The following is a 72,089-nucleotide window of genomic DNA, read 5'->3' on the forward strand; positions in this document are numbered from 1 at the left end:
TCCCATGAACGGTCATCAGGGTGAGCGAGCTTGATAGGAACAGCCGACGTCATTTTAGATCTCTCCGGCACGGGAAGGTAATTAGCTGAACTCCTGAGAAAGCAGGTAATACTCGCTGGAGAGGCTGTAGAGGGGCATAAATTAGTCTGCGATAAGTTCTTCTTTCTTTTTGCCGGCATTGGCAATGTTTTGGCCATTTTTGACGAGTCAGGCAGGATTTGGAGCCGGTCCAGGGATGGAAGCAGAGAGACTTGTGACTTTACTCCTCCATAGCCAGGCCATGCCCGCTCTTGTCTGGTATGAGATTTTTATGCTGTAATGCAGTGTTTTTTTTTTCCTGCAATAATGGTCTTCAATTTCTTTCATTTGTACACACACTGTCTGACTGTTGATTGGTAGAGTCCAAACTCTTTACAGATGTTTTGCAACCTTTTGCAGCCTCATGAACACCCAACAACTCTTCTTCTGAAATCTTCAGAGATCATTTTTGTTCATGCCATGATACACTTCTACAATCATGTGTTATGAACATCAAACTTTGACAGATCCCTGCTCTTTAAATAAAACAGGTCACTCACTCATACCTTATTATTATTTCATTGACTAAAAACACTAAACTATAATTTCACCTTTAAATTATCTGCTAATCCTAAAGGTTCACATACTTTTACCATTCACAGACATGTGATATTGGAACATTTTCCTCATTTAAAAAATGACAAAGTCTATTGTTTTTGACTTGTTTTATTTGGTTATCTTTATCTACTTTTAGCACTCCACACAAAAATATGGAAGGGTTCACAAACTTTCAAGCACCACTGTAACTGACCGTACGGGAAAAAGGAGTCAAACAAACTGCTGCACTTTTTTCTTGTTTCTATTGGTGGGCCAAGCAGGATGTTAAAGAACCGGAAACATCTGGCCCTCAAAACACCTAATTCAAACCCTTTCATCAAGTATCTCTTGGGCCTCTTCAGCCATTACCCATTTAACAAGAACCTTGGACTGAAACATCAATGGACTTTGTAACTGAATCTTGAATTTCAAGTTTCCACTACCATTTGAGTCTTGTTGCATCAGTTCTCAAAGATGTCAAACTGTATTCCATGATCTGGAATATAATACTTACATTTAATATATTACTTCCAGTGAAATTTTCTGCTTCCGCTCATATTGTTTCTGACCAAGGAGTACAATTTGTTTAAAAATTCTGGAGGGCAATTTGCAAGAATCTTAAGAGTTCCTTGGAATTCTCCTCTCCCTACCATGCTCTAAGTAATGGCAAACCGAGACAATTAATCAGTCTATGGAACAATATATCAGAACCTACCAGCAATCACCTTTATCTACAGTCTTTGGTTGGGAGCCTCGTTTACCTCTGCCTACTGCTCCTCAAAAGTCAGCTTCCTGCAGTGAAAATCGTTGGTCAAGACATACATGACATCTGGACTGAACTGCTGCACAATCTGTCTTCTGCTGCAGATAATATTAAGAGGAGTGCGAATAAACAGTCAGCCAAGTGCTAACATCTGTCCTGGTGATAAAGTTTGGCTCTGCCCCAAAATACATTTATTTAAAGACTGTCTGTAAGAAGCTTGCTCCAAAATGTATTAGTCCATTTAAAATAGCTGAGCAAATCAATGCAATTATTTTACATGTAAAATTGCCTTCTGCTCTGATGATTCCCAACAGATTCCATAGATCTTTATTCACTCCACTAATCCTGAATAAATTCTCCTCTGTAATCAAGTCTACTCTTGTTCCCATTCAAGATTCCAGTATGATGAATGGAAATCGATGTGATGCAAGGACAGCTTGAGTTTGCCAGAATGAAAGCCGTACCTGCAGAGCATTTCTCTCAGTGTCCTAGGTCATATGCCTTATTGGGGGAAAAGGTCAGAGGATGTGTTCATAAAGCAATCCCTTTGATAGATTCATGTGACCATCTAGTTTTTGTTTATGTCTCACCGGGCGAGTTGGATCCTCAGGGCCTATTGGTCTGTATGAACAATTCTAATCCAACACGGACAGATGGTGTTGGTGCAGCAAAGTAATCCAGTTGGAGTAGAAGAGGCTGATGCGGCAGGGCGACAACTCAATGAGCAGAACTGGAACTATTGGAACCGGTGAACAGTAGTGATGAGTGAGCACTAAAATGCTTGGGTACTCGTTGCTCGGGTCGAGCAAATTGAAATGCTCGAGTGCTTCGTCCGAGTAACGAGCCCAATGTAAGTCTATGGGAAACTCAAGAATTTTTCCAGCGCCCCCCCCCCCTCCCGGCGGTCTGCAGAGGGCCTAAAAATTGTCCAAATCGATGGGAACAGTGCTCAAATGACATGGGAACAGCATGGGGAAGACCCCTGGAAGCATCTCTGACTCCCAGGTCAATGCTGTCAACAATGTTGTCAGAGTATTACGCCACTTTTACGGACTCAAAATAAAACATACAAAAACAAAACCAAAGTAGATTTTCCTGTGAAAAATGTTAAGGAATATCCTTTCCAGGATAATGACTTGTCTATAAGGCAAAATAAATAATCAAAAACAAAAATGCTTCTCCACACCATGGGCTATGTTCACACATAGCGTTTTTGATGCACTTTTGCATTGCTTTCAACGGTGAAAAATACATTCTCCAGTAAATGTCATTTTAACATTTTACAACGTTATCTGGCCATGTGGTGTGTGAGACATGATCAGACACAACCTGTTTCATTTATGAAAGAGGGACTCTGAAAGTCACAAACACTATTTTTATAGGGCCATCAGGTGGCCCTTACTATTCTTAAAGGGCCAGCAGTCAGCCCTCACTATTGTAACAGGGCCATCAGCCAGCTATGCTTAGTTGTTCCCATTATTAACAAGTTGTTACGCTCACGCCCAGACTGACTGGCGTGAGCGTGATTAGTGATCCCACTGTACCATGAACCGAGGAGTGCCTGGAGGGGCGTAACTAAGTATCAACTCGGTCCGACCAAGGTCGCACGGCGGCTCAGTCGACTCCGTGAACCAGGGAGGAACCGAGCAGAGGGACCAGGTGCTACTCCAGGTCAGACCCCGGTCACAGCTGTTGACCCACACCGGGAAATGCAGGAACAGGCAGGTTAGACTGGCATATTGACAGGTGGGCACTGGTAGGCACGGCTGGTATGCAGACAGATGGATATTGACAGGCACAGTTGGTATGCAGGCAGTTGGGCACTGGCAGGCACGGCTGGCATGCAGACAGGTGGGCACAGGCAGGCACGGCTGACATGCAGACAGGCGGGTACTGGCAGATAGGAACGCAGGCAGAATAGGGACCAGTACACACTGGGACACAGGAAGGGAGCCGCAGGTGCGGTGGACAGCAGAGCAGAGCGAAACCGCAGATGCAGTAAACAAGCAGAGCAGAACCACCATAGCGGTGAGCAAACAGAGCAGGGCGAAACCGCAGATGTGGTGAACAAGCAGAGCGGAGCAAAACCGCAGGTGCGTGGAACAAGCAGAGAGGAGCGAAACCGCAGGTGCAGTGAGCAAGCAGAGCGTAGCAAAACCGCAGGTGCGGTGAACAAACAGAGCGGAGCAAAACCGCAGGTGCGGTGAACAAGCAGAGCGGAGCAAAACCGCAGGTGCGGCGAACAAGCAGAGCGGAGCAAAACCGCAGGTGCGGTGAACAAGCAGAGCGGAGCAAAACCCCAGGTGCGGCGAACAAGCAGAGCGGAGCAAAACCGCAGGTGCGGCGAACAAGCAGAGCGGAGCAAAACCGCAGGTGCGGCGAACCAGCAGAGCGGAGCAAAACCGCAGGTGCGGTGAACAAGCAGAGCGGAGCAAAACCACCGGTGCGGTGAACAAGCAGAGCGGAGCAAAACAGCAGGTGCGGTGAACAAGCAGAGCGGAGCAAAACCGCCGGAGCGGTGAACAAGCAGAGCGGAGCGGAACCGCAGGTGCGGTGAACAAGCAGAGCGGAACAGAGCAGAAGGTGCAGGCAGACAGGACAGGGCTCTGTTCACATGGAACAGACTGGAAAATACAGGAAGATGGTTAGAACACAGGAGGTAGATACGGAGGAAGGGAAAGGGGACAAGCAGAACCAGATACACACAAGGTACTTACAATGAAGTAGCGAGTGGACACAAAACTCACAAACAGAAGCACAGAGACAACGAGTTGGAGTTAGGTGCGGGTTCAGATACTGCAGGAAAAGAGAAGATTCGGACACAGAGACAAACAGGTAACGGGCTAGGACACTGTTCAGACAGGAACTGAACCGGGAACAAGATACAGGAACGAGCCTGGGAACAGACTAGAAGTCAGAGATACAGGTAGCGGCCCTGGGTACTCGGCCCCCAGGGTGGCGGGAACAAACTAGAAGTCACAGGTACAGGTAGAGGCCCTGGGTATTCAGCCCCCAGGGTGGCAGACAGACTAGAGTCAGGACAGGACCTGGCAACTCACAGTTGCACAGAACAGACTGCAAGAAAGTGTTGCTCAGGCACCTCCTACTGGGTGGAGGGGGTTTAAGTATCCAGTGACTCACAGCAATAGGCTGGGGATGCATTAGGACTGCACACACTGTAGCTTTAAGAATCAGAAAGCCACAGCGCCGACGCCCTAAGCCAGCAGACAAGAGACATACAAACAGCAGGTACTGGAGCAAAAGTGTGCAGCCTGGCCTGAAAGGTAAGATTGCGGTCTTGCATGGTGGGAGATGGTAAGCCATGCAAGCACGCCGCCAGGGATGTTACACAAGTGGGTCTCCTATACTGTTATTGCAAATTCAGTGACTGCAAGGGCTGCCAAAAATTTGGACGCAGCCCAATACCCCTTTGAAGAGACATAGAGGAGGGCCTCAGTAAAAAAAATGTTCCCATTATAAAGGAGTGGGTCTCCTATAGTGGTGAGTGCAAGGGCTGCCAAAATTTGGGAAAAACCCCAATACCAATTTAAAGCCACATAGAGCTGGGCCACAGTAACGACATGTTCCCATTAGAAAGGAGAGTGTCTGCTATACAGTTATAGGGTATGTAGTGAGTACAGTGGCTGCCAAAAATTTGGAGGCACTCCAATGTCCCTTGCAAGAGACGTAGATATAGTGATATGGTGGTGGAGGATGAGGATGAGGAGGAGGACAAGAGCAAATAGACAAAATCAGGAAGAGCATATCCATATCTGGGTGTGAAGACAGAGGTGCATGGGAATACAGTTAGACCTCCCAATAAAAAGACACTATATTTGAGTTTATGTTACTCTGCTATCATTCGGTGGTGTTGAGAAGTCTGGCCCAATCCGGCCCTTGTTCATTTTTATAAGAGCCAGCCTATCAGCATTTTCAGTTGACAGGTGGATGCGCCTATTGGTTATAATTCCACCAGCGGCACTAAACACCCGCTCTGACAAAACGCTAGCGGCAGGGCAGGCCAGGACCTCCAAGGGGTAGAGAGCCAGTTCATGCCACTTGTACAGCTTGGATACTCAATAATTATAAGGCACAGAGGAATCACGGAGGACGTTGGTACGGTCGGCATGTACTCCCTCACCATCTTCCAACACTTTTCTTTCCTTGTGAGCGTACCCCGCGCCTCAGGGCCTGTGCGATGGGAGGGTCTGAGAAAACTGTCCCAGAACTTTGACAGTGTTCCCCTGCCTCTGCTGGATTGCATTTGTGTCTCTCTCACCTGTACTCCTTGGTTGTCCAACAAACTGTGACCTCTGCCGCCAGTGTTTTCAGATGGGAATTTTTTTAATAATTCCGCAACAAGGGCCTTCTCGTACTACTCCATTCTATTAGGCCTGTCCTGCGTGGGAATAAGAGACAGAAAGTTCCCCTTGTAGCATGGGTCTAGAAGTGTCACCAACCAGTAATGACTGTCACCCAAAATTTGGACAACGCGAGGGTCACGGGAAAGGCAGCGTAATATAAACTCAGCCATGTGTGCCAGACTGCTAACAGGCAATACTTCCGTGTCCTCACTAAGAGGACGACTGACCATGCTCTCCTCCTCATCCTCCTCCTCCTCCCTGTCCTCAGCCCATCCACGCTGAACAGACGGTATGACAGTTGTGCAGGTAGTACCGTCTATAGTGCAGGAAACTAGCTCCTGTTCTTCTTCCTCATTGTCACCCAATCCACGTTGGGATGAGATGAAGCTGGGCTGTGTGGAATCACCCTGTATGGTTCCTTGCTCCATCTCATCGTGCTACACCTGCAATGCATCCTCTTTAATTGTAAGCAGAGACCGTTACAGAAGACAGAGAAGTGGGATGGTGACGCAAATTATGGCGTCATCGCCGCTCACCATCTTGGTGGAGTCTTCAAAGTTTTGGAGGATGGTTCAGATGTTTGACATCCATGCCCACTCCTGAGGTCTTTTGTGTGGAGTCTGACCTGAATACCGAAAGCCTTGTTGATGCTGGTAGTCAACAACTGCCCTCTTCTGCTCACAAATCCTTCCCAACACCTACAATGTAGAGTTCCAACGCGTGGGGACATTGCACACCAGTTGGTGAGCTAGAAGTTGCAAATTCTGCTGAAGCACGGCAAGGGAGGCAGAAGCTGTAGCTGACTTTCTAAAATGGGCACACACACGGCATACTTTGACAAGCAGATCCGGGTAAGTTTTGAGAAACCGCTGAACCATGAGGCTAAGCACATGGGCTGTAGGGTCAGCGGTGTCAGCCATAGATCTGCCTGCTCTTTCAGAGCTGTCCACAACTCTTCAGCGTTGCGCAGTTTGTCACCTAAACATATTAGCTTAAGCACAGCCTGTTGTCACTTGGCCGAGGCAGTGCTACAGTGCTTCCAGCTTGTGACTGATGTGGTCATTTCGGAGATGGAGGCTGAAGAGGAGGAGGAGGAGGTGCAGGAGCTGTAGAATGTGGGGGCAACCCTGATTGACCCGGGGCCCGCAATCCTCGGCGTCAGGAGGACGTGTTCCGTCCCAAGGTCCGACTGGGTCCCGGCTTCCACTATATTAACCCAGTGTGCTGTCAGCGAGATGTATCGTCCCTGCCCACAAACATTTGTCCATGTGTCCGTGATTAGGTGGACTTTCCCAGTAACTGCGTTGTTGAGGACACACCTAATATTGTGGGACACATGCTCGTGTAATGCGAGGACGGCACACCAGGAGAAATAGTGGCGACTGGGGACCGAGCACCGAGGGACGGCCACCACCATCAGTTTTCGGAAAGCTTCCATCTCCACGAGCCTAAAAGGCAACATTTCAAGCATAAGCAATCGTGAAATGTGTGAATTTAGTAGTGTGGCCTGTGGGGCATTGCCTGCGTATTTGCGCTTGCGTTCCAACGACTGGGGTAGGGACAACTGAATGCTGCGCTGGGACAAGGGCATGGACGTGCTTGCTGATGGTGCTAGTTGAGAGTGTGCAACGACACGTGCAGGGCCGGAGGCATCTTTGCTTGCACCATGGACGACAGGGGATTGGCCCAAGCAGTGGTATCACCCGCAGACACTGTTTCTGGACCCTGGGGTCCGGCCCACTTAGTCTGGTGTTTTGCTGCCATGTGCCTGATCATGCTGGTGGTGGTCAGGCTGCTAGTTTTGCTACGCCTGCTGATGCTGGCCTGGCAGGTGGTGTAAATGGCCTTTTTGGGGTTATCTGCAGAGCCTTTAAAAAACAACTTGGGTGGACCTAACAGTTGTACTGGCAACTTCAGTCCTGTTGGCGTTAAGGGAACGCTTTCCCGCCTTGTGTCTGCAGCCACCACACTGCTTGTTCCTGCCTGTTGTGGTGCTACGCCTCCCTCCCCCTGTGTGCTGCTGTCCTTGCTCTGCATGTCCCCCGGCCAGGTTGGGTCAGTTACTATATCATCCACCGCCTCGTCTTCCACTTCCGCACACTGGTCCTCCTCCTGACTTTCTGGCAATTGTGTCTCATCATCGTCATCTCCCTCTTGCGACGGTAATTGCACTTTCCCACCGTCGCCTTCATGTGATTGTGGCTGCTCAAATATTTGAGCACCGCTACACGCGTTCTCCTCTTGACTCGCTTGAAGCTGGCTGGGCGAGAGGCCCGAATCTACAAATGGAAAAGTGAACTCTTCTGAGTGTCCAAGTGTGGGATCAGTTGTCTCTGTGACTCAGCATGGTGGAAGGAAGGAGGATCAGGGTGTGGAATATGCGGTCCAGACTCACGCTACTGAAACTTGACTGTGTGGAAGACAGGATGGTGGTGGTGGTGGCAAAGTTACTGGAAGCATTATCTGCTATCCAACCAACAACCTTTTGACACTGCTCTGGGTTCAATAGTGGTGTGCTGCGGTCCCCTAGTAATAGGGACAGGAAGGTCGAGTGACAAGATGTGGGTGTTTATTGTGGCACAATTTCAGCTTGCCCACGGCCACGTCCTCGGCCTCTGCATGCACCATCCCCATCAAGTCCACTTCCCCATCCCTTGCCATGCACCTTGCCCATTTTAAATGGAGGACAATATTTTCCACATTCAAATGGCTGATTTTGGAGCGCAGTTATATGTGATACATCTGACAGAGAACCACGGTTTTAAATAGCAGGCCTGTACTTTACTAATACTATTCTTCACAGAGACCTAGTGTGAATAGCTTGACCGACACAGTGCAATGAAATGGAAGGCAGAAATAGCTGATTTTGGAACGCTGTTATATATGATACGTCTGACAGAGAACCACGGTTTTAAATAGCAGGCCTGTAGTTTACTAATGCTATTCTTCACAGTGACCTAGTGTGAATAGCTTGACCGACACACTGCAACAAAATGGAAAAGGAAGCCAATATTTTCCACGTTCAGTTCAAATTTCTGGATTTTTATTGCTGTAATATGGAAAAGATCTGGCTGTATTCTGCAGTGCTAACAAGCAAATGGAGCATAAAAATGTTGTACTCTGTATTGCTTTTTAAGCAAATAACCAGGATTAAGATAAAAAAAAATTGCCCTGGCCCCTGATATATGCTGCAATGTCTACAAATATCTGTAAGAACAGCAGCAGCAGGAACGTGCTATGGACCCTCTTGCACTATATGCACTGCACATACACTGCCTGCCTAACTCCTGCTGTCACAGCTGAATATATGCAGCTGTGGAATACCTTTACTAACTATACACAAGCAAATCTCTCCCTGACTCAGCAGCAGCTCTCCCTACTCTGCCTGGTTCCGGGGTAGACTGTGACGAGCATAGCGGCGCAAGGTCTTATATAGACCTGATGATGCTGTGCGGCCAGTCAATCACTGTAATGCCCACAACCAACATGGCTACGGCATTACAGTGTGTGGCAAGCAATCCCTGCATGCTCATTGCCTCTCTAAAGAGCGCCAGACCCGAGTTCCTGCCCAAGCAACCCGGAAATACTCACCGAGCTTGTCGAGCACCGTGATGCTTGGGCGAGTACCGAGCAGTGGCGAGCACACTCGCTCATCGCTAGTGAACAGTAGCTACAACACCAACTGGAGTAGCAGTGTTGAAAAACAAAGTAGCAGAGTGACGAGGAAAAATGAAGAGGAAACAGAGACGCAGAGCTGAGTGACACACAGGGTTCTGGGGCAAAACTTGTCCAGTGTTATAGCAGAGTTAACTCAGTGAAGAAGTAGAGCTGAGTTTGTCACAGACTCCCATGCACCACTGACACAGCAGTTAGACAAGATAACCCAGCAATATAGCAGGGCTGAGTTACACACAGTTCCAGCAGAACTAACCATCAGTGTAACAGAGTTAGGTTTGTCAGAGTCCAGGGATAACTAGCCAGAAGTGTAGCAGCATTACCCAGCAATATAGTAGAGCTGGATTTGTAACATAGTCCATGCAGCCCTACATAGCCAATGCCCAATGTTGGATCCCGAAAAGCTGAGTAACAGTTTTATTGTTTTCTTTTCTATAATTCTGTTTTGCATGCTGTATTGTCTAACAAAATACATGTGTATGAGGTAAAAAAAACACATAATATTTTCATGTAGCTACCATCATATCCAGGGCCGGCTTCAGGTTTTTCTGGGCCCCGGGCGAAAGAGTCTCAGTGGGCCCCTTTAACACATACCACGATTCATGATGCAGAGATATGGGGGAGAAATATATATATATAGTACAATGCAAAGATTTCACTTCTTACATTACATGAGTGATATCTATTGTAAATTCCACAATAGCTCAGAAACCGGTGAATCGCTCCACACAGAAGACTGGCCCCTATATAAGGCCCCATACGGAATACTGGCCCCCATATAAGGCCCCATACGGAATACTGGCCCCCATATAAGGCCCCATACGGAATACTGGCCCCCATATAACGCTTCATACGGAATACTGGCCCCCATATAAGGCTCCATACGGAATACTGGCCCCCATATAAGGCTCCATACGGAATACTGGCCCCCATATAATGCTTCATACGGAATACTGGCCCCCATATAAGGCTCCATACGGAATACTGGTCCCCTTATAAGGCTCCATACGGAATACTGGCCCCCATATAAGGCTCCATACGGAATACTGGCCCCCATATAAGGCTCCATACGGAATACTGGCCCCCATATAAGGCTCCATACGGAATACTGGCCCCCATATAAGGCTCCATACGGAATACTGGCCCCCATATAAGGCCCCATACGGAATACTGGCCCCCATATAGGGCTCCATACGGAATACTGGCCCCCATATAAGGCTCCATACAGAATACTGGCCCCCATATAACGCTCCATACAGGATATTGGCTCCCATATAACGCTCCATACAGAATACTGGTCCCCTTATAAAACTCCATACAGGATACTGGCCCCCATATAACTCTCCATACAGGATACCGGTCCCCTTATAACGCTCCATACAGGATACTGGCCCCCATATAATGCTGCATGCAGGCTGTTACCCCCCACATAATGCCCCATACAGGCTGTCCCCCCTTATAATGCTCCATGCAGAATGTCCAGTCCCCCCTCTCTTTATAATGCTCCATGGAGGATGCCCCCCCCCCCCTTTATACTGCCCCATGCCTCCATACATTAAAAAAAAAAAATCAAATACTCACCTTCCTTCTCCTCACCTGCTGCCGCTGCTCTGGTCTGGACTCCAGCGACGCCGGTATCTTCCCGCTCTGCGCTCCCTGTGACGGCTCAGGGGAGGGCGCGGTGTAAAGACGTCACCGTGCCCTCTGACCTGAGACGTCACAGGGAGCGCAGAGCAGGAAGACAGCTGATCTGCGGAGGCACGGGGAGAGGTAAGTATCCGCCTGCCGGGGCCCTGAGCAAGCGGTGGAGAAGGGCGGGCGCTGACACCGCTCTCCTCCGCCCATAGCCCAGCGGGGTGCGCGACCGCCAGTGGGCCCCTCTGCCTGCTCAGGGCCCCGGCATTTGCCCGGGTGCGCCGGGTGCTGACGCCGGCCCTGATCATATCCTAGTATCATATTCACTGCTGGGCCATAGGCAGCTCAGTCTGGCACTGCACCTATTTAAGTAATTTGAGGCAAAATTGCAACATTATTATTTTTTTACTTTGATGTGTGCACAAGTGACACTTTAAACTGTTTGTGCTAGTCCTTGGCTTCAAGGGTCACAAAATGTATTCATCGAGGTCAGTTAATTCAAAGTGTGGTCCTGTGCAAAATTAAAAATACTGTAGGGCTGAAATATTCTGTCAATAACACAGTCACTGAGTCAAATCATAAAGTGATGTGCAGATAATCTTATCAATGTGCCCCTGCTATGTGCTATGGGCACATGGTTGTGTTTGACCGTGCAGGAACATGGACTGATCATACCACAGCTCCTGGGCAGAGGAGGAAGCTAAAGAGTATACAGACATTACAGCACAGGATCACAGCTGATTCTTTCTTTCAGGTAAAAAATTGCTTAAAATTAGTCTGTGAAATGTTTTACCTCACAGAATGCAGCAGCTGTGATCCCATGCTGTAATGTCTGTATAATCTCCTTTGTGTTCTCAGCACAGGAAGATTTTTTTAACAAGCAGGGGGAGAGGTGCAGCTCTTGATAAGGCTAACACTGCAATCAAATGCAGCCAATCAGTGTTAGCTTTGTTTGTGTCCTCTTCTCCCCTTCTGTACAGCATAGGTCACGTAATGAGCTGTGTTGGCATTCATAATGTGTGCTTCCCTCCCCCGCAGTGTAAGCAGCAGAGGGACATAAATGGTACCCAGATACAGCTGCAATGACTGAAGGAGGGCCCCCTGCCAGCCTAACAGTGAGTAAGTGCAAATGGGGGCCTTTAGTCAGGGGTGATAGAAGGGGAGGAGGCTGAGTCACTTAGAGATAAATGAGGGCCTCATTTCCTCATTTCTCCTTTCACCCCTGACTGCACCCCCTTCCGTATATCACCCCTGACTGACCCCCTTCCCCCATATCACTCCTGACTGCACCCCCTCCCCCATATCACCCCTCACTGAACCCCCTCCCCCGTATCACCCCCTCACTGCACCCCATACTTTGTATCATCCCTTACTACATCCCCTCCTCTGTATCACCCATGACTGCACTCCCTTCTCATGTATCACTCCTGTCCTGACCGACTGATCCCCCTTTCCTGTATGACCTCTAACTGAGCTTCTGTTATGATCTGCTACAGGGACTAAGGAAAGACAGGAGAACTGTCCCTACAATAGAACTAAACTAGATCCCTACGATGTAACGGGGAACCTGATCCTGCGATCAGACCCGCTAAAGTCCTCGGCTAGTCTGAACGAAGACCTATAGATGTGAGGGAGGGATCCCTACAAGAACTAGGGACTGGGATAAGTTGGACACCTCCTAGCAGAAATAGTAGCAGTCAAAGACAAACACACAACAAAAAGCATAGAGGTCAGAAGACCTAGCAAAACTAACAGAGAACGGCAACAGAGCACCAAGCTAGCTCAAGAGTAGTAAATACAATGAAGTCCAGCAAGACCAGGAGGGCGGAGCCGGATTAAATAGGCAAAAATGGTCATGTGACCAGCAAACTAAAAAAAAACTAACAGGAGAGTTCTAACAGTACCCCCTCTTCTAAGAGGATCCTCCGGATCCCCTAGGCCCAGGCTTACCAGGAAACCTCCTGTGAAACGCTCTGACAAGTCTGGAAGCAGAAACATCATCCGCCCTCACCCATGAGTTATCCTCAGGTCCGAAACCCTTCCAAGCGACGAGATACTGCAAACTCCCTCTATACCGTCTAGAATTTAGGATGCGGGAAATTTCATATTCCCCGTCCTCCACCACCGGAGGAACAGTGGCAGAGGCGTCACCATCAGACACATCAGCTTTTTCAACAGAGAAACATGAAACACCGGGTTAATCTTCCAGGACGTAGGAACCTCCAACCTAACAGCAGATTGGTTAACTATCTGAAGCACCTTAAAGGGCCCTACGAACTTGGGACCCAATTTTTTAGAAGGAATCCTCAATCGCAGATTCTTAGAGGACAACCAAACCATGTCACCAACAGCAAACAAAACCTCTTGCCGTTTCCTATCAAAGTACCTCTTAGATTTTTTGTTAGCCTCCTGAAGATTACCACGCACATCCGTCCAAACTCTCTCCAAATCACCGGAAAAACTCTCCTCCTCAGGCACAGCCGAAACCAATTTGGAGAATGACCCAAAAGACGGATGTCTCCCAGAACAACAAAAAAAAGGCGAACACCCAGCAGAAGAGGATGTATGGTTGTTAAGAGCAAATTCAGCAAGTGGCAGAAACTGAGACCACCCCTCTTGATTGTCTGCCACAAAACAACGCAAGAACTGCTCAACATCCTGGTTCTTCCTTTCTGTCTGGCCATTAGACTCAGGATGATATCCAGATGAAAACGACAAATGAACTCCCAACCTGTCACAAAAGGCACGCCAAAAACGAGCCACGAACTGAGGTCCCCTATCAGAAACAATGTCAGTAGGAACACCATGTAGTCTGACAATTTCCTTGACAAAGGCCTTAGCGAGTGTCTTAGTGCAAGGCAGTTTGATGAAGGGAACCAAGTGACACATCTTGCTAAAACGGTCCACGACCACCCAGATAACCGTGAAACCTTCAGAGGGGGGAAGGTCAGTAATAAAGTCCATAGCCAGATGTGTCCAAGGTGCACTAGGAACCTCCAGAGGGCAAAGCAAACCCGCAGCAGGAGCATGCGAAGACTTGGATCTAGCACACACAGTACATTGGCGCACCCACTTAATGACTTCCTTCTGCCATCCAGGCCACCAAAAACTGCGACCCACAAGTCTCTTGGTCTCAGAAATTCCTGGATGACCTGCCAACCGAGACTCATGACACTCAACAAACAAATCTCTCCTAAAGGTCCTAGGCACAAACAACCTCCCATGGGGAGTGTTAGATGGGGCATTCTCCTGAGCTTTAAGAATCTCATCCTCCAAAACGGAGTCCAAAGCAGCAGTCACAACACCTTCTTGTAAAATGCTCTCCTCTTCCTCCTCAACACCGACCATGGGAGAAAAGCTGCGAGACAAAGCATCCGCTTTAACATTCTTGGTACCCGGGATGTAAGTAACGAAAAAATTAAACCGCGAGAAAAAAAGTGCCCACCTAGCCTGACGGGCATTCAAGCGCTTGGCAGCATCAAGATAGATCAGATTTTTATGATCAGTGAAAACCTGAATGGGAAATTCAGCACCTTCCAAGAGGTGACGCCAGTGTTCAAATGCGAGTTTAATCGCCAGCAATTCCCGATTACCAATATCGTAATTAAGTTCAGTCTCAGAAAAATTTTTTGAAAAAAAGGCACAGGGATGTACTCCATCCTTGTTTTCCTGAGACAACACCGCACCGACCCCCACCGAAGAAGCATCAACCTCAACCAAAAACGGCTTAGTCACATCAGGCTGCATAAGGATGGGAGCAGAGGTGAACCTCTCCTTTAGAAACACAAAAGCTTCAATGGCCTCAGAAGTCCACTGAACCGCATTAGCACCTTTCCTGGTGAGATCGGTCAGCGGTTTGACAATAATAGAAAATTTTTTTATGAATTTTCTGTAATAATTGGCGAAACCCAAAAACCTCTGTATCGATTTCAAACCAATAGGCCTAGGCCATTCCTGCACAGCTTGAACTTTAACCGGGTCCATCTCAAAACCTTCACTGGAGATAATGTAGCCCAAAAAACTAATTCTCTGTACAGCGAACTCACATTTCTCCAGCTTAGCAAAAAGCGAATTGTCCATTAATAACTGTAATACCTCACGTACGCTCCGCCAATGAGACTCCAGATCAGGCGAATAAATCAGAATGTCATCCAAATACACAACCACATTTTTGCCGATTAAAGGTCTAAGGATGTCATTAATAAGATTCTGAAAAAATGCTGGAGCATTGGTAAGACCAAAAGGCATAACCAGATTCTCAAAATGACCCACAGGAGTGTTAAAAGCAGTCTTCCATTCATCACCCTCCTTCATGCGCAACAAATTGTATGCCCCAAGGAGATCAATTTTAGAGAACCACTTGGCCACCACTAACTGGTTAAACAAATCAGGAATCAATGGCAGTGGGTAAGGATTGCGTACAGTAATTTTATTAATCTCACGAAAGTCCAGACAAGGACGTAGACCGCCATCTTTTTTTTTTACAAAAAAAAATCCAACAGCCACAGGAGACTTGGAAGGCCTAATGTGACCGGCGGCCAAGCTTGTCTGTATGTATTCCTCCAAAGCCTTTCTCTCAGGAATAGTAAGATTAAATAAACGACTTTTAGGAAGAGTCGCTCCAGGGACAAATTCAATGGTACAATCATAGTCTCTATGGGGAGGCAAAATTTGTGACTCCTCCTCAGAAAAAACTCTCCAAAAATCCTGAATAGGTACAGGCAATTCCCCTTTATCCACAGCAGCAATACGTCCGTTACAACACTTGTCATAACACTTAGGGCTCCAGGACTTAATTTCATTGGTAGACCAATCCAGTACAGGATTGTGCAATTTTAACCAGGGTAACCCCAATATTACTGGAGAAGGCAAATTATCCAATACCACCAAATCCAAATTTTCTTGGTGAATACCATTAATAGTGAGGGGAAATTCACAGACCTTATGAGTAACACTCTTCAAGGGAGAGCCATCAACAGAAACCACAGCAATAGGGGATGACAAAGTTTTAGGTTCTAATCTAAGTTTTTCCAAGAATCCCCCATCAATCACATTCAGAGTAGAACCACAATCCACAAATACCCGAAATTCAATTAATTCATCCTGAGCAGCAGTAGTGGCAGATAGGAATACTCCCTTAGAATTTAAACAGGCAATACGGGCATAACTGACCATTTTTTTTTCTTTCTTCATACGAAGCACACAATTCTTAATGAAATGACCAGAATTTCCGCAAAAGAAGCACAAGCCTTCAGAAAGCCTGCGATCTTTTTCCTGAGAGCGGGGTGCCATCGCCCCAATCTCCATCGGCTCTCCATTGTCAGCACAGACCCTCTCAAGACTCGGAGCTGACATAGCAGAGGATTTGCTCTCATTAACCCTTGCACGCAGTCTCCTGTCCACCCGTATAGCTAATTGCATAGCCTCCTGCAAGTTTCCAGGTGTGGGATAAGCAATCAGTAAATCCTTAACCCTTTCACCTAGCCCTGCAAGAAACAAGCTTTTCAAAGCTGAATCGTTCCACCCCACCTGGGCACACCACCGACGGAAGTGAGAACAATATTTTTCCACATTACCTGATCCCTGCCTCAAACGTCTCAATTCAGACTCAGCAGATGAGACACGATCAGGATCATCATACAACAAACCCAAAGCAGAAAAAAAACTATCCACTGATCTAAAGCACGGATCACTAGGTTGGAGAGAGAAGGCCCATCCCTGAGGATCTTTGCGCAAAAGTGACATTATGAACCCTATGCGCTGTGATTCATCACCAGAGGATCCGGGTCTCAAACGAAAATACAATAAACAAGCATTTTTAAAAGAAAAAAAATCTTGTTGTTCGCCAAAAAATAAATCAGGAAGACGTACCTTTGGTTCCACAAAATGTGCTCCAGAACAGCTACTCACGTGTTGTTGGAGCTTGGCCACCTCCAGAGAGAGTCCCTGCAAGCGTTGAGCCAAATCTTGAACCGAGACCATGATGGAAAACTGGAGGTCTTTCCTTAGAAAAAAATTTTTTCTTTTTTTTCTTTTAGGGCTGGACTTACTGTTATGATCTGCTACAGGGACTAAGGAAAGACAGGAGAACTGTCCCTACAATAGAACTAAACTAGATCCCTACGATGTAACGGGGAACCTGATCCTGCGATCAGACCCGCTAAAGTCCTCGGCTAGTCTGAACGAAGACCTATAGATGTGAGGGAGGGATCCCTACAAGAACTAGGGACTGGGATAAGTTGGACACCTCCTAGCAGAAATAGTAGCAGTCAAAGACAAACACACAACAAAAAACATAGAGGTCAGAAGACCTAGCAAAACTAACAGAGAATGGCAACAGAGCACCAAGCTAGCTCAAGAGTAGTAAATACAATGAAGTCCAGCAAGACCAGGAGGGCGGAGCCGGATTAAATAGGCAAAAATGGTCATGTGACCAGCAAACTAAAAAAAACCTAACAGGAGAGTTCTAACAGCTTCCTCTCCCTGTATCACCCCTGACTGCCTGCATCCCATCCCTCATATCAGCCCTGACTGAATGCGCCCCATCCCCGTATAACCCTAGATTGCACTCCCTCCCCATGTATCATCCCTGACTGCCTGAGCCCCTTCCCCATATCACCCCAATTGACTGCGCCCCTCTCCTCCTGTATCACTCCTGACTGAGCCCCTTTTCCCAGTATTACCCCTGATGGACTGCGCCCCTCCCCCTGTATCACCCATGACTGACTGAGCATCTTTTCCCTGTATCACACCTGACTGACTGCGCCCCCCCCCTGTATCACCCCTGACTGACTGTGCCCCTCCCCCTTTATCACCCCTGACTGTCTGAACCCCCTCCCCCTGTATCACCCCTGACTGAATCCAATCCCCCTGTATCACCCCTGACTGACTAAAAGTTTTCTTCCCCCACTGCTAACAAAATGAGGCCCTTCATAAAAAATTATGTCCTTATAGGTGGCAGAGAGATTTCTGTAAAAAGTGTATGGGGGATGTGAGGGAAAGCTGTTTCGATAACCCTCTAATGTCATACATAAGTGATTTAGGGCCCCCACCACTAATAGTGGGTACATTGACATAATGCATTTGCTGCAGAATTTCTACAATGGAAATCTCACAGCAAATTAACAGAGGTAATATTCACACAGATATAGTGCAGATATTGCTGCATTTATTACTATGCAATGGTGCACCTTTACAACTGACTTTGTATGTGAAAGGATGAAATTGGTGCTGAATATCCACAGCATAAATTGACACACTGTTCATGTTAAATCCGCAGTGTAGCTTAATTAACGCCGCAGATTTTCTCAGAGTATAGTTATAGATGAGATTTCATAAAATCTCATCCACAACGCTGGTGCTATAAAACAATGGTTTAGTTGATAATACTAGGGGACATTTATCATTGTATACATTGTTATCAGAATGGAGAGCGTGGGTAGGTTGGTAGACCGATGAGGGAGACGAAATAGGGTGGTGCAGCACTGTGGAGAGAGTGATGAGTTTATGTTGCATACTGAAGCGGATTGGCAACCAGTGCAATAACTAGTTGGAGGCTTTGGTGTAGTGGCTGGTGGTCAGAAATATGAGCCTGGCTGTTGCATGCACGACAGACTGGAGAGGAGTTAAGAGAGAGGAAGACCGATTAATAGTGAGTTGCAGTAGTAAAGACTATTTATAGTCTTATAGTATTATAGTTGATATTCATGATAACAAACAGTATAATGTCGATCTTTTCAATTTTGTGCTGCTCACTTAGACCTGGTGCCTTAATCATGTTGTAATGATTACGCACAAAATGTTGGCTGCATTGAGGACTTCCTATGTGCCCAGTATGATGCCTCATAGCACTGCCAAAATAAATAAGACCTAGATACACATGCCAAATGCATGCCAAAAAGACACGGTTTTGGCATAAGCTAGTACTGTGTGCGAGCCTATGAATATACACACCGACAAAATTGTTGATTGCCTTTTGTTAAAGTAAGTAAAACCCAAGGTGGTCACTGAAATAACTGAAATAAGCTGACAGAGGTCATTTTCAATTTAAATTTACTGAATATCAACTAATGAAAATCAGAAATTACTTTTGAATTGGGGCTCATCGTATACTTAAAAAACAAACAAACAACTAACGAAAATGGCCTGGACAAAAATGATGGTATCCTTAACTTCAACAGGTTTTAGCTATATAATCTGATAGGAGCATAACGTCGGGCAAGAAAGCATGATTCCATGTATGTATCACTTACTGGGCTGCTTGGTGTAGTTTTTATAGAATACCTACAGTGTCTGATGGAGATGTAGCAAGGCTAAGGCTGAGTACACACGATGCGTTTTTAATGCGTTTCCGCGGCATTTTTGCAGCTGCGTAAACGCCGCGGAAACGCATTAAAAACGCATGGTAGAAGGGCAGCAATGTTCCCCAATTGAAATCCGCATGTGCTGTGCCCATGATGCAGATTTTTCCGCAGCGTAAACGCTGCGCTCAAGAATCCGCAGCATGTCAATTAATTTTGCGTAAACGCGGCGTTTTCGCCGCCATTGACTTGCATTAGAACGCGCCAATTCCGCAAGACTGCATTTTTACTTGCGCTATTGGCGCGTTCTAATGTGCGGATGGTACCCGAGTGTGGAGAAGATGAGACTCTCCTCCACACCCAGGTACCATTTAAAAAGCTGTAAAACAAGAATAAAATAAAAAATAAAGATATATTCACCTTCTGACGGCCCCCGGTCTCCTTCCCTCTGCTCGCGTGCAAGACTGAAGGACCTTCGGTGACGTCACAGTCATGTGACCGCAGGCCCTTCAGCGCAGTGTCTCGCGATATCCCGCCAGCCAGGAACAAGCCAGGAACGAACGCGGCAGCACACACCGGGGCATCAGAGGGTAAGTATAGCTTTATTTTTAATTTTTTAAAACATTCTTATACGGTCACACTATATAAATCCATGCTGTTTGCATGGATTTATATAGTGTGACCTAGTTGTCAAGCACTTTCCAAGTGATGCTAAAATCGCCTTGAAAGCGCTTGTCAATCCGCATGCGTCTTTTCTGCCAGGGAGATGCACAATTTTCTGCTTCATTTCTGCATCGTGTGCACATACCCTAAGAGTTAGGCTATGTGCCCACGTAGCAGATTTGATGCAGAGCATTTTTGCCTCTCTCTGGCAGAAAAAAAACGCATGCAGATTTACATGCATTTTTTCTGCCAGAGAGAAGAGCTTTTTCAGCATTTTTACATGCGTTTTCGCATGCTTTTTTTCAAGCAGTTTTCCAAGCGATTTTGAGCATCACTTGGAAAAGTGCTTGACAAGTTGGTAACACTATATAAATCCATGCAACCGGCATGGATTTATAATGTGTGAACAACTGATACTTTAAATGCAGCAACTATAGTATAAAAAAGAGAATTAAAACTTTAAAAATAAAAAAAAACCTGTATACTCACCTCTCCGGTCTCCTCCAGTCTGCTCCCGGCCATGTCCTCTCTCCTTGGCGTCCCGCGGTGTACTGTCAGGACCTGCGGTGACGTCATTTAGTCAGCTGATGATCACACGACCATCACCTGACCGCCGACGTCAGCGGTCGCGTGACCATCAGGTGACTAAATGACGTCACCGCAGGTCCTGCCAGTACACCGCGGGACACCAAGGAGAGAGGACGTGGCCGGGAGCAGACCGGGGGCCGCCGGAGAGGTGAATATACAGGTTTTGTTTATTTTTAACTTTTTTATTTCTTTTTTTCACCGTGTGGTAGCCCAGATGAAGAGGAGTTGTAGTCTCCTCTTCATCCCGGGTACCACACGCACCGCGATTACGCTGCAAATTCGCAGCGTAATCGCGGTAGAAATGGTCATGCTGCGTTTTGCAACGCAATGCGAATTCGGCGCGCAAATTAGCGCATCATGTGCACAGCACATCTGAATTCACATTGCTTTGCATGGCAGACTGTTTTACAAGCGTTTTCGCAGCCGTAAAAACGCTGCAAAAACGCAAAAAAAAACACTATGTGGGCACATGGCCTTAGGCTGTGTGCCCACGTAGCATTTTTCAAGCGTATATGCTGCGGAATTTCCGCAGCGTAAACGCTTGAAAAACGCATGTATATCCGCACCCCATGGTCCCCAATGGGATTCCGCAAGTTCTATGCACATGCTGCGGATTTTTCCGCAGCGTTTATGCCGCGTTCAAAAATCCTCAGCATGTCATTTAATTTTGCGTTTCCGCAAGCGGAATTGCCTTTGTCCAATGCATAAAAAACGCAAGGCAATTCCGCAGGTGGAAAACGCGTGATAAACGCGCGAAAAATGCGCGATAAACGCGTGCGGAATTCCGCATGCGTTTTTCCGGGAGAGGACTTGCATTTATGCAGCAGAAATTTTCTGCTTCATAAATGCAACGTGGGCACATAGCCTAAAGCTGTGCATAACCCTGCTAACATCCCTGACAGTGATAATCTCCTGTTGATAAAACTTTGATTGCATTGAAAATACAACACACAGCCTAATTAGTGACACATCCCTGGAATCAGGGTTTCGTGCCCTTTGTTATGCTACTCTCATACTAAATAGTTAAAACCTGCTGACAGATTCCCTTTAACCCCTTCACAACCTTTGACGTACCTATATGTCATGGTCGAGAAAGGGTTTCTGACCTATGGCGTCATGGCGTCACAGTAGCTGTGGCATCACATGGTACGTCACAGGAGCTGTGGCCACGCAAACACCACCGTGAGCTCCGCTTAAGTGATAGCGAAGTCCCACCTGCCACAGGCAGTAGTGGTGCTCACACCGCCCTGGGCTGTATAACCCCTTAAATGCCGTGATCAAGATGGTATCAAGGCATTTTGTCAGTGTAACACTGACAGGTATAATGTATTGCAACGCTAGTGTGTAGCAGAGGCGAGAGAGCCTTTAAGAGAACTCTTATATGATGCTTCAAAGATGGAGAGAGACTGCCATCTGCTGGACAGACACAGTCAAGCGGAACCAAGATATACAAGAGAAGTTGAAGAGAGAGCAGATTTAGATGCTGGACCCGATCAGGTGACTTCCAGGAAGGAGTTCCTGGAGATAAGAGGCCAGCGCGCCAAGCCTGAGGAGTTTTTGGCGCCAAGCAGCAGAGAGGAGTAGACGCGTTCTCTGCGTGCTGAGAAGCCCCGTGTGGCAGGCCTAAGCCAGAAGTCTGTGAGGTGCCACAGCCGGGCGCCGGTGGAAGAGCTCCAGATCCCTCACAGATGTGACCCGAGTGCTGTGCCTGCTGAGGAGACTCGGAGCCTGCTTGCGGTGCTGAGTGAGTTCGCGGAACCCGACGTCGCCTGCCGACAGACTAGGTCTGGACCCCCCTACCCAAGGCTTGAGAGATTGCCTCCAACAGCAAAGAGAGGAGTTGAGAGACTGCTGAGCCAGGAAAGTCACGCCAGTGAAAGCAGAGGAGCTGCATACGTGAACAGGGCCTTCACTTCTACTGTTCACTCACGGTACCGGGGCCAATTGGGTTTAGGTACTCAGGTTGGGAGGGGAACGGTTGGGGTTAAAGGAGCTCAACGTGATCTAATTGAATTTGTCCGGAAAAGACTTTCGGCCTAGCGGGAATAACCGGTGATCCCCGCTAGGGCCATATGCAGAGTTAAAGAACTCACGTGGTGTCTCCCATGACTGAGGGCACCATATTACTTTGAGAGACTTCGTATCTTGCTAATATTTCAAATTACTGTTCATTACCCTTGTTGCCAATCCCTTGTTCAGAATACCTCTTTTATATATATATATATATATATATATATATGTATATATATATATATATATATATATATATATATATGTATATATATATATATATATATATATATATATATATATGTATATATATATATATATATATATATATATATATATATATATATATATAAACTGTTTATATTCATCTCTGACTGTTCTCGCCTTGTGTCTCTGTGCGTTGCATTCCGGCACCTGCATTACAAGTGCATTGCAATGCATTATACCGGTGATCAAACTAATAGAAGTTAAAGTCCTATAGAGGGACTAAGTAAAAGAGTTGAAAAAATTTTAAAAATATTTTTTAAAAAAAAAATCGCAAAATAAATACAATGAAAATCAAAAAAATATCCTTCCAATAAATACATATATTTATGCAAAAACAAAAATAAACCAGAAAAATACACATAACTGGTATCGCGCGTCTAGAGCAACTCGACCTATAAATCTGTTACACTAGTTAACCCCTTCAGTGAGCACCGTAAAAAAAAGTGGCAAAAAAATATGCTTTTTCATCATACCGCCGAACAAAAAGTGAAATAAAATGCGATCAAAAAGTCAAATGTAAATAAAATGGGTACTGATGAAAATGTCATCTTGCCCCCCAAAAAATAAGCCACCATACAGCTCCTTAATCGGAGAAATAAAAAAGATAGACCTCTCAGAATATAGAGATGCAAAAACAATTATTTTTTCTATAAAATAGTTTTTATTGTGTAAAAGCTGCAAAATATAAAAAAACTATATAAATATGAAATAGCTGTAATCTTACTGACCTGAAGAATAAAGCTGTCTTATCATTTTTACCACACAGTGAAAGGCATATAAACAAACCAAAAAACAATTCCCAAATTGCTGTTTTTTGTTAATTCTACCTCCCAAAAATACTATGTGCTCGAAAATGGTAACAATAAAAATGTCAACTCGTCCCGGTAAAAAACAAGCAAAAATTATAGCTCTCAAAATATGGCGATGCAAAAAAGTGTTTTTTTTTGTGTGTGATAGTAGCCAAACATAAAAAAACTATATAAATCTGGTATCGCTGCAATCGAACCGACCCGATGAATAAAGTCATCTAATCACTTATACCGCATGAGGAATGGCATAAACAATAAATAGAACAAATTATTGACCTGCTGTTGATTTGATCATTCTGCCTCCCAAAGACTGCAAGGCTTGACTCACATATATCCTGCACTCTGTGTTGGGCGCTTACCCTGGGGTTTCTGTGTAAAGCTCTGATATATGTGATTCAGATGGAAACCCCAGCGAAAGATTCCCTATAATGAGGCAGATGGAGGCACTGTAGAAGCTGTCTGGCCTTTGATCCAGTCTTTTTAAGCGTGCATAAAAGCAGTCGGCCACAGTTCTGAAAAATACAACGCTGAACAGATGCCAGGCAGAGTCCAGAGTAACTCTGCTGCCTCATGATAGTTAATGGATCTCTCTGGGGTTTCATCTAAATCACATCATTCGGAGATTTAGATGGAAACCCTGATATATAAGTGCTCAGCGTTGAGCACAGGATAAATGTGATCCAAAAATGTTATGTAAAATGTTCCCAATAAAAGATTCAATTTAAACCCCCAAAAAAGCTTCCACCCAGGTCTGTCATCTGTTAATGTAAATATATGGGGCTTCCACTTTACTGGTAGCACAAAGGCTCTAGAAAAGCGAAATGGCTGCTCACCCCCCAAAAGAAAACCAGCAAATGCCCCTCTCCCTTCTGATCCCACAGTGTGCCTAAACCATATTTAGCGTATACATGTTTAGTATTTCTGTAGCGATGAGAGCCCCCCTAATTTACAGGTGCGTATCTCCAGAAGCACAAGCTGGGCACAATGTATGGACACTACAATGTATGGACACTACAATGGCAGATTCACAATTTTCACTCAGCATTATCCGCTGCTGCTTGTTTCTGGAACACACCCTTAGGCCAAGTTCCCACTATCAGTATTTGATCAGTATTCGGTCAGTATTTTTTCTCAGGAGTGGGAGCCAACGCCAGGTGAGGAACAATCAGAGAAAAGGTATAATAGAAACAAGTCACCAATTCTGCATTCATCACCCACTCCTGGTTTTGGCTCCCACTCCTGAGAAAAAGTACTGACCGAATACTTACCAAATACTGATAGTGGTAGTGGGGCTGTGGCCTTAAAGTCGAAATTGTCACTACACCTGTAGATAAATTCCCAGATGGGTATCATTTCCAAAATGGGGTCACTTGAGGGGAAAATCTGCTCTTCTGGCACTTAGGAGCTCTGTATATGGAGTCCGCAAATTACTCTACAATAATTTGTTCTCTGAGAGTCAAATAGCGCTCCTTCCCTCCCGAGTCTCGCCGTGTTGCTAAGCAGTACTGTCAAGCCACATATGAGGTATTTCCATGTTCAACAGAAATTGTGTGACAAATTTTGGTGCTATTTTTACCCATTTCATGTAAAATCTGGGGTTAAAACAAAATTTTAGTGGTAAAAATGTAATTATTTTTGTTCACTACCCAATGGTATAAAATTCTGTGACACACCCGTGGTGTCAAAATGATCACTGCATCCTTAGATGAATTCATTGAGAGGTGTAATTTGTAAGATGGGGTCACTTATGGGGGAAGGTCTGCTGTTCTGGCACCTCAGGGGCTCTTCCAGCATGTCATGGCACCCTCAAACCATAACAGCAAAATCTACACTACAATTTGGTGCTTCTTCCCTTCTTAGCTTTCCACTGTGCCTGAAAAGTAGTTCCCGATTACTTGCAGGGTATTGGCGCACTCAGCAGAAATTGCACAACAAACTATGAGGTCCATTTTTTCCTATTAGCCCTTATAACAATTAAAACTTGAGGCTATAACAACATTTGGTGGCAGCATCAAGCTGTGGGGAGCCTTTTCTTCAGCAGGGACAGGGAAGCTGGTCAGAGGTGATAGGAAAATAGGTGAAACTAAATACCTGGCAATCCTGGAGGCTGCAAAAGACTTGAGACTGGGGTGTAGGTTCACCTTCCAGCAGGACGCTGGGACCTAAACATACTGCCAGAGCTACAATAGAATGGTTTAGATCAAAGCATATTCAGGTCTTTGAATGGCTCAGTTAAAATCTAGACCTAAATCCCATTGAGAATTTGTGACATAGACTTGAAAATTGCTGTTCACAGACGCTCACCATCCGATCTCACTGAGCTAGTTTGCAAAGAAAAATGGGCAAAATGTGTAAATCTGATAGAGACCTACCCCAAAAGACTTGCAGCAGTAATTGCAGTGAAAGGTGGTCCTACAAAGTATTGACTCGGGTGTAAGGGGGGGTTGAATAATTTTATGCATGTCATAATTTTCAGATTTACATATTTTTAAATATTTAGAAAACCACGTGTCCTTTCCTTTATAATTCACAAATACTTGCTACTTTGTGTTACTATATCACATAAAATCCCAATAAAATACATTTAAGTTTGTGGGTGTAACGTGAAAAACTGTGGAAAAGTTAACTGGGTATGAATAGTTTTTAAGGCTATGTGCCCACGATGCTGAAATGCTGCATATTTTTTCCGCTTCTCCCTGGCAGGAAAAACGCATGTGGATTTTACATGCGTTTTTCCCGGCAGTTAGAAGCGTTTGTCAAGCGTTTTTGCATGCATTTCTGCATGCGGGTTATCAAGCACTTTTCCAAGCGATTTTAGCATCACTTGGAAAGTGCTTGACAACTTGTTCACACTATATAAATCCATGCAACCGGCATGGATTTATATAGTGTGACCAAGTTAATAGTTAAAAAAAAAGAATAAGAATGGTGAAAAATAAAAAATAAAGATTATACTTACCTTCTGATGGCCCCCGGTCTCCTTCTCCACTCCGTCCGGTCTCCCCGGTGTCTCGTGGTGGTGTGAAGGACCTGCGATGACGTCATTGAGCCATGTGACAGGTCACGCGACTGCCAACGTCAGCGGTTGCGTGACCTGTCACATGACTCAATGACGTCATGTCAGGTCCTCACACCACCGCGAGCCGCCCAACACACCGCACGCATCGCTGAGGAGGCCGGGGGACATCGGAAGGTAAGTATAATCTTTATTTTTTATTTTCAATTTTTTTTTTCGCAGTTTCTATGGTACCCAGGTCTGGATGAGAGTCTCCTCTTCTCCAGGCCTGGGTACCATCCGCACATTGAATCGCTTCATATCCGCGTGTGCACATGTAGTGATGCGGATATTATGCGATTCAATGCAAGTCAATGGCGGCAATTACGCTGCGTGTCCGCAAAATTAATGGATATGCTGCGTATTTTTCCGCAATGATAATCCGCAGCGGAAATTTCTGCAGCATGTGCACAGCACATGCGGATTATCATTGGGGCCCATGGGGCACGTATTACCAAGCATTTTTTAAGCGTTTTCAATGCGGAAATTCCGTGGAAAAAACGCTTGAAAAACGCATAGTGGGCACACAGACTAAAGGCACTATAGATCAGGGCTCATAGAAGGCCACTTGAGAATGCTTTGCTCTTAGACATTCTTGAATGTTTTTAGCTGTCTGTTTTCAGTCATTATCCTGTTATAGGACGCATGAGCTGTGACTCAGACCAGGCTTTCTGACACTTGCAGCACATTTCACTCCAGAATGCCTTGCTAGTCTTGAGATTTCATTGTACCCTGCCAGGGGCGTACATAGGAATCATGAGGCCCCATAGCAGAAGTTCTAATTGGGCCCCCCCTCCAAAAAAAAAAGTAAATAATTTTTGGGGTCACGAAGAGAAGATCTCACAACTTTGCAGCCTTTACATAGTAATTTTTCTCCTGCTGAAGTCCCAGATCCCTCTTTCATTGCCCCATAAAGTATGATGCCAACAAAAGTGTCCCCCAAACACAGTATGATCCCCCCATGGTGAATTCCTCCACATGCTCAGTATAATGACCCTACTGTACCCCACCTCAACTCCCAACGCATCTGTGACCCCCACACAACCCTCCATGCAGTATAGTGGGCCTACATACAGTATAATGGCCCCCACACAAAACTTCACACTTCACACAATATATTGCACTCCCTATGGTCCTCCACACAGTATAATGCACTCCCCATAGTCCTTCACACAGTATAATGCACTCCTCGTGTTCCTCCACACAGTATAAGACACTCCCCATAGTCCTCCACACAGTACAATGCACTCCCCATGGTCCTGCACACAGTATAATGCACTCCCCATGATCCTCCACACAGTATAATGCACTCCCCATGGTACTCCACCCAGTATAAGACACTCCCCATGGTCCTCCACACAGTATAATGCACTCCCCATGTTCCTCCACACAGTATAAGACACTCCCCATGATCCTCCACACAGTATAATGCACTCCCCATGGTCCTCCACATAGTACAATGCACTCCCCATGGTCCTCCACAAAGTATAATGCACTCCCCATGGTCCTCCACACAGTATAATGCACTCCCCATGATCCTCCACACAGTATAATGCACTCCCCATGGTCCTCCACACAGTATAATGCACTCCCCATGGTCTTCCACGCAGTGTAATGCACTCCCCATGGTCTTCCACGCAGTGTAATGCACTCCCCATGGTCCTCCATGCAGTATAATGCACTCCCCATGGTCCTGCACACAGTAAAATGCACACACCATGGTCCTGCACACAGTATAATACACTTTCCATGGTCCTGCACACAGTATAATTCAGTAACTATAGTCCTCAATGCAGTATAATGCACCCCACCACAGGGTGAAATGCAGCCCCCCATAGGGTAAAATGCAGCCCCACCATAAGGTAAAAATGCAGCCCCCACCATAGGGTAAGTGCAGCCTCACCATAGGGTAAACTGCAGCTCCCCCCAATAGGGTAAAAATGCAGCCCCCATCATAGGGTAAAATGCGGCCCCCATCATAGGGTAATTGCAGCCTTACCATAGGGTAAAAATGCAGCCCCCATCATAGGGTAATTGCAGCCTTACCATAGGGTAAAAAAGCAACCCCCATATGGTAAAATGCAGTCCCCCCATACGGTAAAATGCAGCCCCCCCACAGGGTAAAATGCAGCCCCCAGTCCTCCAGCATTATCAGTACTCACTGATTTAAAATAAATAAATACATACTTACCGTTCCTCGTTCCCCCGCTGCTTCAGTCTCTGCAGCGCGTCTCATCACCTCAGCAGCTGCCAGCTCCACCGGCTGACCCAGCATGGCGCGTTATCACGCCACTGCGTCAGATGCAGAGGGGGAATGATGGGAGAGGGAGTCTCACATGACTCTCTCTCGTTCATCACTGCTTTCGACTGTATCGGCATCTGCTGACAGAGTTGAATTCGGACCGGGGGGTGCGGCGCCGACTGGCCAGAGAGGCGGGGTCCCGATGCAGGGGCGGCGGGGGCCCAATGCAGGGGGGTGAAGGGTGCAGGCGCTGACACCGAGCCCCCCTGGGGTCACGGGCTCCAAAGCAGTTGCGTGGTCTGTCGCCATTGGCGGTTGGCCACTGTGCCCTGCACAGCTTCAAGACACCTTGTGACAGATTCAGCAAAGCAGCCCTAAAACATAACCGAGCCTTCTCACTATTTCACAATAGGCACAATGTTCTTTTTTTTTGTATGTTTCATTTTTGCATTTTTGTGTCTGTGAACATTGATCTGATGTGACTTGCTAAAAAGCTTCAGTTTTGTCTCATCTGTCCAAAGGACGTCATTCTGGAAACTTTGTGGCTTGTCAATATGCATTTTGGCAAATTCCAGTCTTGCTTTTTTATGATTTGACTTCAACAGTGGTTTCATCCTAAATTGTCTTCCATGAAATCCACTTTGGCCACGACAGGTATGGATTGTCAAGGGGATAACGCGACAGAGAGAAGCCAGAAGACCGCGGCGTCTGTTTACATGAACTCCTGCACTTATTAGTTTTACTTTCTGATTTGGTGGTGGAGAAAGTTCAGTTTGGAGCTGGCGGTTTGAGGGTTTTTCTGGAGATTGCTGCGTGGAGTTGGTTTGCATGTATTTCCTTATCCTCTCACTTTTGGTTTCCCCTTCCTATACCTCCTGTGTTTCCCACTCTGTTGTTTTGTGAGTGTATTTGTATGATTGTAGTTTTCTTTTATCCCTGTCTGTTAACCCTGTCTGTCTGGCTAGTGTTTTTCTATACACATCAGCCCCTCACCTCCCTGGGTGGGGGAGGGATCCAATAAGGGTAAGTTAGGAGCATAGATAGGTATAAGAACCCGGCGTCTCTACCTTCAGGAGTAACCTGGGAGACAGGTGCCCACAGTCGCTTGTCACTACGTGACATGGATGGTGTGATTTAACATTGATGTACCATGATGCTGGAGTTCACCTCTAATCTCTTTGGAAGTTGTTCTGGGCTCTTTGGTTACCATTCGTATTGGCCATCTCTTCAATTTGTCATTAATGTTCCTCTTGTTGCCACATCTAGAGAGGTAGGCTACAATCACAGAGACTTTAAACTTCTGAATAAAATGTGCAACTGTAGTAACAGGAGCATCAAGCTGTTTGGAGATGATCTTATAGCCTTTACCTTTAACATAATTGTCCTGAAACAATTCTCTCCTTAGCTTTCTTTGGTCCATGTTCAGTGTGGTAAACACAGTGATAGCAAACAGCACAGTGACTACTTTTAACTCTTTAAATACGCAGACTGACTGATTACAAGGTTGTAGACACCTGTGATGCTAATTATAGGTCACACCTTAGTTTAACATGTCCTTATGGTCAAATTATTTAAATCTTTTTTAGGGGTACAATCATTTTTTTCCAGGCCATTTTCATCAGTTAGGTTTTTTAAAATTTTCTGTTGAACCACAATTCCACAGCAATTTCTGATTTTCAATAGTTGATCTTCAGTAAATTTAAATTGAAAATTACTTTTGCCAGTATCAAGGTATTTCAATGGTTTTTCCTGCTTTAACAAAAGGTTACCAACAATATTTGTCCATATTATGTAATAAAGTATATGTCTGGCTATTTATGGAACTGGTCAATAGTTTGGGCACACCTGTTCATGTAATTGTTTCCCTTGTTCCTACTGGAAAGTGGTCATTGTAGATTCAGACTGAAGGCAACAAAATCATGGAGGGACACGTATGGAAACATGTAGTAAAGTAACCCATGTGAAACAAGCCAGAATATATGTTCCACAATATGCCCCCCTTTTTCTCTGTTAACAGCTTTATTCCCCCTTGGCATGCTCTGAATCAGCTTCATGAGGTAGTCATCTTGAATGGCTTTTCAATAGACTTGTAGGAGTTCTCTGAAGTGCTGAGCACTTATTGGCGGCTTTGCCCTCACTCTGTGGTCTAACTCATCCCAAACCATCTCAATTGGATTGAGAATGTGGAGGCCATGTCATTTGATTCAGCACTCCATCCCTCTCCTTCTTGGTCACATAGCCCTGACAGTGCAAAATACCACTAAACTCACTTGAATATGCAATTTAAACTTTTATTGGTAAGTCAGCATGTGACCAACAGTTATAAGATTATCTCAGCACAGGAACATCCAATTGTGTAAGTTATTATTATTAGTGATGAGCGAGTATGTTCTGTTAACCCTTTCGCCGAGTATGCTCGGGCCGAGCACCGAGTAGTTACAGCTGCTCGGTGTTATGTTTGAATCACTTCCGTGTGCATGATTTGCGACTGTTTGACAGCTTTAATGCATGTGAGGAATGTGTAAGTGTAGCGCCCCGAGGGTTCGGTTGCTACAGGGGTATTGCACCTCAACCAGAGGTGTGATATTCCACTCCCAGGTAAGGATGGAGTATGGACCAGGGCTCAGCTGCATACACCACACACACCCCATTTCCGGGGTACAGCTCTACGGTGCTCCCATTTATATATATATGCAGGCACATCTGACTATGTCCCTGGCTGGAGTGGGGAGGGGGGAGGAAAACCCAGTGGTGTAGGAGCAGATAGGGGTTGGGTTCTGAGCATAGGTAGGAGCTCATTGGGTGCTGGTCACCTGAGCTCACACTCAGAGCAGGAGGTATAAAAGGTGGGCACCATCTTAGTTCTGAGAGAAGAAAGAGAGAAGTTCAGTGGAGAGGTGACAGGGAGCAGAGGCTCTGTAGGAGTTCTGCTCAGAGGCAGGCCTAGAGAAAAGGCCGGGGCCAGAGAGGAGGAAGGAAGGAGAAGTAGGCCTGGAGAAGAGGCCGAGGGAAGGAGGAGAAGAAGGAACAGGAAAGGAGGAGAAGAGACAGAGAAGCAGAAGGGCTCAGAAACAAGAAGGCAGAAGGGTGGAAGCCGGGACACAGTTGGACACTTGGATGCAACACGTCCTCCAGACATAGAGGATTGCGGGTCCTGGGTCAATCAGGCTTCAACACAAAGTTCAGAAGGTAGACAGCAGCAGTGGTCGGCCTCCTACACAGCGAGTAAATTATTCATGATCATGAGGCCATTCATCTCCATAGCTTTCTGTTCCTTGGAATGCAAGCGCATATATGTAGTAGCGGCTAGGCCTGAGGTGGTCAGCGTTTGGCGCATATCCTACCTCCTCCGAGGATTGCTGGATGTTTTCCTGCTACTAATCCAGTTCTATGACTCCCGTTAAAACAAAGCTTCAGGTGATGAATGATGGATGAGGTGTTGGCAAAGGAGAAAGAGCAGGAGGAACAGGGACCATTCACATCAATATCAGGCCAGTCAACCACACATGTCTTGTAGGATATGTTTCTGTACCAAAAGGAGCGGTTCGGCTACACAGTTATAGGGCATACAGTGAGTGCAATGCCTACCAAAAATTTCGAGGCACCCTTGGAAGTGACATGGAGGTCAGAGGGCCTTAACTAAACCGTTTTTTCCATTTATAGCAACTGGGTCTCCTGTACACTGTTGGCCTAAGCAGTGAATGGAAGGCTTTCCAAAAATTATGAGGAACTGCAATGCCCCTTGAAACAGACGTGGATTACAGCATACTAAAAACCTTCTACCCATTATTGGGGAGTGGGTCTCCCTTAGTGTTCGCCTATGCATTGAAAAGCAAAAGCTGACTAAAATTAGGAGGAAATGCAATGCCCGTTGGAAGAGTCGTGGAGGTTAGAGGTAATTAAAAACAACATTTCAATGCTCCTTGGAAGAGCTGTGGAGTTCAGAGTGGTTTAACAAGACGGTTTTAATGCCCCTTGGAAGAGACGTGGAGGTCACAGTAGCTTAACAAGACGGTTTTAATGCCCCTTGGAAGAGACGTGGAGGTCCCAGTGGAATAAAAAGACAATATCAATGCCCCTTGGAAGAGTGGTGGAGGTCGCAGTGGAATAAAAAGACAATATCAATGCCCCTTGGAAGAGACGTGGAGGTCACAGTAGCTTAACAAGATGATTTTAATGCCCCTTGGAAGAGACGTGGAGTTCAGAGTGGTTTAACAAGTCGGTTTTAATGCCCCTTGGAAGAGTCGTGGAGGTCAGAGTAGCTTAACAAGACGGTTTTAATGCCCCTTGGAAGAGACATGGAGGTCCCAGTGGAATAAAATTACAAGAGCCATGCAGTACAGCATATTAAAAACATTATTACCAGTATTGGGGAGTGGGTCTCCCATAGTCTTTGCCTATGCCTTCCAAGCAAAAGCTGCCAAAAATTAGGACGGAGGAACTTGCAATGCCCCTTACAAGAGCCATGCAGTACAGCATATTAAAAACATTATTCCCACTATTGGGGAGTGGGTCTCCCATAATCTTTGCCTATGCCTTCCAAGCAAAAGCTGCCAAAAATTAAAATGGAGGAACTTGCAATGCTGGCAACACGGACCACGGTCACCCTGGTGGTATAGTGGTGGAGAAGTGCAAAAAACAGCCGAAATGAGGACGCGTATACCCATGTGTGGGTGTGAAGCGGTGCATGGGAATACACCTCCCGAAATAACACAGTGGATTTGACTTTATGTTACTCTGCTGTCATTTGGTGGTGATGAGAAGTCTGGCCCAATCCAGCCCTTGTTCATTTTGATAAGGGTCAGCTTGTCAGCATTGTCAGTTGACAGGCGAGTGCGCTTATCAGTTATAATTCCCCCAGCGGCACTAAAAACACGCTCCAATAACACGCTAGCGGCAGGGCAGGCCAAGACCTCCAAGGCGTACAGAGCGAGTTCATTCCAAGTGTCCAGCTTGGATACCCAATAATTAAAAGGGCACAGAGGAATCACGGAGGACGCTGGTACGGTCGGCAAGGTACTCCCTCACCATCTTTTGAAACTATCCACTCCTTGTGAGAGTACCTTGCGCCTCAGGGCCTGTAAGCTGGGCGGGTCTTAGAAAACTGTCCCAGAACGATGACAGTGTTCCCCTGCCACTGCTGGATTGGAGTTGCGTCTCTCTCACCTGTACGCCTTGGTTGAGCCACAAACTGTGACCTCTGCCGCTAGCGTGTTCAGATGGGAATTTTTTTAACAGTTCTGCAGCAAGGGCCTTCTGGTACTGCCCCATTTTGTAGACCTCTCCACCTCAGGAATAAGAGAGTGAAAGTTCTCCTTGTAGCGGGGGTCTAAAAGTGTCACCAACCAGTAATGACTGTCACCCAACATTTTGACAACGCGAGGGTCACGGTTAAGGCAGCGTAACATAAAGTCAGCCATGCGTGCCAGACTGGTAACGGGCAAGACTTCCGTGTCCTCACCAAGATGACGACTGACCATGCTCTCCTCCTCCTCCCCCCTGTCCTCAGGCCACCCACGCTGAACCGATGGAATGACAGTTGTACAGGTACTACCGTCTAAAGCGCATGATACCAGCTTCTGTTCTTCCTCCTCCTCCTCCTCCTCTCCCTCATTGTCCCTCAATGCACGTTGGGATGAGATGAGGCTGGGCTGTGTGTAATCGCCCGCTATGGCTTCTTGATCCATCTCATCATACTCTGGCTGCAATGCCTCCTCTTTAATTCTCTGCAGAGAGCGTTGCAAAAAAAAGACAGACAAGTGGGATGCTGACGCTAATGATGGCGTCATCGCCACTCACCATCTTGGTGGACTCCTCAAAGTTTGTCAGGATGGTACATATGTCAGACATCCAGGTCCACTCCTGAGGTCTTATGCGTGGAGTCTGACCAGAATATCGACGGCCTTGTTGCAGCTGGTACTCCACAACTGCTCTCGTCTGCTCACAAATCCTTTGCAACATGTGGAGGGTAGAGTTCCAACATGTGGGGACATCACACACCAGTCGGTGTGCCGGAAGCTGCAAACGCTGCTGCAACACAGCAAGGGCGGCGGAAGCTGTAGCCGACTTCCGAAAATGAGCTGACAGGCGGCGTACTTTGACGAGCAGATCTGGCAACTCGGGGTACGATTTAAGAAACCGCTGAACCACGAGGTTAAGCACTTGAGCCAGGCATGGTACGTGTGTGATCTCGCCTCGCCTCTCAGCTGCCACCAGGTTATGACCATTGTCACACACGACCATGCCTGGATCAGGGGCGGAACTACCGCCCGTGCAGCCGGTTCATTGAACGGGGGCCCCGAGGGAGAGGGGGCCCCTCCAGCCTCCAGCAGGGCCGCCATCAGGGCATGACTGCCCTGACTCCAGTATGGGGCCCGGCCGGTAGGGGCCCCCTCGGGGGCCCCCCTCTTGTGCGTCTCTCTCCTCATGGGGCCCCCGGCCCCATGCTATGCGCCGGGTCCGGGACATTTCAGCGCTGAGCTGCGCTGTTGCAGCAGCGCCTTCATGATTCCCCTGACTTCCGGTCATGTGACGGTGCCGTCACATGGCCGGAAGTCAGGAGAACCTGCTGTCAGCGATTTGGACGAGCGCCAGGATTCTGCAGGGATCGCATGGGGGTAAGTATAACAAGTTTTATTTTTTTTAAAATACAATTAACTAGGAGTGGAGAGATGGGAGAAGCACATGTGTGTGTGTATGTGTGTGTGAGGGGGGGGAGATGGGAGATGCACATGTGTGTGTGTGGGGGGGGAGATGGGAGATGCACATGTGTGTGTGTGGGGGGGGAGATGGGAGATGCACATGTGTGTGGGGGGGGAGATGGGAGATGCACATGTGTGTGTGTGGGGGGGGAGATGGGAGATGCACATGTGTGTGTGTGGGGGGGGAGATGGGAGATGCACATGTGTGTGGGGGGGGGGAGATGGGAGATGCACGTGTGTGGGGGGGGAGATGGGAGATGCACATGTATGTGGGGGGGGGAGATGGGAGATGCACATGTGTGTGGGGGGGGGGAGATGGGAGATGCACATGTGTGTAGGGGGGGAGATGGGAGATGCACATGTGTGTAGGGGGGAGATGGGAGATGCACATGTGTGTAGGGGGGGAGATGGGAGATGCACATGTGTGTAGGGGGGGAGATGGGAGATGCACATGTGTGTAGGGGGGAGAGATGGGAGATGCACATGTGTGTGTGGGGGGGATGGGAGATGCACATGTGTGTGTGGGGGGGATGGGAGATGCACATGTGTGTGTGGGGGGGATGGGAGATGCACATGTGTGTGTGGGGGGGATGGGAGATGCACATGTGTGTGGGGGGGGGGTGGCAGATGCACATGTGGGGGGGGATGGGAGATGCACATGTGGGGGGGAGGATGGGAGATGCACATGTGTGTGTGGGGGGGGAGATGGGAGATGCACGTGTGTGGGGGGGGAGATGGGAGATGCACATGTGTGGGGGGGAAATGCACGTGTGTGGGGGGGGAGATGGGAGATGCACATGTGTGGGGGGGAGATGGGAGATGCACATGTGTGGGGGGGGGAGATGGGAGATGCACATGTGTGTGGGGGGGAGATGGGAGATGCACATGTGGGGGGAGATGAGAGAGGTGCACATGTGGTGGAGGGGGATGAGAGAGGGGCACATGTGGGGGAGGGGGATGAGAGAGGGGCACATGTGGGGGAGGGGGATGAGAGAGGGGCACATGTGGGGGAGGGGGATGAGAGAGGGGCACATGTGGGGGAGGGGGATGAGAGAGGGGCACATGTGGGGGGGAGGGGGTGAGAGAGGGGCACATGGAGGGGGATGAGAGCTGCACATGGGGGGGTTTGAGAGCTGCACATGGGGGAATTGGGAGTAGGGGGATAATGAGCTGCACATAACGAATGTGGGGTGGGGGAGAGTAAATGATAAATGATGATGGGGTGGTGAGAGCACGGACATGATATAATGAATTGGGGCAGGGGGTGCATGTAAATATTGAATGCGGGGAGCAGGAAGTATAGAGTAGGGGGCGTTGCGGATGCAGGAGTGTGACTGGTAACAAATTGGCGGAAAGAGTAGAGGTTCTAATTAAATTATATATTAAGTGCCTATTTACAGTTAATGGGGGCACAGTGGTGGATTACAGTTTATATTTGGAATGGTAGGTTGCCTAATAACTAACCATATATTGATGGTGGATGCACGTCTGTATTCAGCTGCGTAATGTAGAAGTTGGGGAATGTGCTCTAGATAACTGTGTTATTTTATGCAGAGACGAGTCCTGGCTGGAAGACGTGATGGCGGTCTGTGCTGGATGAAGGAGAAAAGCGAAGATGAAGGACTTCACCTAGAGACGTCACCGGTGAGTTAGTCTATTACATGTACACTGTGTATAATGTCACTGGTGATCACTGTATTACCTGTACACTGACACTATATACAGAGCTCCTGTGTATAATGTCACTGGTGATCACTGTATTACCTGTACACTGACACTATATACAGAGCTCCTGTGTATAATTTCACTGGTGATCACTGTATTACCTGTACACTGACACTATATACAGAGCTCCTGTGTATAATGTCACTGGTGATCCCTGTATTACCTGTACACTGACACTATATACAGAGCTCCTGTGTATAATGTCACTGATGATCACTGTATTACCTGTACACTATATACAGAGCTCCTGTGTATAATGTCACTGTATTACCTGTACATTGACACTATATACAGAGCTCCTGTGTATAATTTCACTGGTGATCACTAGATTACCTGGACACTTACGTTATACATACCATGTATAGAGCTCCCGTGTATAATGACACTTATGGTAATATTAGTAATGTGGTGGTAATATTAGTAATGTAGTGGTAATATGTGGTCTGGTCATGGTGTGGCAGTTTTTCTCCCTTCTGTGTGGTATTATTCGGTCACTATGTTGTGGTAATATGTGGTCTGGTCATGGTGTGGCGGTATTCCCTGTATGTGGTATTATTGGTCATTTAAAAAAAAATGTATATGACACATTCCCTTAAAGAAAACTAAATAAAAATATATCTAAAAAGAGTATTGGATATTTTAAGAAAATTTTAATAGGTTAGAGTAGGGCCCGCCCAGAAGAGTCTACCTTATCGTGGTGGCGGCTTTAAAAATCTTTTGGCCAAAACAAAAGCTGATGGCTATGTATGTGGCGCCGTCACATGGCCGAACGTCAGGAGAACCTGGTGGCAGCGACGTGGACGAGCGCCAGGATTCTGCAGGGATTGCATGGGGGTAAGTATAACAAGTTTTATTTTTTTTAAATACAATTAATTAACTAGGAGTGGGGGGAATCAGAGGTGCACGGGGGGGATGAGAGATGCACATGGGGGGGATGAGAGATGCACATGGGGGGGATGAGAGATGCACATGGGGGGGGTGAGAGATGCACATGGGGGGGTGAGAGATGCACATGGGGGGGGTGAGAGATGCACATGGGGGGGTGAGAGATGCACATGGGGGGGTGAGAGATGCACATGGGGGGGTGGTGAGAGATGCACATGGGGGGGTGAGAGATGCACATGGGGGGGATGAGAGATGCACATGGGGGGGATGAGAGATGCACATGGGGGGGATGAGAGATGCACATGGGGGGGATGAGAGATGCACATGGGGGGGATGAGAGCTGCACATGGGGGGGTGAGAGATGCACATGGGGGGTTATGTTTACATAACTTTGTTGCCTTATGAAGGGCAGGGGGGGCCCCCCAAAATTTCTTGCACAGGGGCCCACTACAGTCTGTGTCCGCCCCTGGCCTGGATGTAGGTTCAGCAGTCTCAGACACAGATCTGCCTGCTCTTTCACAGCTGTCCACAACTCACAAGCAGTGTGAGGTTTATCACCTAAGCTTATGAGTTTCAGCACAGCCTATTGCCACTTGGCTGAGGCAGTACTGCAGTGCTTCCAGCTTGTAACTGATGTGGTGATATCTGAGATGGAGGCAGAACATGAGGAGGAGGAGGATGCGCAGGAGCTGTACACTGTGGGGGCAACTCTGACTGATATAGGGCCCGTAATCCTCGGTGTGGGGAGGATGTGTTCCGTCCCAAGGTCCAACTGGGTCCCGGCTTCCACTATGTTTACCCAGTGTGCCGTCAGGGAGATGGACCGTCCCTGGCCACAATCACTTGTCCACATGTTCGTTGTCAGGTGGACTCTCCCAGTTACTGCGTTGTTGAGGGCACGGCAGATGTTTTGGGACACATGCTTGTGTAGTGCGGTGATGGCACACCAGACAAAATAGTGTCGGCTGGGGACCGAGTACCGAGGGACGGCCACCGCCATAAGGTTGCGGAAGGATTCCATCTCCACCAGCCTAAAAGTCAGCATTTCCAAAGCAAGCAGTTGTGAAATGTGCGAATTTAGGACTGTGGCCTGTGGGGCGTTGGCTGCGAATTTGCGCTTTTGTTCAAAGGTCTGGGATATGGACAATTGAATGCTGCAGTGTGACGTGGATGTGGACGTTGATGCTGTTTCTTGAGAAACTGCCATAACAAGTGAAGACTGAGAGGAGGGGGCATCTTTGCATGCAGTATGGACAGGGGATTGCCTTGCACGCACAACAGGGGGTTCTCTTACGCGCACAACAGCGGAAGAAGCAGTGGTGACACCCGCTGACACTGGTCGTGAATCCTGGGGTTCACCCCACAAAGTCGGGTACTTTGCTGACATGTGCCTGATCATGCTGGTGGTGGTCAGGCTGGTAGTTTTGTCACCCCTGCTGATGCTGGCCTGGCAGGTGGTACAAATGGCCTTTTTGGGGTTATCAGCAGAGTCTTTAAAAAAATTCCAGACTCTGGAAGACCTACCAGTTGTACTGGCAACGTCCCTCGTGTTGGTGTTACGGGGAACGGTTGCCCGCCTTCTGTCTGCGGCCACCACACTGCTTCTTCCTTCCTGTTGGGGTACTCTGCCTCTCTCCCCCTGTGTGCTGCTGGCCTCGCTCTGCGTGTCCTCCTGCCATGTTGGGTCAGTTACTAGATCATCCACCACCTCCTCCTCTTCCACTTCCGCACCACGGTCCTCCTCCTCACTTCGTGGCAATTGTGTCTTGTCATCGTCCACCTCTTTTGACAAATTGCCAGTGTCGCCTTCCTGTGGCAGTGGCTGTTCAAATATTTGGCCATCGCTACATGGGATCTCCTCTTCCACCACTTCAAGCGGAGCAGTTGAGGGGCCCAAATATGGAAATGGACCAGTGAACAGCTCTTCAGAGTGTCCAACTGTGGGATCAGTTGCTGTCTGACGACACTCGGCATGGTGGGAGGAAGGAGCATCAGGGTGAGGAGGAGTGTGCGGTCGAGACTCACGGCTACTAACACTTGACCGTGTGGAAGACAGGCCGGAGGTGGTGGTGCCCAGGTGACTGGAAGTATTATCTGCTATCCAATTAATAACCTGTTCACACTGATCAGTTCGCAATAGTGGTGTTGTTGTGTGCTTCCCTAGTAATTCGGTCAAGAACTGGGAGCGAGAAGATGTGGCTGTTGGTTGTGGCACATTTTCACCTTGGCCACGGCCCCGTCCTCTGCACGCACCATCACCAGAACATCCAGTTCCACGTCCCTTGCCACGCGCCTTGCCCATTGTAAATGAAGTAAAATAGCTTACACTCGCACTATCAATGGCAAAAGGGTAATAAAAAGGAGATTAGAACCGTGGAAAAGGAAAACCACAGTTCTATTTCTCCGGCCTACACCAGAATCTTTTAAACAGATATACTTGTGTCTGAACAGTCAGCAAGACACTCAAGCTGTTTTTTTTTATGTAAAAAAGGCAAAAAGGTGGATTACACCCAGATTTGAACCGTGGAAGAGGAAAACCACAGTTCTAGTTTTCTGGCCTACACCAGAATCTTTTAAACAGATATATTTGTGTCTGAACAGTCAGCGAGACACTCAAACTGTTTTTTTTTATGGAAAAAAGGCAAAAAAGTGGATAATACAGAGATTTGAACCGTGGAACTGCAACACCACAGTTCTAGTTATCTGTCCGAAACCAGACTCTTTTAAACAGATATATTTGTGTCTGAACACTCACAGACACACTCAATTTTTTTTTTTGGGTTGAAGGGGAATACCAAAAGGTTAATAAGACGAGTATTTGTACAGTCTGACTGAGGAAAAAAAGAAAAAGAAAAGAGGATTTAGATGAAAAAAAAGGATTTTTCCTGGCCCCTGAGACCTGGGGCTAAGTCTTGCAATTTGAGAAGCAGCACACAGGACTGTAATGCAGTGTTTGTTGGTATAACCACTGCGTCTCCTATACAGCCTACCTGCCTGCCTGCCTGAAATCTGGGATGGATATTAGTCCTCAGAAGGACTGTTTGTTTGATTTTGTAGGCTTTAGAGACCCTACACTACCTATTTTGCAGTATAAATCTCTCCCTAGCTCTGCAGCACTGACCCTACACTGTCTGATTCGGAGCGACTGTGTCCAAGATGGCGGCGCCCTGTTTTAAATACTCAAGGTGATGCTGTGCGGCCAGCCAATCACTGTAATGCCCACAACCAACATGGCTGCGGCATTACAGTGACTGGCTGGCAATCCCTGCATGTTCATTGGCTCTGTAAAGAGCAGCAAACATGCAGGGCGGAGACCCGAGCTCCCGCCCGAGTAACCCGGAAATGCTCGGTGCTCGCCGAACATCCTGAGTAGTGAGATGCTCGGGCGAGTACAGAGCAGTGTCGAGCATGCTCGCTCAACACTAGTAATGATATGTTGTCATTTCTCTTTATGTGGTTGAGTGGTTTTAGCCATATTCTGACTTTAAACAGTTGAGGAATAGGGCTCAGCACTGTATGGAACTGTGTACCAACAATGCTTCTGGAAAACATCCCTGATGGCTGTAAACATTTTCTGAAGGTCGGTGAATCCACAAATTAACTCTTGATGAGGCATACATGTTCATTGGAAGCCATTGTAGGTGACTACTTGATGAAATTATTTCAGAAAATGCCAAGAGTGTGTAAAGCTGTCATCAGAATAAAAGGGACGTACTTTGTGGAATTTAAGATTTAACACATATTCAGAATTACTGCCCGCATAAGACACCCATGTATGTGAAGCTATGAAGATGAAATAGTTAGCACAGAAAGGGGGGTTTGTACAGAGTTCGAAAAATTACATTGAAACCAAAAACCTGAGCTGGACTATAAGCTGGTATACGTGTAAAGTGTAAGAGCACGTTCAAACTGTGACCATTTCACAAATAAAACTAAAGAAAGAAAAAAAGCCTGAGCATAGCGCCCATAACAAGTAAACGATAAAGCTCAGAGTAAGACACCCATCCATGGGAAGCTATGCAGATGGAATAGTTAGCGGAGAAAAGAGAGCCATACCCCGTGTTTGTACGGAGTACAAAAAATTTACAGCAAATCCAAAAACCTGAGCCGTTCTACAAGCTGGTATACCTCCATAGCTTCCCATGCATGGGTGTCTTATTTGGGGCTCTATCCTGCTCTGCCCTTATTCACATTGACGTATGACACACGGTAAGGCTTTAATACTAGACAGGTTAGGACTGTCTTATTGGGTACACCATGACGTGGTGGGATGGCTTTTATGATTTTTTTGATCAAAATAGTGTTAACTGAGTACCCTATGTTATTTAGATGTACCATTACTATTTGCTCATTTACTTGTTGTAGGGTCTATGCTCAGTTTGTTTTTTTTCTAGGGTTTTGTCTGTGAAATGGCTACAGTGTGAAAGTGCTCTTACATTTTGCATGTATACCAGCTTATAGTCCGGCTCAGGTTTTTGATTTTACATCTTTTACAGTGTATAGAGCACTATACATTTTTATTGTTAATAAATTGCCTTGAACAGTTTACTGTGCATTTTATTGATTTTTTCAGATGTCTGACCATTATATTATTCATATAATAAATCCTATAAAGAGAAGGAAATACCACAAATTTCAAAAAATAAATCCAAATACCTCAAACTCAAAATGCAAACCACAAAAGAAAGGTATAAACTACAATATTATCAAGTGTAATTCATATATTTTATTACATTCAAATACAGACAAATAAAAACAGACAACAAGACAAAGATTTAAAAATGTATAAAACATGAATAAAATTCAGCTCAGGAGGGGGGAGGGGGATACTCACAATAAATATTGCACATGGATCTCCTATATAAAGAAGTATAAATGTTTGTATGCCGCCCAAATTAGATTAACAGTAATTGGGTATATAGTAATTAAATATACATAATCACCCCTAATAGCAGCGAAAAATAAATGAATATATTGTAAAGAACATCAAGGAATATCAAAAAAGCCTATATATATATAAATAAACATAAAGTGCTTGTGCATTAAATATATATATGTAAATTGATTACCAGGTGTATAATTACCATAGAAAAAAGAGGGATACAATGATTAGACGCTGCTGAAAGGATGGAACCTTAACAAGAGGTTTTGGTTGCAGAGAATCAAGTCATATCTGAACCCCAAAACAAGGGGATACATAGATAATATATCAAACAAAGGAAACCATGATAATAAAGGTAAGACTGGAGACATACCCCAGCCCCCTCACACCACTCCAAAGTGTAATTATCAAGTGTAATATATGAATTACACTTGATAATATTGTCGTTCCTTTATACCTTGCTTTTGTGGTTTGCATTATATTATTCAGCCTTATTAACATTATGATATTTACTTGCAGTATAGTGGTCATTTTGGTATTCCTGTAGTTTTTAATTTTAGCAATAACAGGGCTGCATCATTAAGCCACTGTATTACGGTATTATTAATTATTATTGGTTTGTGCATTTTTTATTTCCTAACAAAGAACATGCTCTTAGGGAACACTGTCCATAAAACTGAACACCAAGGCCTGCTTTGTGCTAGACAGGAAAGCCAAGTGTAAATGTCTCTGACATGTATTTACATTTAACAGTCAGTATTTTTTTTATTTTTTTTTTGGACAGCTTCTCAAAAAATCACAGACAACTTTTTTCACGGATTCATTAGATGACGATAATAAATAATTACGGTTATAAGTGATGCATGTCTACACACCATAAATCCTATATGAAGACTTTAGCTGCATTCACTGTGAACTATAAAAGGGTGATAAGTACAGTTATAAAAATCTGTACAAGGCTCTCCAGCGCTTCAAAAAAAAAAATCACAGACATCAATGCTCTGTCCCATGATTGGGACATTTACAGACTATAATGGACCTTCTTGCTATGCACTGCTGTTTTATTGCATTGCTGTAGTGTTTACTTTCCTTCAATTTGGCCCTTCTCTCTCCCTGTCTCCCTCTCATGTGACTGTAGCTAACCACTCCCTTCTTCCTGCCTTCCCTCAGTCACCATCTTGTCACCATTAGAAGCTCATGTGCTTTCAGCCTGTCTCAGGAAAAGTTCTTTTTACTTGCTCCTGTTTGCATTATAACAAGAATTCTTCACAACGTGCCGCTTGTAACTGAGTTAAAGCTATCTGCGACCAGCGCTCCCATTTAAGTAAGGTGAATAGACAGCGTCTCAACAGCGCCCTATATTACAGCACAGCCATGGGGACAGACTAGTAAAAAGAATTTCCCAGATTCATCTGTAAAGTCAGCCACAGCTTATATAAAGCTACAGAACAGAGCATCTGCTCTCAGCATATAAGAGACCATACAGTGTTCCTTCTCCCTGTGAATTAAGATGGCTGAGGGAATGACTACCCGGTCTCTGCCAGACCCATTGTTAGAGGAAGAATGCATAGAACTTGATCCACTGTCTAGTGAGACGGCTAAACGTTCCAAAAAGCCTACATGGAAGGTTAGAGAGAACCTTGAAACCAGTAAACGTTAACTTTCCTGTGTTATAGCAGACTTATGGCAAAAAAACTGCTGAGTCACATGGACAGTCTGTCTCAGCCTGCTTCTCTTAAACTACCACCAGAGGGAGCCCTTGCACAACAATGTTAAGATTATCAACTGTATGTAGAAACAACATGAATATGTCACCGTTTTATAAAAACTTAACCCTTCTGTTTCCTGTAAAGAGCTGCAAGCCTTCCAACAACTTAACTCTGAGAGAGAATGCTTGGTGCGTGATATTAAAGCCAAGACTGAGGCAAGAATTGCACTAATGGCCCAGATGTCATCTTGTATTTCTGGCTCAGTTAGGCAGTCCAAGCGATCACTTAAGTCACGCTCTTCAAAATCCTCAACCCTCAGCGAACAGCTTATAAGAGCACGTGCTGAAGCCGAGGCCACTAAGGTACAAGCCACTTTTGCGCAAAAGAAAACCGAGATGGATGCAGAGGCTGCGTGTAAGGCAGAAATGAAAGCATGTGCAGCAGTCAACGCAGCACTCAAGAAAGCAGAAATTGAAGTCGAAGCAGCATGCAAGAAGGCGGAAATTGAAGCCAGCGCAGCACGCAAGAAGGCAGAAATAGAGACCCTAGAAAAGAAATGTGAACCTGCCACAGCCATGGCAAGGTTAAAGGTCCTGGAACCAAGCTATCAGTGGGAGCCAAAGAGACAGCATCAGTTTAAGTGATTTTGATACTGAAGACCCTCTTAAATATACTAGAGACTATGCACAAAGTCAAAATAGTGCACCCTTATTCCAGAAATCATTCCTGATGCCACCGACGTTCCCCTAAGGCAACAGGACACAGAGCATTTATCAGAATCCTTCATTCAAGGTCTGTACAATACGCTGCCAACCTTTCACCCTGATCCTCCTTCATGCATCAGAATGTACCAGGCCCCTGCACTTCACCAAACCCTATACACAGAAGCACAGATGCAGGCCAATATGCAGGCAAGTAATCACATTCCGGTCAGCCACACAGTTCCAGTCCCATGTGTGGCAGAAACTAAGCACATTAAGCTAGTTATTGGACTGAATGCCTACGCTGCGCCATACTTTCCTGCATTACTAGGTCAAAACACCACAGACTGTATGAACAATGCTACCCAGCCAGTAACTGTCTTTCCAAAATCAGAGAATGCTGACATGTCCGGCTTTGCAAGGTACATAATTCGCCGTGATCTAACTAAGACCGGTCTTACTAAGTTTGATGATCAACCTGAAAACTACAGGAGCTGGTAATGCACCTTTAAAACCGCTCATCAGGTGGCTTGGGCCACAATCCACAGAACGGGTCAAGAGACTTAAATCTGTCCACATCAGTAAACTAATGGCTAGTCTCACTGCTGCATGGGAGAGACCAGAACAAAGCTATGGTAGTCCTGAGGCCATAGAAAATGCCCTGTTCAAGCGTCTAGATGATTTTCCAAAAATATCCAGTAAGGACAGTCTAAAATTCCAAGAGTTCAGTGACCTCCTGTTAGAGCTTCAGCTGGCCAAAGCAGACACGCACCTGCCTGGCCTCAGCTACCTGGACACTGCTCGTGGGGTAATCCCAATAGCTTCTAAGTTACCATCCTATATCCAAGATAGGTGGGCCATGCTTGGATCAAAATACAAAAGGGAAAACCAAGTCTCCTTTCCTCCATTTTCCTACTTTTGTCAGTTTATCGAAAACATTGCAGAGTGTAAAACTGACCCAAGCTTTTTCCATGAAGAACCCAGCGGCCCTGGTTCATCCCTTCCCAAGTATGAAAGTCCACATGCAAGCAACAGAAACCGCAGCAGTCCAGTGTCAATGAAAAAGACTGATGTTCTTCCCACACCTTGACCAGCTCCAGACAAGAGCGAGGTATGTGAAAAGATCGAAAATCCTAATAGCATATGTCACATTCATGAGATGCCACATCCCCTAAAGTGCATCGGCTTCAGAAAGAAACCGCTCCAGGAACGTAAAGAGCTTCTAAAGAAGTTTGGGGTATGCTACAGATGTTGTGCGTCTACTGAACACTTTGCTAAAGACTGTAAAATCTCTATTAAGTGTTTTGAGTGCAACAGTGAAGACCACGTACAAGCGCTCCATCCATCCCAACCTGACTTTCCACCGCTTACGCCTTCCCACACCACAAGGCATGGCGGGGAGAATACAGAGCAACCAGCAAGTCCTACCACAATATCTTCTTCATGTACCGATGTCTGCACAGAAGACCTGTGTGACAAGTCCTGTGCGAAGATATGTCTGGTGAATGTGCATCCTAAGGACCATCCTGAGAAAATCGTAAAGATGTATGTCATCCTGGACATTCAGAGTAACCGATCCCTTGCAAGGTCAGAACTCTTTGATCTATTTGTCTTAAAGGGAAATGCTCACCCCTACACTCTGGGTACCTGTAGTGGTGTTACAGAGGTCTCTGGGAGAAAAGCCAATGGACTCATAGTATCTTCTCTTGAGAACAATGTGAAGATACCCTTACCCACTTTGGTTGAGTGCAACCAAATGCCATCCAACAGAGAGGAGATCCCAACTCCAGAGGCTGCTCTTCGTCACCCCCATCTAAAGACTATAGCCAATAAGATTCCAGCTCTTGACAACAGCGCGAACATCCTGATTCTGCTTGGTAGAAACATTCTGCGGCTACACAAGGTACGTCGGCAAATCAACGGGCCACATGATGCTCCATTTGCTCAATGCTTTGATTTAGGCTGGGTTATCATAGGTAATGACTGCATGGAAAGGGTGAAGAGACCTGCAAGGATCTTCTCATTTAAGACTCATGTCTCGCCAAATGGTTGCAGCACTCACTTTCTGCCATGCCCACATCATTACTGGGTGAAAGAGAAGCCGAGTAACAGTAAGTGGCAGCAAGAAACCCCTGACAACATGAACATGTTCCTGTCCTGTGATGACAACCTCGGGTCAACAGTGTTCAATTCTTCAAGTGAAGACAACCGGCTGGTACCTGCAAGAGAAGACAGTGGAAACTATCTCAGGTTCCTACGGCACAAGGACAATGACGTCCACAACGAGGTCATAGACTACCGGACGAAGGTACATGTCTTTAGGAACAGCCCCTCACCTGCCGCAGCAATCTGTGGACCGAGACAGACAGCCCAGGAAGGTGAGAGAGAGTATGGATCTGATGCTCCTCTATCCGTGGAGAAGAACCTCTATGTAGATGATGTGCTTAAATCGCTACCTGTTAGAACCCTCCTGTTAGTTTTTTCTATCTTGTGTTTTGCGGTCTTGTGACCATCTGCCTATATATTCCAGCTCCGCCCTTCTGGCTTTGCTGGACTTCAGTGTTGTTTTGACTGTCTCTCTAGCCAGGTGCTTCGGTGCCTATCTCTTTCAGTTCTTGGTCCTCTGGGACCTTTAGTACTTTTTGTCAGTTTGTACTTTTTGCTCTGCAACAACTTCTGTTTAGGAGGTGTCCCATTTTTGTCCCAGTCCTTAGTTCTTTTAGGGACCCCTCCCTTAATTCTATAGGTCTCCGTTCAGACTAGCTGAGGACGAAGGTGGGTCTGTTCACAAGGAACAGGCAGCCCGCTACATCGTAGGGATTCAGCTTAGTCTTACTGTAGGGACAGCTTTCCCCTATCTTTCCTTAGTTTATGTTGCAGATCATAACAGTAAGTCCAGCCCAAAAAAAACCTAAAAGGAATGAAATTCGGGGATCAGTATAGTTTCCGTCCAGGAGTTGGCTCAACGCCTGCAGGGATTGTCTCTGGAGGTGGCCGAGCTTCAGCAACATGTGAGTAGCTGTCCTGGAGCGCATTTTGTGGAACCGAAGGTAGGACTGCCTGATGTTTTTTATGGTAAACAGCAAGATTTTTTTTCCTTTAAAAATGCTTGTTTGTTATATTTTCGTTTGAGACCAAGATCCTCTGGGAATGAATCACAGCGCATTGGTTTTATTATGTCACTTTTGCGCACAGAACCACAGGGTTGGGCCTTTTCTCTCCAGCCTAATGATTCGTGTTTAAGTTCTGTTCAAGAATTTTTTTATGCTATGGGGCTATTATATGACGATCCTGATTGAATCTCATCTGCTGAATCAGAACTTAGACGTTTGAATCAGGGGTCTGATGATGTTGAAAATTATTGCACACACTTTAGAAGGTGGGCTTCAGAAGTTAAGTGGAATGATTCAGCGCTGAAATGTTTATTTCTTGCTGGTCTGAGTGAAAGGGTTAAAGATTTGCTAATTGCATTCCCTGCACCTGAGACTCTGCAGGAAGCTATGCAGTTAGCTGTTCGCATAGACAGGAGACAGAGGTGCAGGCTCAATGAGGTAAAGACTCCTGTAATGTCAGGTCCTAGTCCCCAGAAAATCTGCTCTGACGGTGGGGAACCGATGGAGGTTGGGGGGATGTCGCTCCGCTCTCAGGAAAAAGACCGGAGGTTCGCTGAGGGATTGTGTCTTTATTGTGGTAAAGGTGACCATTTGATTAAGTATTGTGAGTGTCGTTTAAGTAAAGAAAAAAAAAAGGTCAGTTACGCCCGTATAGCTTGTTTACGCTCTGTAGGAGTATTCCTTTCTGGGAGTACTACTCTGCAGGGAGATTTGATTGAATTTCAGGTATTTGTGGATTGTGGTTCAACACTAAATGTGATTGATAAAGGGTTTTGGGAAAACCTTAAATTGAAATCCAAACCTTTGTCATCACCTATTTCTGTGGTTGCAATTGATAACACTCCTTTGAAATGTATTACTCACAAGACTGCTGCATTTCCTCTCACTATCAATGGAGTTCACCAAGAAATTTTGGACTTGGTTGTTTTGGATAATTTACCCTCTCCAGTTGTTCTAGGATTGCCTTGGTTAAAACTGCACAATCCTTTATTGGACTGGTCTACTAATGTGATTAAGTCTTGGAGTCCGAAGTGCTATGATAAATGTTGTAATGGTCGCATTGCGGCTGTGGAAAAAGTGGAATTACCTGTACCTATTCAAGATTTTTGGAGGTTTTTTTCGGAGGAGGAATCGCAAGTTTTACCTCCTCATAGGGATTATGATTGCGCCATTGAGTTTGTTCCGGGTGCTACTCTTCCCAAAAGTCGCTTGTTTAATTTGACTATCCCTGAAAGAAAGGCCTTGGAGGAGTACATACTGACTAGCCTGGCTGCGGGTCACATTAGACCTTCTAAGTCACATGTGGCAGTTGGATTCTTATTTGTTAAAAAAAAGGACGGCGGTTTACGTCCATGTCTAGATTTTCGTGAAATTAATAAGATTACCGTACGCAATTCCTACCCATTACCGTTAATTCCTGACTTGTTTAACCAGTTAGTGGGAGCCAAGTGGTTCTCCAAAATTGATCTCCGGGGGGCATACAATTTGTTACGTGTGAAGGAGGGTGATGAATGAAAAACTGCTTTTAACACTCCGGTAGGTCATTTTGAGAATCTGGTGATGCCTTTTGGTCTTACCAATGCACCTGCATTTTTTCAGAACCTTATTAATGACGTCCTGAGACCACTGATTGGTAAGAATGTGGTTGTGTATTTGGATGACATTTTGATTTATTCACCAGATCTGGAGTCCCATTGGCAGAGTGTATGGGAAGTTTTGCAGTTATTGAGTGATAATTCACTCTTTGCTAAGCTGGAGAAATGTGAGTTCGCTGTGCAGAAAATTAGTTTTTTGGGCTACATTGTCTCCAGCGAGGGCTTTGAAATGGACCCTGTGAAGGTTCAGGCTGTGCAGGAATGGCCTAGGCCTATTGGTTTGAAATCTATACAGAGATTTTTGGGTTTTGCCAATTATTACAGGAAATTCATTAAGAATTTTTCTGTAATTGTTAAACCTCTAACCGATCTCACCAGGAAAGGTGCGAATACGGCCCACTGGACTACTGAGGCCATTAAAGCATTTGAGTATCTCAAAGAGAGGTTCAGTTCTGCCCCAATCCTTATGCAGCCTGATGAGACCAAGCCTTTTTTGGTCGAGGTCGATGCTTCATCGGTGGGGGTCGGAACAGTTTTGTCTCAGGAGAACAAGGGTGGAGTACATCCTTGTGCCTTCTTTTCGAAAAAAAATTCGGGAACCGGACTGAATTATGATGTTGGAAATCGGGAGTTGCTGGCTATTAAACTTGCGTTTGAACATTGGCGTCATTTTTTGGAAGGCGCTAGATTTCCTATTCAGGTTTTCACAGATCATAAGAATTTGATCTATCTGGATGCTGCCAAGCGCTTGAATGCCCGTCAAACTAGGTGGGCACTCTTTTTTTCTTGGTTTCATTTTTCTGCTACCTATATCCCTGGTACTAAGAATGTTAAAGCCGATGCTTTATCTCGCAGCTTCTCTCCTACGGTCGGTGCCGAGGAGGAGGAGAGCATTTTACAGAAAGGAGTTGTGGTGGCGGCTTTGGACTCCGTTTTGGAGAATGAGATTCTGAAAGCTCAAGATGATGCTCCATCTAACACTCCCCATGGGAGGTTGTTCGTACCTAGAGCCTTTAGGAGAGATTTGTTTGTGGAGTGTCATGAGTCTCTGTTGGCAGGTCATCCAGGAATTTCGGAGACTAAGAGACTGATCAGTCGCAGTTTTTGGTGGCCTGGATGGCAGAAGGAAGTCAAGTGGGTGCGTCAGTGTACTGTGTGCGCTAGCTCAAAGGCTTCACATACTCCTGCTGCGGGGTTGCTTTGCCCTCTGGAGGTTCCTAGCGCGCCTTGGACGCATCTCACTATGGATTTTATTACTGATCTTCCTGTGTCCGAGGGTTTTACTGTTATCTGGGTGGTCGTGGACCGTTTTAGTAAGATGTGTCATTTGGTTCCATTCATTAAGTTGCCCTGCGCCAAGACACTCGCTAAGGCGTTTGTTAAGGAGATTGTCAAGCTCCATGGCATTCCCACGGATATTGTTTCTGATAGAGGACCTCACTTTGTGGCTCGCTTTTGGCGTGCTTTTTGTGACAAGTTGGGAGTCCATTTGTCATTTTCGTCTGGTTATCATCCTGAGTCTAATGGACAGACTGAAAGAAAGAACCAGGATGTAGAACATTTTTTGCATTGTTTTGTGGCAGACAATCAAGAGGTGTGGTCTGAGTTTCTGACTCTCGCAGAATTTGCTCTTAACAATCATACATCCTCCTCTGCTGGGTGTTCTCCTTTTTTTTGTTGTACTGGGAGACATCCGTCTTTTGGTTCGTTCTCCAAATTAGGGTCGGCGGTGCCGGAGGAGGAGAATTTTTCCAGTGATTTGGAGAGAGTTTGGACTAATGTACGTTGCAACCTTCAAGAGGCTAACAAGAAGTCCAAGAAGTATTTTGACAGGAAACGTAAAGAGGTTTTGTTTACTGTGGGTGACATGGTTTGGTTGTCCTTGAAGAACCTGCGGTTGAGGATTCCCTCTAAAAAACTGGGTCCTAAGTTTGTGGGTCCATTTAAAGTGCTTCAGGTTGTTAACCCATCTGCTGTTAGGTTGGATGTCCCTACTTCCTGGAAGATTAATCCTGTGTTTCATGTTTCCTTGTTGAAAAATGCTGACGTATCTGATAGGGACGCCACTGTCACAGCTCCCCCTGTGGTGGAAGACGGCGAATTTGAAATTTCGCGTATCTTGAATTCTAGATGGAATCGAGGGAGATTACAGTATCTTGTCTCCTGGAAGGGTTTCGGTCCCGAAGACAACTCCTGGGTAAGGACGGATGATGTCTCTGCTCCTAGGCTTGTTAAAGCTTTCCACAGGAAGTTTCCGGATAGGCCTGGGCCTGGAGGATCCGGAGGATCCTCATAAAAGAGGGGGTACTGTTAGAACCCTCCTGTTAGTTTTTTCTATCTTGTGTTTTGCGGTCACGTGACCATCTGCCTATATATTCCAGCTCCGCCCTTCTGGCTTTGCTGGACTTCAGTGTTGTTTTGACTGTCTCTCTAGCCAGGTGCTTCGGTGCCTATCTCTTTCAGTTCTTGGTCCTCTGGGACCTTTAGTACTTTTTGTCAGTTTGTCCTTTTTGCTCTGCACAACTTCTGTTTAGGAGGTGTCCCATTTTTGCCCCAGTCCTTAGTTCTTTTAGGGACCCCTCCCTTAATTCTATAGGTCTCCGTTCAGACTAGCCGAGGACGAAGGCGGGTCTGTTCACAAGGAACAGGCAGCCCGCTACATCGTAGGGATTCAGTTTAGTCTTACTGTAGGGACAGCTTTCCCCTATCTTTCCTTAGTTTATGTTGCAGATCATAACACTACCCACAAGTAAAGAGACAATTGATCCGCTCTCCAAAGCACAGGAAATGTTGTTAGCAGCAAACCTCAGACCTCACAAGATCGTCTCCATCAGCCAGGAGATAATGAAGACATTTCCATCTGAGGACAGTACAAATAGCTTAAAGGATCTTGATCTAGGTTCCGACGTTCCTTCTATGCAACGCAGCCTTGGCCTGCTCTGGAAGATTAATCAGGACACGTTCAAAATTCCAGGTGTCAGTCTGCATTAAACCCTTCACCAAACGAGGAGTCTTACCTGTCATGAACAGCATCTACGATCCTCTCGGGTTTATAGCACGCATCACCATTCAAGGCAAGATTCTGATGAAACAGTTGACCGCTGAGAACACGGATTGGATCACACCATTTCCGTCCCAGAAACCACAAAGGTGGGAAACATGGAATGCGTCTCCAAGGATCTTAGATCATCCCATCTCGTTCCTATCTGGCTCTCCCCTAAAGTCTCTTTTAGCCGCCACAAGAAGAAAAGTCCACTTTCTCTCTGACACATCTACAAGGGTCATAGCTGCAGTAGCCTACCTGAAGACCTCAGAAACCGTCAACAAGGTACATAGTGAATTTGTCCTGGATAGGACCAAACTAGCCTCAAGGCCTGCTCATACTGCACCAAGACTTGGTCTTTGTGCTGCTGTACTAGTGGTGGAGGTAACAGAAGTTGGCCCTGAACAGTAGTACCACATCTCTACTGACTTGCATCCAACTCACCCAGAAACAGGACTCATGGCTGCACCCAGCCTTTGTGACAACGCTTGGCTGTCGTTTCCAAGTTTTGTTCCTGACGACCCTTGTTCTGTCAATGCTGGCAGCACATTTGAACTTGACAAACCAGTCGCTGACGGAGAAACCAAACCCGTCATCACTACACGCTGCATACCTGTGACTCCAAAGTTGAAGCTGAGGCCTCATCTCTCTGGACTCTTCTTGAGCTGGTCACTGGTTGTGCAGGCTGGTATTCGCCAGACTTATAGAGCCAAGTACTTCATGGAAGAAGGCATCACATGAAGGACATTGCTTCTGAACACAGCTTATGGCGGGGAGACCACCACCATATACCTTCAGCTGTGTTAGGACATTGAACTTTCTCCAGCGGATTGTTGGGTTGGTAGAAGTATTTGCAAGTTGCGGCTTCCCCAATCCGAAGATGGGTTTCCATTTGGACTCGGACTATCCGGCTGTTGAGAAAATTGGACCACAACTTTTGTTGTTATTGTTGCATACCCGTATGTTTCTTTCTTTTGTCTTTCAGGTCTACTGTGACATCCCCAAAATACATCACGTCAAGGATTTATTGAAATCTAAAGATTTCAGACGGGGAGTGTTCTGTCCCATGATTGGGACATTTACAGACTATAATGGACCTTCTTACAGTTGCCATGCACTGCTGTTTTATTGCATTGCTGTAGTGTTTACTTTCCTTCAATTTGTCCCTTCTCTCTCCCTGTTTCCTTCTCATGTGACTGTAGCTAGCCTCTCCCTTCTTCTCTGCTTTCCCTCCGTCACCATTAGAAGCTCATGTGCTTTCAGCCTGTCTCAGGAAAAGTTCTTTTTACATTATAACAAGAATTCTTCACAATGTGCCTGCTTGTAACTGAGTTAAAGCTATCTGCGTCCATCGCTTCCATGCAAGTAAGGTGAAGAGACAGCGTCTCAACAGCGCCCTATATTACAGCACAGCTTTTTTTGTTTTTTCAGACAGGGAAAAAAGTGCCTTATTTTTATGGATTGTCCAAGAATTTTTGGGTAGTTCGCAACCCTGCACACTACATCACATCATGATAAATGTTTTATTATTGAGCTTTTCCATTGTTAGCACTGTTCAATTACAGTGGTGGCCAAAAGTATTGTCACCCCTGCAATTCTGTCAGATAATACTCAGTTTGTTCCTGAAAATGATTGCAATCACAAATTCTTTGGTATTATTATCTTCATTTAATTTGTCTTCAATGAAAAAACACAAAAAGAATTGTCCTAAAGCCAAATTGGATATAATTCCACACCAAACCTAAAAAAGGGGGTGGACAAAAGTATTGGCACTGTTTGAAAAATCATGTGATGCTTCTCTAATTCATGTAATTAACAGCACCTGTAACTTACCTGTGGCACCTAACAGGTGTTGGCAATAACTAAATCACACTTGCAGCCAGTTAACATGGATTAAAGTTGACTCAACCTCTGTCCTGTGTCCTTGTGTATGGAGCATGGAGAAAAGAAAGAAGACCAAAGAACTGTCTGAGGACTTGAGAAACCAAATTGTGAGGAAGCATGAGCAATCTTGTAAGTCCATCTCCAAAGACCTGAATGTTCCTGTGTCTTCCGTGCGCAGTGTCATCAAGAAGTTTAAAGCCCATGGCACTGTGGCTAACCTCCCTAGATGTGGACGGAAAAGTAAAATTGACGAGAGATTTCAACGCAAGATTGTGCGGATGGTGGATAAAGAACCTCGACTAACATCCAAACAAGTTCAAGCTGCCCTGCAGTCCGAGGGTACAACAGTGTCAACCCGTACTATCCGTCGGCGTCTGAATGAAAAGGGACTGTATGGTAGGATACCCAGGAAGACCCCACTTCTTACCCCGAGACATAAAAAAGCCAGGCTGGAGTTTGCCAAAACTTACCTGAGAAAGTATAAAACATTTTGGAAGAATGCTCTCTGGTCAGATGAGACAAAAGTAGAGCTTTTTGGGAAAAAGCATCAACATAGAGTGTACAGGAAAAAAAAAGAGGCATTCAAAGAAAAGAACACGGTCCCTACAGTCAAACATGGCGGAGGTTCCCTGATGTTTTGGGGTTGCTTTGCTGCCTCTGGCACTGGACTGCTTGACCGTGTGTATGGCATTATGAAGTCTGAAGACTACCAACAAATTTTGCAGCATAATGTAGGGCCCAGTGTGAAAAAGCTGGGTCTCCCTCAGAGGTCATGGGTCTTCCAGCAGGAAAATGACCCAAAACACACTTCCAAAAGCACTATAAAATGGTTTGAGAGAAAGCACTGGAGACTTCTAAGTGGCCAGCAATGAGTCCAGACCTGAATCCCATAGAACACCTGTGGAGATTTGAGAGAAAGCACTGGAGACTTCTAAGTGGCCAGCAATGAGTCCAGACCTGAATCCCATAGAACACCTGTGGAGAGATCTCAGAATGGCAGTTTGGAGAAGGCACCCTTCGAATATCAGGGACCTGGAACAGTTTGCCAAAGAAGAATGGTCTACAATTCCAGCAGAGCATTGTAAGAAACTCATTGATGGTTACCGGAAGCAGTTGTTCGCAGTTATTTTGGCTAAAGGTTGTGCAACCAAGTATTAGGCTGAGGGTGCCAATACTTTTGTCTGGCCCATTTTTGGAGTTTTGTGTGAAATGATCCATGATTTGATTTTTGCTTCATTCTCTTTGTGTTTTTTTCCTTGCAAGCAAATTAAATGAAGATAATAATACCAAAGATTTTGCGATTGCATTCATTTTCAGGAAGAAACTGAGTATTATCTGACAGAATTGCAGGGGTGCCAATACTTTTGGCCACCACTGTATCAGTATCGTTGCTCAGAAGTGAGCAAATTATGAAATTAATTAGTGTATAAACTGGCTTTTATCGGGCAGCCCTGGATACATTAATAATATACAAACATTTAAAATATTATACATGATACTAGCATTAAACATACAGTACAGACCAAAAGTTTGGACACACCTTCTTATTTAAAGATTTTTCTGTATTTTCACGACTATGAAAATTGTACATTCACACTGAAGGCATCAAAACTATGAATTAACACATGTGGAATTATACACTTAACAAAAAAATTGTGAAACAACTGAAAATATGTCTTATATTCTAGGTTCTTCAAAGTAGCCACCTTTTGCTTTGATGACTGCTTTGCACACTCTTGGCATTCTCTTGATGATCTTCAAGAGGTAGTCACTGGAAATGGTCTTCCAACAATCTTGAAGGAGTTCCCAGAGATGCTTAGCACTTGTTGGCCCTTTTGCCTTCACCCCAAACCATCTCGATTGGGTTCAGGTCTGGTGACTGTGGAGGCCAGGTCATCTGGCGTAGCACCCCATCACTCTCCTGCTTGGTCAAATAGCCCTTACACAGCCTGGAGGTGTGTTTGGGTCATTGTCCTGTTGAAAAATAAATGATGGTCCAACTAAACGCAAACCGGATAGAATAGCATGCCGCTGCAAGATGCTGTGGTAGCCATGCTGGTTCAGTATGCCTTCAATTTTGAATAAATCCCCAACAGTGTCACCAGCAAAGCACCCCCACATCATCACACCTCCTCCTCCATGCTTCACGGTGGGAACCAGGCATGTAGAATCCATCCGTTCACCTTTTCTGCGACGCACAAAGACACGGTGGTTGGAACCAAAGATCTCAAATTTGGACTCATCAGACCAAAGCACAGATTTCCACTGGTCTAATGTCCATTCCTTGTGTTCTTTAGGCCAAACAAGTCTCTTCTGCTTGTTGCCTGTCCTTAGCAGTGGTTTCCTAGCAGCTATTTTACCAAAAAGGCCTGCTCCACAAAGTCTCCTCTTAACAGTTGTTGAAGAGATGTGTCTGCTGCTAGAACTCTGTGTGGCATTGACCTGGTCTCTAATATGAGCTGCTGTTAACCTGCAATTTCTGAGGCTGGTGACTTGGATAAACTTATCCTCAGAAGCAGAGGTGACTCTTGGTCTTCCTTTCTTGGGGTGGTCCTCATGTGAGCCAGTTTCTTTGTAGCGCTTGATGGTTTTTGCAAATGCACTTGGGGACACTTTCAAAGTTTTCCCAATTTTTCGCACTGACTGACCTTCATTTCTTAAAGTAATGATGGCCACTCGTTTTTCTTTACTTAGCTGCTTTTTTCTTGCCATAATACAAATTCTAACAGTCTATTCAGTAGGACTATCAGCTGTGTATCCACCTGACTTCTGCACAGCACAACTGATGGTCCCAACCCCATTTATAAGGCAAGAAATCTGTAGCATCGGCGTCCCTGCCCTCTGCTAGGCAGGGACGCCATCCCTCTCACCTCCGCGCTCCTCACGTGGGTCCCTCCAGCGCTCCTCTCTCTGTCGTCGCAGCGGCGGCCCTGCCCCATGTCAGACAGGGACACCGTCTCTCTCGCCCCCCGGCTCCTGGCGCGGCTTCTCCCTGCGCTCCGTTCCCTGCTGTGGCCGGCGCGCGTCCCTCCTCCAGCAGAGTGCTTAGGGCGCGCGCGCGCGCGCACTCCCCCCCCTCTTAAAGGGACTGCACGTGTCTTCCTAAAAAGTCCCCGGCCAATGGCCAGAGGACTTCCCACATTTAAGGCACCTCCTCCAAAATGGAGGTGCCTGAGCAACAGTTGTCGCACTGTGTCTTCACCTCTGCTTCAGCCCTCAGGTCCCTCCACTAGCCTGACTAGTCCAGCCTGATTCCTGCCTGTCACCTGTCTACCCGGCAACTGTCCCCGTCACTTGCCGTGACCTCCTGCCTGTCTACCCAGAGACTGTCGCCGTCACTTGCCGTGACCACCTGCCTGTCTACCCAGAGACTGTCCCCGTCACTTGCCGTGACCACCTGCCTGTCTACCCAGAGACTGTCCCCGTCACTTGCCGTGACCACCTGCCTGTCTACCCAGAGACTGTCCCCGTCACTTGCCGTGGCCACCTGCCTGCTTACCCAGAGACTGCCCCCGTCACTTGCTGTGACTACCTGCTTGCCTTCCCTGGGAGTCACCCGCTTCCTTACAAGGACTTCCCCTTTGTATTGCAGCTCAGAGGTTCCACCTTCCGATCCCGTTACAAAATCCCACTTATTAAACCTGACAGGGCACACCTGTGAAGTGAAGACCATTTCCGGTGACTACCTCTTGAAGCTCATCAAGAGAATGCCAAGAGTGTGCAAAGCAGTCATCAAAGCAAAAGGTGGCTACTTTGAAGAACCTAGAATATGACATATTTTCAGTTGTTTCACACTTTTTTGTTAAGTATATAATTCCACATGTGTCAATTCATAGTTTTGATGCCTTCAGTGTGAATGTACAATTTTCATAGTCAAGAAAATACAGAAAAATCCTTAAATGAGAAGGTGTGTCCAAACTTTTGGTCTGTACTGTATATATATTGTTTATGATTTTTTTAATTGAATGTTTTAATGAACTGAGCTTAGACAATTGGAGAACAAGAGAAATAATCATAGGCTGAATGGTGCCCTGTGCAAAAATGCTCTTCGGTGTCCCCACCTCATTGTTTGTTTACTTAGAATCCATGAGCATACATGTTTATATAGGAGAAGAACCCTATACCGTGTATGGAGCTCTCATCTGCTTCACTTCTGGCTGCAGAGAGACCAACGTACATCTGAACATGGGGTGTCAGATCCCAAACCATCTGATATGGATGACTTACCTGTAGAATATAAGCCCACAAGGGCAGGGTCCTCTTCCCTCTGTACCAGTCTATCATTGTTAGTTTGTTTACTGTAAGTGATACCTGTATTTGATATGTAACCCCTTCTTATTTACAGCCCCCTTATGTCAATGCTGCTTTATAAATAAATAATAATAATAAGGATATGCCATCAATATCTAAGGTCTGGGCAACCCTATTTGATTAGTATGTACAACATACAGCTAGGGGAGAGTGCATGCAAAATACAGGCCGTCATTTCATATGAATAGCAGCGTGGTGTCAACCCAAATTTCAAGTGTGATACTGTTTGCAGAGACATTGTATATACTGTAAAGCATTGTGCACACAGAGTTTTTTTGAAGCAGGCAAAAATGCCAAGTTTTTTAGATGAAACTGATTTTTTGGGGAGTTATTGACTTATCGTTCTCCCAGAGATCAGCCAACATCCAGCATGTCAGCTGGCGGCTTTATCATAGAAAATATTGGAGTGACCGGCTGAGCGAGAGCTTCTCTGTATGGGAGAGTTGGCTGAGACTGTTTGATGGAAGCATCACTCGGCCGACTACCATCTAATGTGCATGGGGGCCTTTAATGCGCAGCTTGAGTGATAGTGTTTATTGTAACTCAGGAAGCGTTAAAAGAGTTGTACCGTAGGACTTGGAGAGACTGGATTGAATTACAGGAATCCGATGCCTTCTGTCTTTCATCAGACTGATGTGACCCACCCTTTTCTCCGGTGCGTTTCTTCTCTGTACGGATTATGCTCCGCTTTGGTTCGCTCCTGATTGCACTATGTATGGTTTCCATTAGTAACTTCATAATTGTAATACTGATGGCTTAAAATGTTCCCTTCCCTCTTTTTTCTTCCTATAACTTGATGTTTTATTGGACGTTATACTTATATTCTATGATATATTGATGCTGATATTGTCCTGTTTATTCTTTTTTTTTTGTATTTTTGTAATTGAAAATTATTTAACCTTTCAATAAAAATTGAATTTTGAAAAGAGTTGTTCCAAGTTTACCTATTCACAGAATAGGGGATAACTTTCCGATTGCTGGGGGCCAACCACTGGGAACCGCATCGACCCAGAGAAGAGGGTTTTTGTAGGGCCCTTTCTAGACGTGCAAGGGTCGAGCATGTGCACCTCCACTCCATATATTCTTAATGGAAGTGCTAAAAGGAGGCGAGAACTCTGTTATCTCCTGCACTCCTGTTGCAAATGGATGGAGTGCAGGTGCTCATGCTCAACCTCCGCTCCATTCACACGGGTCTCTCCAGAGCCTCTGTCTCAGGATCGGTGGGAGATCCAGTGGTCCAGCACCCACCAATAGGCAAGTTATTCCCTATCCTCTGATAGGGAATATCTTTCAAGCTTGGTAAAATACCTTTAATTTCCCCCATAGACATTGAACAGGTGATGGATAAGATTGCTTGGCCAAGCACTACTATGTTCTCTACGAGACATCTGTTGCCAGACTCCTCTGTCCCCTCCAGATTCTTCTGGCTGCGGCTTATGGCCCGGAGAATTAAAGGATCAGCCGTTGGAAAGCTGACTTGACAGATCCTTCTCTGGGAGGCTCCAATTCACATTTGACTGTTGGCCGATCTAATGTGTAATTACACTTTTTTGTGGATCTAAGAAGATGGTGACAAAAACAAAGTTTACATTTTTTTTTAACAAAGTTCTGATTTTTTTTTAACCAATAAAATATTAAAAAATAATCCTTATATTTGATATCGCCATAATTGCACTGACCTGAAGAAACATGTTGCCAGAGCATTTTCACCACACAATAAATAGATCAACCCCTATGCATATTAGATTATCGGACAATCCCGTTAATATCTGTGGGGTTTTTTGACTTTAGTCTAATGTGTATCGAGGCATTTAGTGTTAAAACACACAGTCCCTCTGCCATAGGATGTGCAGACTGGATCTAGCGGTGTCATGAAGACCTTACCGCGGCAGCACCGCCCCCGTCACTAACAGTGCTGGCGAGATATCTCAATAGGAAAGCAGGTCACTGATATAAGAGTGACCTGTCAGTCAGACACAGGAGGCAGGCAGAGAACAGGGAGAGAGAGCAGGAGAACTGCAAGTGCAGTGTCGCACCCCAAAGCACTTGTAGCTCATTTGCATATGATTTTAATGCTGGATTTCTCAAACTGCAAAACGGATTTCTACAACCAAGGTGAGGATTAAATCAGAATGAAAGCCCCTGTACATATATGTCATTAGTTTAAAGTATAAATATCTCATTACAGGATTCCCTTAACCCCTTCCCCACGTGGCCAATTTCCGCTTTTGCAATTACGTTTTTTCTTCCCCTTCTTCCAAGAGCCCTAACTTTTTTCATATTTCCGTCCTCATAGCCATATGGGGGTTATTTTTTTGCGGGACGAGTTGTACTTTTAAATGACACCATTCATTTTACCATATCGTGTACTGCAAAATGGGGGAAAAAATTCCAAGTGTGGTGAAACTGTAAATAAAAATCACAATTCTGTTTTTTGGGAAATGATTTTACGGTGTACATGGTGAGGTAAAAACGACCTGGCAGTATGACTACAGTATGATTACAGTGACACCAAACTTGTGCAGTTTTTAAAATATTTTTACTGTGAAAAAAAAAATTGGCAATTTGTAAAAAAAAAAAAATATATATATTTTTTTGACTGTGTCACCATTTCCCGACACCCGTAACTTTTCCATTTTTCAGTTGATGGAGCTGTGTGAGGGCTTATTTTTTGAGGGTCAAGATAATATTTATTTTCATACCATTTTGGGACAGATATGACATTTTGATCACTCTTTACTGTATTTTTTTTGCAGTGTCGCGACGACCAAAACATTTTTTTTCCATTTACCGAATAGGTTACTTAAAGCACCACTCCAGCATTTTTTTACTGCAGAGCTGGAGTTGTGCTACTAACATAACTTACATCACCCTAGTCTAATACTTACCAGCCGCCATCTTCAGTGCCGCTCCAGTTCCACGCTGCCATCTTGCAACCGCGACTTCTGACTGACTGGAAGACAGAGGTAATGGTCACAAGCTCTGAATGTAAGTCTATGATAGTCTCGTCCTGACCTCTTTTTGGCTTTCATAGACTTACATTGAGTAGAGACTTCAGGCTCACACAGCAAACACTGGAGAGATCCGGCAGGTCGCAACCTGCAGAAGACGAGGGTAGCGATAACAGATGAAGTCTGCGGCTGGTGAGTATAATTCTAGGGGTAGGGAACTTACATTACAAGCACCACTCCAGCAGTGAATTAAGAAAAAAAAGGCTGGAGTTATGCTTTAAGTTTATATATTGATAGATCGAACTTTTAAGCAGGGCTGTGGAGTCGGTAAGCCAAACCTCCGACTCCAACTCTGACTCCTCAATTTCCATGACACCGACTCCAACTCCGACTCCATGAATCCGACTCCCTCATAAATGGCTCAAGTTTAGGTGATAAATTTACTGTAGCACAGATTCATCTCAGCTAAAAGTCTAGACCTTTAGATCAGGAATAGGACAGACATTTATAGGACATTTCAGAACTTTCCCAAACTCTTATGAAAAAATATTCCCCACAAACTACTGTATCCAATTTATTATATACTTTAGGATTCAGTTCATTTTATACCGACTCCGATTCCGACTCCACCAAAGTTGACACAGACTACGACTCCACAGTCCTGCTTTTAAGGACTCAGCGATACCATATATGTGTATTTCTTTAATATTTAGTTTTTTTTAATGGGGAAATGGGGAGAATTTAATGTTTTTCAGTTTTTTTTTAAACTTTTGATTTTTTACTTTTCACTGTATTTATTAGTCCCTTTCTGGGACTTGAACCCGTGATTGTCTGATCGCTTATGCTATATACTGTTATACCTCAGTACTGCTGTATATAGCAAAAGTCTTCTTTGAAGCACAGGCACGGCTGAGTTTCAACAGAGCTCTGTGATGGCAGCCATGGGAGTCTTCAACAGACTCACTGCTGTCATAGCCACCCATCAGAGCCCTGCGAGCACGTCATGATTTCCATACTTTTGTCCACATTCAGACTAGACGTGCGCAGTATCGCTCAGTATGTGATTCACCCCGACGGAACCACTCCCTATAATGAGGCAGTTGGAGACACTTTGGACTCTGGCGTCTGTTCTGGTGGTAGCCATATTTTTAGAGAAAGTTCTCACGCTGCGATCGGTGAAGTCAGTAAGGTTACCACAGGTCACACGTGGCCAGTTCACACAGAGATTACTATGAGAACCACTGCCTATGACCTGTGGTAAGCTTAATTACAACACCACTTGTCACTGCATTAGCATTCTCACGCTACTATCAGTGTGTTTCAGTGTCCGTGCTGGGCAGTCACATTACTAATGTCAGCACTCAGCACAGCCTCCGTATGTGTCGGTGGGACGTGGGATGGATTTACGGTGGACCATTTTGGATTACTATTTTTTTATATGGTAATAAATGCGTAAAAGAGGGTCGGGGACTGCTTTTTACAATTAAAGGACTTTTCTCTATGCGTGTGTTTATTACTATTGACTACGGGGTTAATAATGGGGGTGTCTGACAGACACCCTCTATTCTCTATTAATAACCCCTGGTCTTGATGTCAGCGGACATTGCACACCTGACATCAACCCCAAAACATTATCCTGCTTGCCAACGCACCAGGGCAAGGGGGAAGAGTAAAGGCTAAGTGCCAGAATTGGCACATCTAATGAATGTGCCATTTCTGGAATGGCTGATGGCTGGTGTTATTAGTCTGGGAGGGGGCCAATATCCATGGCTCCTTCCCAGCCTATTAAGATCAGCCCGCAGTTGTCTGTTTAGCCTTTGCTGCTTATTAAACATAGGGGGGACCCCACGTCATTTTTTTTGGGTCCCCCCTTTTTAATAACCAGTAAAGGCTACGCAGACAGCTGTGAGATAATATTAGTAGGCTGGGAACCTTTATGGATATTGGCCACTTCCCAGAATAATAACACCAACCCCCAGCTGTCTGCTTTCCCTCAGCTGGTTAATAAAAATAAGGAGGACCCCACGCCATTTTTAAAAAATTTTTTATTCAATAAATGCAATTCCAGAAAACTACACACGCAAAGCACTTATTATATATCACACTGACATATTTCTATCTATCTGTGTTCCTCATCGCTATCTATCTCTATCTTTGAACATCTTTAATACATAACACTTTAATTTCTATGCTGTATTTCATTCCATACGCGTCACACTGACAGCACACAGATACGGACAGTACACAGACACACGGACATCACACGCGTACACACCGATGGCACACGGACACAAACTACAGATCTCACCAGTACTGTTTTTTCCAGTTCCGGAAACACCAGGACGTGTGAAGGGGGCCTTGTGTACTTTTTTTTGGTGCATTTTTCTTTTAACACAAAGGCCGCGTTTTTAGTTTGTGAAGCAGGTTTTCGTGATTTTTGTGCGCTTTTTTGTGGTTTTTATTGACTTTTATTCATATTTCATTTAACTTTTTTTTACTTTTTCACTTAGTCCCACTGTGGGACATGTATATTTTTTACTTTGATCATTGATCTCATGAATTACAGTGCTCATGTACTGCAGTGCCCCAGACCTGTCACTGTCTCACTGACACAGCCTGTTCGAACAGGTTTATAGCTGAATCTAACAGGTCACCATACCCTGGGGCCATCAGATGACCTCGGGGTGCGATGACAATTATCTGCACCTACGATTACAATTGCGGTGGGTCGATGGTGTTAAAAGGGATCTTTTAACCCCCTTTTAAGCACTTTTGTCACGATTGACAGCGCATTTAAGGGGTTAATCGGCCCCGATCCATTCTAAAACCAGTCAGGGCCAATGTCGCAGGGTGTCATCTGTCATATACAGCTGTCACCCATGGGATTTTCACCTGCTGGGGGCGCTATACACTTAATCCTTGGTGCTGAGAAAAAGTAGTGCTGAGGATTACGGTCCCTTAATGATCACTGTAAAAAGACATATCGGTGGTCGCTAAGGGGTTAACGACTGGTGTTTACACATATTACATGTTCTTCTGCTCATTACATGCTACCATTAATCCACACACTCACACGTAGAAACACACACTAATACACACTCATACTCATAGAATTACACACACTAATACAACCCCTGGCAAAAATTATGGAATCACCGGGCTCGGAGGATGTTCATTCAGTTGTTTAATGTTGTTGAAAAAAAGCAGATCACAGACATGGCACAAAACTAAAGTCATTTCAAATAGCAACTTTATGACTTTAAGAAACACTAAAAGAAATCAAGATTAAAAATGTGGTACTCAGTAAGGGTAATTTTTTTCAGACCAAGCAGAGGGAAAAAATTATGGAATCATGAAAAAGAAACACACAAAAGAACACTCCAATACATCACTAGTATTTTGTTGCACCTCCTCTGGCTTTAATAACAGCTTGCAGTCTCTGAGGCATGGACTTAATGAGTGACAAACAGTACTCTTTGCAACGGGTCTGGGAGGTGGAACCTCTGAGCGACTATACAAAGGGGCAGTCCTTGTAAGGAAGCGGGTGGCTCCCAGGGAAGACGGGCAGGTAGTCACGGCAAGTGACAGGGACAGTCTCTGGGTAGAAGGGCAGGAGGTCACGGCAAGTGACAGGGACAGTCTCTTGACAGGCGGATGGTCACGGCAAGTGACGGGGACAGTCTCTTGACAGGCGGATGGTCACGGCAAGTGACAGCAGGGTAAGAGTCTCTAGACGGGCAGGTGGTCACGGCTAGTGACAGCAGGGAAAGAGTCTCTAGACGGGCAGGTGGTCACGGCAAGTGACAGCAGGGAAAGAGTCTCTAGATAGGCTAGCAGGCAGGTAGCAGGTGAGCGCTCCCAGGTGAGCAGACAAGAGTCTCTGGACAGGCAGGTGGTCACGGCAAGTGACGGCAGAGCCTCCAGGTAGGCTAGCAGGCAGGTAGCAGGTGAGCGCTCACAGGTGAGCGGGCAAGAGTCTCTGGACAGGCAGGTGGTCACAGCAAGTGACGGCTAAGCCTCCAGGTAGGCTAGCAGGCAGGTAGCAGGTGAGCGCTCCCAGGTAAGCGGGCAAGAGTCTCAGGACAGGTAGGTGGTCAAAGCAAGTGACGGCTAAGCCTCCAGGTAGGCTAGCAGGCAGGTAGCAGGTGAGCGCTCCCAGGTGAGCGAGTAAGAGTCTCTGGACAGGCAGGCAGGTATCAGGCAGGTATCTGGCAAGTACTTCCTGGTCCGCAGGCGGACTGATCCATAGACAGACTGGCAGGTGCTGGTAGGCAGACTGTCGGACCACAGGATAGCAAGCAGGTAAGCAGATATCAGGCAGGTATCAGGCAGGTATCAAGCAGGAATCTGGCAGGTGACTGGCAGGTAACTGGTAACGGGACCTGAGGGCTGAAGCAGAGTTGAAAGGCTTTGCAACAACATTGCTCGGGCACCTCCATTTTGGAGGAGGTGCCTTATATATGGTGAGGTCCTCCGGCCATTGGCCGGGGACTCCTTAGGACGGCGCGCGCCGCCCCTTTAAGAGAGGGGGAGCGCGCGCGCCCTAAGCACAGAGGCCGTGAAGCAGCACGCGCTGCCAGCAGAGCGGGAGGAAGACGCCGGGTACGGAGCGGAGAGGTGAGGGGAACGGCGTCCCTGCCTAGCAGGAGGCAGGGACGCCGACGCTACACTCTTCATCAATCTGGCTCCAACTTTCTCTGATTGCTGTTGCCAGATCAGCTTTGCAGGTTGGAGCCTTGTCATGGACTATTTTCTTCAACTTCCACCAAAGATTTTCAATTGGATTGAGATCCAGACTATTTGCAGGCCATGACATTGACCTTATGTGTCTTCTTTCAAGGAATGTTTTCACAGTTTTTGCTCTATGGCGGGATGCATTATCATCTTGAAAAATGATGTCATCATCCCCAAACATCCTTTTAATTGATGGGATAAGAAAAATGTCCAAAATATCAATGTAAACTTGGGCATTTATTGAAGATGTAATAACAGCCATCTCCCCAGTGCCTTTACCTGTCATGCAGCCCCATATCATCAATGACTGTGGAAATTTGCATGTTCTCTTCATGCAGTCATCTTTATAAATCTCATTGGAACGGCACCAAACAAAAGTTCCAGCATCATCACCTTGCCCAATGCAGATTCGTGATTCATCACTGAATATGACTTTCATCCAGTCATCCACAGTCCAAGATTGCTTTTCCTTAGCCCATTGTAACCTTGTTTTTTTCTGTTTAGGTGTTAATGATGGCTTTTGTTTAGCATCTCAGTATGTAAATCCCATTTCCTTTAGGCGGTTTCTTACAGTTCGGTCACAGACATTGACTAAAGTTTCCTCCCATTCGTTCCTCATTTGTTTTGTTGTGCATTTCCTGTTTTGGAGACATATTGCTTTAAGTTTCCGGTCTTGACTCTTTGATGTCGCCCTTGGTCTACCAGTATGTTCGCCTTTAACAAAATTCCCATGCTGTTTGTATTTGGTCCAGATTTTAGACACAGCTGACTGAACAACCAACATATTTTGCAACATTGCGTGATGATTTACCGTCTTTTAAGAGTTTGATAATCCTCTCCTTTGTTTCAATTGACATCTCTCGTGTTGGAGCCATGATTCATGTCAGTCCACTTGGTGCAACAGCTCTCCAAGGTGTGATCACTCCTTTTTAGATGCAGACTAACGAGCAGATCTAATTTGATGCAGGTGTTAGTTTTGGAAATGAAAATTTACAGGGCGATTCCATAATTTTTTCCTCAGAATTGAGTGATTCCATAATTTTTTCCCTCTGCTTGGTCTGAAAAAAATTACCCTTACTGAGTACCACATTTTTAATCTTGATTTCTTTTAGTGTTTCTTAAAGCCATAAAGTTGCCATTTGAAATGACTTTAGTTTTGTGCCATGTCTGTAATCTGCTTTTTTTCAACAACATTAGACAACTGCATGAACATCCTCCGAGCCCAGTGATTCCATAATTTTTGCCAGGGGTTGTACACACACATACATAGAATAGCACACATACTGCTACACACACAAACACTCATACTCACAGAATGACACACACATACACTTATACACATAAAAAAAGACACACATACACTCAAAATAACACACAACACACACACTGGTACATACACATACACTCATACTCACAGAATGACGCATACACACTCATACACATATAGAATAATACAAATACACACACTCTCTCACCTCCTATGTTAGACCTGTCATGCCTGGCAGATCACAGCCTCCTATCTTGTGCTCCTGAGCTCTGCGCCATCTTCCGCCCCTCTCCTTCCTCCCTGAGCCAACACTAGAGGCCCAACACTAGAGGTTGCTCTGATCACAGGCAGAGGAGGATGCATTGCACCCAAGGCATCCTTCTCTCTGCAGGATACCTGGCACCTCTTCCCCACAGCGAGGGAAAGTAAATCACACGCCTGAGAGGCAGGGATCACAACAGTGGGGCGACAGCGATAAATGCACAGAGTACCTTTCACCTAAGTCGCTGTCGCTCCCACTGTAGTCTAGCGGCCGGTGCCCTGTGCGATCGCACAGGTCGCACATAGCTAAGGCTGACCATACTGGTTAGCAAAGCTCATTGATAGTTTACCGTATCAAAAGGTATTTTTCCAAAAATATCATGAATAATAATGCCAGTCTTAATACTCTCACGTCGGTGAATCACTATGCAACGATGGCAGGAAGCAGTGGGAGACCCAATGTGCAGAATTTTAAGTTGAAAATATATGGTTGGTTTCACATACACAGAGTTTTTGTTTTTAACAATTTTTAATGGAATATTTGAGCCAAAGCCAAGGAGTGAATTTAAAAGGAAAAGAAATATAAATTTAAATTTCTTTTCCTTGCCTCATTTATTTCTGACTTTGACTTAAATATGCATCAAAGGCAGGAGCAGACACAGACACCCTTGTGCAAGAACAATATATGGGCCTGTGAGAATCTGAGGTTGTGGGTTGTAATAATCATAGAATCATAGAATCATAGAATCATAGAATGGTAGAGTTGGAAGGGACCTCCTGGGTCATCTGGTCCAACCCCCTGCTCAAAGCAGGATTCACTAGATCATCTCAGACAGATGTCTGTCCAGCCTCTGTTTGAAGACGTCCATTGAAGGGGAACTCACCACCTCTCGTGGCAGCCTGTTCCACTCATTAATCACCCTAACTGTCAAAAAGTTTTTTCTAATATCTAATCTGTGTCTCCTCCCATTTAGTTTCATCCCATTGCTTCTAGTCTTTCCTTGTGCAAATGAGAATAAAGATGATCCTTCTACAATGTGACAGCCCTTGACATATTTGTAGACAGCTATTAAGTCTCCTCTCAGTCTTCTTTTTTGCAAGCTAAACATTCCCAAATCCTGCAACCGTTCCTCATAGGACATGGTTTGCAGACCAGTCACCATTCTGGTCGCTCTTCTCTGAACTTGCTCCAGTTTGTCGATGTCTTTTTTAAAATGTGGTGCCCAAAACTGTACACAGTATTCCAGAAGAGGTCTGACCAAAGAGGAGTAAAGACCGATAATGACTTCACGTGATCTAGACTGTATGCTTCTATTAATACATCCCAGAATTGTATTTGCCTTTTTTGCTGCTGCATCACACTGTTAACTCATGTTCAGTCTATGATCTATAATCACTGTAGCATCGGTGTTCCTGCATGCTTCCCATCCTCTCCTCCCCCAGCAGGGACGCCGACTCACTCACCACCACAGCCCCCGTCCCACACTTCCTCCACTCCTGCTGCTGCCCTTGGTCTATGCACTGCTTGCAGATCCCAGGGCACTGTGCTTAGGCCGCGCGCGCTCCCAGTCTCTTAAAGGGACAGCGCATGCTGTCCTAAAGTGTCCCCAGCCAATGGCTGGGAGGCACTTATTATTTAAGGCACCTCTACCTGTTAGGAGGTGCCTGAGCAACACGTTATGTCAGTAGTCTGCAAGCTTGCTAGTTCTCAGGTCTCCAACACCTGCCAGTCAGTATACCTGCTTGTACCTGTTTGTCTGTACTTGCCGAGTGTTTCTGTATTCCAGCCGTGTCTGCCGGCACCTGCCTGCTTGTATATCAGCTGTGCCGACCAGCACCTGCCTGCCTGTATATCAGCCGGGTCTGCCAGCACCTGCCTGCTTGTATATCAACCATGCCCGTCAGCACCTGCCTGCCTGTATATCAGCCATGCCCACCAGCACCTGCTTTGCCTGCCTGTATACCAGCCGTCCCTGCCTGCACCTGCCTTTCCAGTTTCCTGCCCCTTTGGGGGTCAGCTGCCATGCGTCCATGGTCTGTCCTGGAGTAGGACCTGGCATCCATACAGGGCAAAGTCTAACCCCACCATCAGGTGCTCCAGCGAAGAGTCGGGTGTTCACTTAGTCATGCCCCTCCATGCTCTCTTCTCCATAGTCCATCCATACACGGGCACCAGGACCTAGACTCAGCAACAGATCCTCGCCCCTCGACGTCACCGCACCAACTCACTTACTAAACATGTGGCTTATTGTTCTACCTCTCCTGGGATCAGCCGTCTGGTTAGGCTGAGATACTAACACCCCACCCCTTTAAACATTTTCTACAGGTAGCGCAAAGGATGAAGAATATTCCAAAAGCGCAGTCTCCAGCCTGCCTGCAGGGTTGTGTATTAGAGACCCCCTGCAGGGAGGAACAAAGACACACATGCCCCCAGAAATTATAATGTAGGCCTTATGTATACATGAGATCCAGCCTGCATGTCTTCCTCTGCTTACTTTCACTGAATGGGAACATTGATTCCTGAGACTGAACACTTTCCAGGACAGATTTATGCACCTTAAACTGACAATCAAGCAAATCTCTAATAAAACACAGCAATAAGATCGACGTAACCGGTGCTCCATGCTGGAAAAAGTCTGTATCCCTTAGAGCTGTGAACTCCGCTCTACATCCATTGGTCCAATAGTCTTTTCTCCAGCTCCTCACAGGGCCCTTTGCAGGTCTGTAGCTCATCCTAATGCAAAATTCAACCTGCTTTGGAGGTGGTAGTGGGCCCCTTTACCTCTTGAGCCCCTGTGCGACTGTACAGGTTGCACCAATGGCATGTCCGCCCCTAAATCAAAAATGACTAATTTTGTTACACTAGAAAATGTAGTGTGAATTGCACTTTTTTATGCAAAACAATCTAGATAAATGTATTGTTTATTTGTACTAAAAATAACAGATGTGTGCACCTCCCTAGACACTTTTGTAAAGTGTTTAGAAAATTGTGTGTGAATTTGAGAGGTTTAAAAATTCACCAGATTCTTATTAACATGAAGCCCACACTGTCAGACTTTTCTGGCCCTCCTCCCTGTGAGTGGCAGTTATGTACCGCCCTCCGGGCCCCTTCCATGGGTTCCTAAATCAATTTGCCACCTGGTTTCCACACATTCTAGCCTGTAACATTCCCACTCTCATCATGGTGCACTTTAACGTTCGTATTGATAATCCGCTCTTGCCATCTGCCACTCATCTTTTATCTCTGTCGGCCTTTCACAGCTTACTAACTCTCCGACACATGAAGATGGGAATACATTGGTCCTGGTCTTCTTCCAGCACTGCTCAGTGCATGATTTTAC

The sequence above is a fragment of the Phyllobates terribilis genome, unplaced genomic scaffold (genome assembly GCF_046119375.1).
Source record: "Phyllobates terribilis strain yellow unplaced genomic scaffold, ASM4611937v1 Scaffold_1__5_contigs__length_1240528914, whole genome shotgun sequence".
Lineage (NCBI taxonomy): Eukaryota > Metazoa > Chordata > Amphibia > Anura > Dendrobatidae > Phyllobates > Phyllobates terribilis.